Source organism: Nerophis lumbriciformis, linkage group LG05 (assembly GCF_033978685.3).
Source record: "Nerophis lumbriciformis linkage group LG05, RoL_Nlum_v2.1, whole genome shotgun sequence".
NCBI lineage: Eukaryota > Metazoa > Chordata > Actinopteri > Syngnathiformes > Syngnathidae > Nerophis > Nerophis lumbriciformis.
The window spans coordinates 43,176,601-43,248,689 of record NC_084552.2 but is presented as its reverse complement, the minus strand read 5'-3'; the positions used below and the strand labels follow the sequence as shown (position 1 = coordinate 43,248,689).

Genomic DNA, 72,089 nt, shown 5'->3' with positions numbered 1-72,089 from the left:
GCATATAAATGTGCATACAGTACACATACATACACATACACAACAAATACACACATACATGTGTAATATATATATATATATATATATATACACAGTATATACATATATACATACACAAACATATGTAGATATATACACATATAAATACATATATACATACACACACATATATGTATATATACACATATACTGTACATATATACATATACAAACATACATGTACAGTACATAAGCATATATACATACACATACATATATATATACCAGTGACGTGCGGTCACTAGAGGCAGGTGAGGCAAGGCCTCACCTGCCATCATGGAAAGAAAAAAAATGTAAAAAGAAAAAAAAAAAATTAAATTGTTATATGTATCCAGTGATTATACTATAAAGTTATTTTCCATTTAACTTCACCAGTTTTAGATTATTTTTATTCAAAATCGCTGAATTTTCACATTTGCCGTTCAAATACTGAGAAGAGACGGTGCAGTGATCAGCAGCCAGTTGAGGCACGTCACTCAATTGTGCCTCACCATGGATTGCGGACTTGGCTAACTGCTGGCCTGATGTGCAGTGAGACCGTATTGCTATATGAATTATATTATACATTTCCATAGTTTAGTTAGCTGAGGTATATAATGTACAGTGTATTTTGTCAACAACTGTATGTGTGTAACGTATTTCTTGTGCTGAGCAATCATAAAACTGCTGCGAAGACGCACTGTGTGAGGCTCGCGTAACCCCGCCTCCTGGTGCCGGTTAATGCACCCCCCGCCGCAGACTGCACCCCCCGACGGGAACGCCACACCAACCAAAGCCCACACCCAAACCCTCCACGTGCAAGACTGAATCCACACAAAAAAAGTCACTTAAGAAGAAGCCAAAAAGTGCAAAAACAACATTGCTCGCGCCGGAGGAGCCGTGAACGACTGCAGGGACACAACATTAGGTACACCTGCAGACTGCAGCACGGATTTCATATTTCATTCATTCACAACTCCTCCAACACGAACACCACTGTTCCCGCACTTATAAGTAAAGGTAAGACCATAATAACGTTTTTTTTTATTAAATGTGCTTTTTTGTGTGCTACAGTTTGTATGTGTAAAGTTAAAGTTAAGTTAAAGTACCAATGATTGTCACACACACACTAGGTGTGGTGAAATTTGTCCTCTGCATTTGACCCATCCTCTTGCTTACCCCCTGGGAAGTGAGGGGAGCAGTGGGCAGCAGCGGTGCCGCGCCCGGGAATCATTGTTGGTGATTTAACCCCCAATTCCAACCCTTGATGCTGAGTGCCAAGCAGGGAAGAATGCTGGTATGAGCTTTTAAACATAACCCGTTAACTGCTGCCAATCAAATGGTGAATAAGATACTCTTTAGGGTTCATATGTTTGTAAATCTGACTGTGATGAAGTCAGTGCCTCACCAGTCATGAACCTCACCGCACGTCACTGATATATACATACATATATAAATATATACATATGTGTATATATACATATGTGTATATATACACACATGTATATACACACGTGTGTGTGTGTGTGTGTGTATATATACAGGTAAAAGCCAGTAAATTAGAATATTTTGAAAAACTTGATTTATTTCAGTAATTGCATTCAAAAGGTGTAACTTGTACATTATATTTATTCATTGCACACAGACTGATGCATTCAAATGTTTATTTCATTTAATTTTGATGATTTGAAGTGGCAACAAATGAAAATCCAAAATTCTGTGTGTCACAAAATTAGAATATTACTTAAGGCTAATACAAAAAAGGGATTTTTAGAAATGTTGGCCAACTGAAAAGTATGAAAATGAAAAATATGAGCATGTACAATACTCAATACTTGGTTGGAGCTCCTTTTGCCTCAATTACTGCGTTAATGCGGCGTGGCATGGAGTCGATGAGTTTCTGGCACTGCTCAGGTGTTATGAGAGCCCAGGTTGCTCTGATAGTGGCCTTCAACTCTTCTGCGTTTTTGGGTCTGGCATTCTGCATCTTCCTTTTCACAATACCCCACAGATTTTCTATGGGGCTAAGGTCAGGGGAGTTGGCGGGCCAATTTAGAACAGAAATACCATGGTCCGTAAAACAGGCACGGGTAGATTTTGCGCTGTGTGCAGGCGCCAAGTCCTGTTGGAACTTGAAATCTCCATCTCCATAGAGCAGGTCAGCAGCAGGAAGCATGAAGTGCTCTAAAACTTGCTGGTAGACGGCTGCGTTGACCCTGGATCTCAGGAAACAGAGTGGACCGACACCAGCAGATGACATGGCACCCCAAACCATCACTGATGGTGGAAACTTTACACTAGACTTCAGGCAACGTGGATCCTGTGCCTCTCCTGTCTTCCTCCAGACTCTGGGACCTCGATTTCCAAAGGAAATGCAAAATTTGCATGGTTGGGTGATAGTTTGGGGTGCCATGTCATCTGCTGGTGTCGGTCCACTCTGTTTCCTGAGATCCAGGGTCAACGCAGCCGTCTACCAGCAAGTTTTAGAGCACTTCATGCTTCCTGCTGCTGACCTGCTCTATGGAGATGGAGATTTCAAGTTCCAACAGGACTTGGCGCCTGCACACAGCGCAAAATCTACCCGTGCCTGGTTTACGGACCATGGTATTTCTGTTCTAAATTGGCCCGCCAACTCCCCTGACCTTAGCCCCATAGAAAATCTGTGGGGTATTGTGAAAAGGAAGATGCAGAATGCCAGACCCAAAAACGCAGAAGAGTTGAAGGCCACTATCAGAGCAACCTGGGCTCTCATAACACCTGAGCAGTGCCAGAAACTCATCGACTCCATGCCACGCCGCATTAACGCAGTAATTGAGGCAAAAGGAGCTCCAACCAAGTATTGAGTATTGTACATGCTCATATTTTTCATTTTCATACTTTTCAGTTGGCCAACATTTCTAAAAATCCCTTTTTTGTATTAGCCTTAAGTAATATTCTAATTTTGTGACACACGGAATTTTGGATTTTCATTTGTTGCCACTTCAAATCATCAAAATTAAATGAAATAAACATTTGAATGCATCAGTCTGTGTGCAATGAATAAATATAATGTACAAGTTACACCTTTTGAATGCAATTACTGAAATAAATCAAGTTTTTCAAAATATTCTAATTTACTGGCTTTTACCTGTATATATATATATATATATATATATATATACATATACACACATACACATATGAGTGCAAATATATATACACATGTGTGTATATACATACACTTGTGTGTATAAATACATACATGTATATATACACACTGTACATACATACTATATATATGCAACGTATATATAATGTCTGAATGTGGAGTGAATGAATAATGGGTTCTCACTTCTCTGTGAGCACTTTGAGTGTATAGTCGATAGAAAAGCGCAATACAGTATAAATCTAATCCATTATTATTACTATTATTATTATTAATAATAATAAATACCCCCGAGGCCCCGAGAGGGACAAACGGTAGAAAATGGGTATATATTATTTTTATTTTATTTAAAAAAAGATATATATATATATATATATATATATATATATATATATATATATATATATATATATATATATATATATATATATATATATACACAAAATATGTTTGTTACTGGATACTTTTTATCTAACATGCAACTATAATTATTTAATCCTTGTTTTGTATTGACGAATGTGCTGTTTTCGACTGCAATATTGTTCGATGAAGGGCATTTCATATGTCTAGCTTGTGTGCTAAGCTGTTGTGTATTGGCTATCCCCAGTAGCCTATAGCCTACCATGTTTACGTTTTGTAAATTATTTCACTAAAATACAAGAAAACACCAACCTTGTGCTTATTGGAGGACATTTTGATGTTAATTGGCTGTCCAGCTTTACACAAGTAAACATGCACAGCTTGTAGTAAAACAAATATTGGAAAGTTTAGATGCAAGCCGATATAATCTGATTGACCGTTATGTGTTATCAATATCGGATCAGGGGAACCACTAGTGAGCTTAAAAGGTCAGTATGAACATGTATTACCGGAACATTTGGGAAGTCACTCTTTGGCGGGCCAAATCAAACCGCTTGATGGGCAAAATTTTGGGCACTCCTACTTTAGGTAATTTTTTTTTTTAAATATTGAAATATGTTAATATTTAAAAACAAATATTATACTTATTTGAAACTAAAAATTATTTCCTCTTCAGTAATCATCATTATTAGTGTCACTACTAATGTTATTATCATTATCATTGGTTACAGATCTTTTTGACATGAGGCACAAGGATGCCAGTGAATGGCCATGAAAAATCCAAACCTTTATAAATAAATGATAAATGGGTTGTACTTGTATAGCGCTTTTCTACCTTCAAGGTACTCAAAGCACTTTGACACTACTTCCACATTTACCCATTCACACACACATTCACACACTGATGGAGGGAGCTGCCATGCAAGGCACTAACCAGCACCCATCAGGAGCAAGGGTGAAGTGTCTTGCTCAGGACGAGGTTGGTACTAGGTGGGGATTGAACCAGGGACCCTCGGGTCGCACACGGCCATTCTTCCACTGCGCCACGCCGTCCCTTCATCCATCCATTTTCTACCGCTTATTCCCTTCGGGGTCGCGGGGGGCGCTGGAGCCTATCTCAGCTACAATCGAATAATCCCAATTTAAAACATATAAATACATATATGTACATGTAATTATTAAAGTATATGTTATATTAATTTCTGTAAATGTATTGATCATAGAAAAATCGTTAGTTACCTTGACCTGGATGGATGGATGGATTCTGAATTATCATTATAATTTCTCAGGAGATACAATCAATGGTTAGAGACTTTTTCAACACGAAATTCCGTCATTTAAATAAACATTCATATTTTATTTTTTAAAATGAGAGGCTTTTTAACCATTGTCTCTTTAAATTTGATAATTATTATTATTTATTGACAAATTGCTGGTTGATTCAAGTTTACTGCATCCCGTTAAAGCCTACATAATTAAATCACGTATCTATTTCAGCAATTGAATACATATAGCCATTATATTTCTACTTGAATGTCGGGATTTAAGCAGCACCTCTATGATGGTTCATTATACATCACTGTAAAACACAGTAATAATCATTTTAAATGAATAGCTACAGTATATTGTAAGACAGCAAATAAACAAAACGGTTGCAGTAAATAAAGTAAGCTTAAATTTAAAAATAGAATAAAGAGGTTTTGCTAACTCACGTATAGCTGCAGTAGACGGCTACATTCGTAGTGCAGTAGGCGGGCCAGGGACACTGCTCTCCCCGCCGGAGAGTCATCATTCACCGGTGTGTCCGGAGAGACCATCCGCTGCTCCTCTAGCTCGGTCATTACGACGTACGATGTGTCGACAGTGTCCCTTTAGTTGGAAAAATAATGTTAATCTTAATGATGAAGGGATTTTAATCTAGTTTTTCAAGAAGCGTGCGCATGATGGACGCAGGAACAAGAAGGGGGCATGCTAATTAGTTCCGCAGGGGCATTTTTAGGGAGGTGCACACATAAATACCAACAGGGGAGCGATTCTTGTGTGACAACCCACCCACCCAGATTATTGATCGACACGCCTTGTGTTGGTTTTTACTATCTTGAAGGATACATATGGAAAGATAAAAGCCTTGTACTTAATTTATTGCGCTTCTATGAAGTCAGTGCCCCAGGGCACTGCACCACACCCCACATCACATTATTTAGCATTTTTTTATTTTCCCTTTTTAATGTATTTAGAAAATATATATCTACAGTATTTGTACTTATGTACGTAAATGTTTTACTTTAAGGGACAAGCGGTACAAAATGGATGGATGGATTTATATTTTGTATTAATTGTGGTCAACAATATCTTTTTAGTACTAAAGTTAAAGTACCAATGATTGTCACTCACACACTAGGTGTGGTGAAATTTGTCCGCTGCATTTGACCCATCCCCTTGTTCACCCCCTGGGAGGTGAGGGGAGCAGTGGGCAGCAGCGGTGCCACGCCCGGGAATCATTTTGGTGATTTAACCCCCAATTCCAACTGTTGATGCTGAGTGCCAAGCAGGGAGGTAATGGGTCCCATTTTTATAGTCTTTGGTATGACTTGGCCGGGGTTTGAACTCACAACCTACCGATCTCAGGGCGGACAGGGCGTATTTGTATTTTAACAAGTGGTTAAAATACAAATACGAAAAACTTAACATTTAAGTAATTGTAAGTTAAAAAAAAAATTATATGAAATATATTTTTAAAATTATATTTTAAAAAGAACTGCAAAGTGACATGCACCCCGAATATCAAAGACCCCCGGCATCTGATATCATTTATGGGACAAATGTAACCATTGACATGGCAGGCTGCGCATTCTTTGAACGTCATGAAGAAAGTTTGACACTTGCAGGGAGTGACTGGCGGCAAAATGGAGGATGAGTGTTGTGTCCTGTGCAGAAGCTCAGATAATGACCCCCACCTTGTTTGGGGACAAAATCAGTGTACAGGAGCACAACATGTCTGTGCACTACTTCTGTCTGCTGACGTCCAGCGGCGTTTACCAACGAGGCGAGGAGGACGAGGGTGTGTTCGGCTTTCTGGTGGACGACATCAAGCGAGACGGTCGGCGCTCGGCCCGGCTGATGTACAGAATGGCGGACCTCCCATTGGCTCTGCTGTAAGCTGAATTTGATTTACAAGTTAGAATGCATTAAAAAATATATAAGTTGTCATGTCTTTCATAATGATTGTGAACAATAGGCAAAATTCCAACAAAGTGCAGTTCCCCTTTAATGTCTTTTTGTGAGACAAATGTTTGCTCCTTTGGCCAGGTTGTCATTGTGCCACTGTGGTTTCTGTTAAAACAGTAATTTATCCTGTGCTGAAAAGTCCCCATATAATGGTGTTTATTTATCATTATTAGGGGCCTGCTGCAATGCAAGCACCTATTCACATGCTGCTAAGCAGCAGTGAATGGGTAGCTCAATCGTCAACACTGTGGGCTCCCAATACAGGGGTACCTGCTTCAATTCCCTGTTGGTTTTATATGTTACTTAAGTTCAAAATTCTGTTTCACCTCAATTGTAGTTTACTACAACAGGTGTCACGATTACATTAGTGAATGAGCCAGACTCCCCTTACAACAAGACCAAGGATAGCTTAATGGTTAAAACTACTGCCCCTCAATCAGTACTACTGGGTTCAAATCTATTACTTGGAAGAACTAGTTTTTTGTTTCACCTCTATCATAGTTTACTGATTGCGTTTGTATATTATGAAAAATATGGTCTCTACAAGACCTAGGATATCTCAATGGTTAAGGCTACTGCTGCTTAGTCAGTACTACTGGGTTCAAATCCATAACTTGGAAGAGGTAGTTTTTTGTTTCACCTCTATCATAGTTTGCTGACTGCATTTGTATATTATGAAAAATCCTGCCTCAACAAGACCCAGCATAGCACAATGGTTAAGACTGCTGCAACTCACTCAGTAGTACGGGGTTAAAATATTTAACTCGAACCATGTAGTTTTAGATATGTTCTTGGCATTGGGTTCAAATCCCAGTCAGGTTCAGTGGTAACTAGGAAAGCTACAGCCGGAGGAGTTAATGCTTTATATCATGATTTACTGAGACAGGTTCTCAATTAAATATGTCATTTGGGCCTGGAATCTTGACTCAAGAAGACCAAGAATAGCTGAGTGCTTAAAGCAGCTATCTCCCAATCAAAGGGGATTGGGATCAAATCCCAGTCATGTTGAGTGATAACTAGGACGCTCCAGCTGGCGAGGTTAATGTTTTATATCATAGTTTACTGAAACAGGTTCTCAATTAAATATGTCATTGGGGCCCAAAATCTTGTCTCAAGAAGACCAAGGATAGCTGAATGGTAAAACAGCTAACTCCCAATCAAAGAGCACTGGGTTCAATCCAAGTCAGGTCGATTGGCTTGCCAAGCCAAAGTATGCAGGAGTGGGGAAGCTGGACAATGTGGGGGTGTTTCATCTGGTTAATTAACTTATAGTTAAAAAGGTAAGTATGGGTAATAATAACATATAGACCATAATCCAAAAGTCAAGGGTAACCTCGGGGGTTAGCTCCTCCTGTGTGCCGAGGCTAAAGTTGTTAAGAGTACCATCGTAATTCCTAGGTTGGGATCAGTTGAAATAGGAACATGAATAATTAATCATTGAAAACAAGATGTTAATAACTACCAATTTTTAAACCAATATCCAGAAGTAACCAATTATTCCAATTTGTTTAAAGTAACCAATTCCAATTTGTTTTATTAGTATTTTTTTTATTAACCAATTACTGAATTGTCCATCAGACCAGTAGAGCTGATTGGTCAATGCCAGAGGTGGGACCAAGTCATTGTTTTGCAAGTCACAAGTAAGTCTCAAGTCTTTGCACTCAAGTCCGAGTCAAGTCCCGAGTCAAGACAGGCAAGCCCCGAGTCAAGTCCAAAGTCAAGACTGGAAAGTCTCAAGTCAAGTCCTAAGTCCTGCATTTTGAGTTTCGAGTCCTTTCAAGTCCTTTTAACCACAGACTAATATATTAACACAGATTGTGTATGCTTTTCAAACGCTGTATTTATTTATTAAAACAAGGCATTTTAAATTGCAGGAAAGAAAATTGTGCTGACATTGCACTTTATAATAGCACTATTAACCAGTCATTTTAAACATTAACTCATTCCTTTACAGAACAAACACATTGAAAAATAAAGTGCAAATGTACTTATTTGTACAAAAGTGTTAACATTGAAAAAACATGACATATACGTGAACATAACAAAAAAGTTGTACTTTTTATATGTCAGGGCCCTATGCTGCATTGCATTTGCAAAAGACCAAATTAGCCAAGAGTCTGTCAGTCATTTGTGCACGATGGGGGCGTAGTATGATGCCACCATGGCTGAAAACTCGCTCCACTGGAGCACTGGAGGCAGGCACTGCCAAGACTCTCATGGCCACTCGGAACAGTGAAGGAAGAGTCTTCATGTTCAATGCCCAGAACAAAAGGGGGGAGAGAGTTGTTTTGGGTTGGTGCACTACTTGTAAGTGTATCTTGTGTTTTTTATGTTGATTTAATTAAAAAAAGAAAAGAAAAAAAAATTATTTCTTGTGCGGCCCGATACCAATCGATCCACGGACCAGTACCGGGCCGCGGCCCGGTGGTTGGGGACCACTGAGGTAAACAACCAACAGTATGTCAGAAAGCTAGCTAAAACGGTACACATATTCATAATATAGTATACATTTTAACTGACCTTTATTTTACTATTTTTGTCTTTTTTTAGGTGGCTAAAATACGCGGTGCTGCTGACCGCCGTCTAACGTTACGTGTGATATATTGACTAACGTAACCCTGCTTAAAAAAAATCACTGAACAAAAAGTATGAATAGGTAGTGAACTGCAACAGATTCCCGTGTTTGCAATAACGTTATAACGTTAGCAGTGAGTTTACAGCCTCACTGATTTAACTACACAGCAAATAAAAGTCACGTTACTTAGCCAATAAACGTTATCTTACATTCAAAACTTACCGTTCTTTGTGCAACTTCAAATACCGGACGAAGTTGGAAGTTGTTGCCTCTCCATCAGTAATTTTCGAACCGCATGTGTTGCATACTGCAAACCGTTTTGTGTTGACCACCTCGTAATTTTTATACCCAAACAAAATTATTTTAGGTATCATTTTTTGTTCACTGGCGTGTGGTTTGGACATGTCTTCTTCGTTGGTTGTCCTGCAATTTGATTGGATGAATGCTGTGTGATGAAAACAAAGTAGATCTAATTTGATTGGCTGTTGTACTGAGACCACACCAGCTGACACACGCAACGCTGATAGACAAGTACACAATGAAAAATACGCAGCGCTCCCGAATAACTTTTTCATCTTTGGGTTTTGGGGAAAGTAGCAAGTCATGTCAAGTCATGTCAATTCAAAAGGCTCAAGTCCAAGTGAAGTCACAAGTCATTGATGTTAAAGTCTAAGTCGAGTTGCAAGTCTTTTTACATTTTGTCAAGTCGAGTCTAAAGTCATCAAATTCATGACTCGAGTCTGACTCGAGTCCAAGTCATGTGACTCGAGTCCACACCTCTGGTCAATGCCCACAATGATTAATTATTCATGTTCCTATTCCCACCCATCCCAGCCTAGGAATTACGATGGTACACTTACCAACTTTAGCCTCGGCACACAGGAGGAGCTAACCCCCGAGGTTACCCTTGACTATAGACTATTTGTTGTTATTACCCATGCTTACCTTTTTAACTATAAGTTAATTAACCAGCTACCACTTAGCTTTACCCTGTGTGGGGGAGGTGAAACACCCCCACATTGTCCAGCGTCCCCACTCCTGCATACTTTGGCTTGGCAAGTCGATCGACCTGCCTTGGATTGAACCCAGAACCCTTTCATTGGGAGCTAGCTGTTTAACCATTCAGCTATCCTTGGTCTTCTTAAGGTAAGATTTCGAGCCCCAATGACATATTTAATTGAGAACCTGTCTCAGTAAACTATGATATAAAACATGAACTCCTCCCACTGGAGCTTTACTAGTTACCGATCGACCTGACTGGGATTTGAACTCAGTCCCCTTTGATTGGGAGCTAGCTGCTTTAACCACCCAGCTATGCTTTGTCTTCTTAAAGGGAGATTTCTGGCCCCAAAGACAAATGTAATCAAGGACACCTTGCTGAGTAAAGTATGATGGAGGTGGAACAAAATACTGTCCACCAGAGTGGGGTTCAAAGCCAGTACCTTTCATTTCAAGTCAAAAATCTTAACCACTGGGCTATCCTGGGTCTTTTGAAGAGAACATTTTGTTCCAAACACAATTGTAATGGAGCACTCCTGACTCCGTAAAGTATGATAGAGGTGGAACAAATTACTCTCAACCAGAGTGGGATTCAAACCCAGCACCCTACTTTCCTAGTCAACAGTCTTAACGACTGAGCTATCCTGGGTTTTGGCAAGAGAGTATGTTGTTCCATGCAGAAATGTATTAGAGGATTCCTGGCTCGGTAAAGTATGATGGAGTTGGAACAAAAACACCAACGACAATGGGATTCGAACCCTGCACCCTTCAATCTGAGTCAACAGTTAAGCGGAGGTGGCCTGGCTGGGGGTTGCGGCTTGGCATGCCGAAGGACTGGTGGTGGTGGCCGGGCCGGAGGTTGCTGCCTGGCTGGGCGCAGCTGTGCCAACCCACTAGCGCAGCTCCCCCCCCCCCCTCAAGAAGCGGATACCAGACGCGCTCCTTGCGGTCTGGAACAGTCTTTAGGGGTGGGTGGAGGGAGGTCAGGAGGGGAGTATACTCCTCCCCTTTAAATTGTCCAAAATGTCTATTCAAACCCCCCACATGAGACTGGGTGAGAGCACAGGGGAAAAATGCATGTGCAGTGGGCGGAGCAATAGTCACTGGAGGCGGAGCCAAAGTCACTGGAGGTGGAGCTTGAGTCCTGGAGGACAAGGACAAACCTGGTGAGCGGGTCTGTAAAAAAATGTCTTGGCAATGTTTTATTTTGGAATTAAGGTCCTTAGAAGACGGCTGACAAAAAGAAGCAGAAGATAGAAAAAAAAATCTTGGTCTCTGACGTCATCAGAAGTGGGCGGAGTGACGTCATCAGGGGGCGCTAATGGAATGACGTCATTGTTGCCGCTGTCCAGGTGCCCAGTCGGAGAAATGTTTGGCGAAGTGGTCGATTGGGTTACCAAACATCTGAGGAGGGGAAGCCTGGGCTGCTTGTAGCTTGCTGTGTTCCGGAGGGAAAAATTGCGGGATTGGCGCGTCTCTGTCGCGAGCCGAAGCCTTCTTGTGTGACTTCCGTCTTCGCTGACGCGTCTGATGTGGCTGTGAGCGGACGTCCCCAGGCCAGTCGATCGGGACTAAAACACCTCCAGGTCCCCACATCATATTGTCCTCTGGAGAACAGCGGAGCGTCTCTGCTTCCATAGCTCGGAGCACCATCCACGCACTTTCATCCACTTCCTCCACTCCCGCTGCGAGAGAACTTCTTGTTGCTGGCTTCCTATTGTGACGACCGGGTCGCATGGTGATGCGTGGTTCGTTCTCCCAGGATGCAAACGGACTTCGGACACAACGTGCAGGTAGGAAATGATTTATTTTAGCAATAAATCAGACGGGAACAAAGAAAAACGTGCTCATAGCACAGAAGGCAAAAACCAAAGGGGCTAGCGTGGGAGCTAGCAAGCAAAAGAGTCTAACATGGAAGCTAGCAGGAATCAAAATTGTCGTCGACTGTTGCATAAAGCAAATTAGGGTGCCAGACCGAGTGAGGCCAGGGCATAGACTAAATAGCTCTCTGATTAGTGCCCGGGCAACAGGTGCGCGTCCCGAACACTAACCAGAGGCAGGTGAATGTAATCTGCCGTCATGGCAACTGAGACACACAAACTCAAAAGGTGCTGAGAACACAAATGACTCGAAAACGTAAACAGACTATGATCCAGGCAGCGGATCTTAACACCATTTAGGTAAAGAATGCTTCATAATCCTTATGAAGAAACGGAGCGGGGCTCATTCTCGCCAGTTCCAGATCCTAAATGGCAGTCAAAGTGTCCCAACTTTTCAGATTATATTCTCAGCCATCTACTTTTCAGGTGATATGCATGACTAATGATCTACAACAAACTTGCAGGGAGCAGGGAAGCAGCAGACCACTCGATGATGTAAACATAGGGACACACTGAAGTGATCACAGTCGCCGCTATAAATAGTTTGTCTGCGTTAGTGCTTATGATAACAATATCACTAATACTTGGTTAATATTCAAGTCACAAAATATAAATTTAGTATTTTTGGCACTTTTTGAATGGTTATTCATTGAATTATACGGGCAAAATATTGGAGCTCCTTTTGGCTCCGCTGTAAGCAGACTTTTATTTACATTTATTTAATATTTAGAATACATAAAAAAACAAATGCATTCGTCATTATGACTTTCATAATGGGTGCGAAATTCCAAAAATGTGCAGTTCCCCTTTAAGCAAGGTGGGTGTGTCTGCAGGCTGCATGGGAGAATAATACAAATAAGAGAAATAATCGCAAATTCAATCATGTAAAAAAAACCTTAAGCGCAAATTCCAAGCATAAAATTCATGTAATTTAATAAATAAGTCACTTCCTTAACATTGGTATTAAAGAAGTTACAGTAACTTTTTTTATGCTGTTGCTCCCCTTTGTTTTACAATTGACTTCAGGCCATTGGCATGTCTTCTGGCTGGCAAAGACTGTAAATAACCAAGGTAAAGTGCAGAAAAAAGTAGTAGATAAATAAACGGCGGTCCATCGGTTCATTATATAGATCGGTCCACTGGGAAAATTCCCGGTCCACCCAAAGGCCAGTCCGCCTCTGCAATGTCCATGCATCGAAGATTCTCTGCAATCCTATTTACCGATGCGGAATCTAAATACACTCTATAACTAACATTTACAAGGTTATGTGCTGTTTAGAGGCTAACTATTAGAACTTAAAATTGAAGTGTTTAAAATAGGTTGTGCAGTTTGAACTACACAATTTTGTTTGCGCTACTTTAGAGATGTAGTATTGAGTCAGTCAAAAGCATGCACTTGGAACTTCAGTCATGCAAATAAATATTATACCTATAACGCAATAAAACCATCGTTAATAATAGCGAGAAAAGTAATCTCTTAAATTGGGAATCTGAATTACCGTCATGCAACTTAAGGCTGGTACACATGAAGATGTTTTATACCCTAAGAGATGTATTTTCTGCTGCAGACACAAACTAGAACATGAACGAAGGACCGCTCTGTCCCGGTGGCAATGGACTACATCATGAAGTGGCCTGAAGCCTACGCCCTCCTTGACCGTAGTGCCACCACCACCGCTGAACACGTGATCAACGAGATGTTCTTCAGGTTTGGTGCACCAGAAGAGTTCCACAGCGACCAGGGCCGGAACTTTGATGCGCAAGTCTTTGCTGAGGTCTGCCAGCGCCTGGGGTTTAAAGGGGAACATTATCACAGAAGGGTTAAAACCATTAAAAATCAGTTCCCAGTGGCTTATTTTATTTTTCGAAGTTTTTTTCAAAATTTTACCCATCACGCAATATCCCAAAAAAAGCTTCAAAGTGCCTGATTTTAACCATCGTTATATACACCCGTCCATTTTCCTGTGACGTCACATAGTGATGCCAACACAAACAAACATGGCGCATAGAACAGCAAGCTATAGCGACATTAGCTCGGATTCAGACTCGGATTTCAGCGGCTTAAGCGATTCAACAGATTACGCATGTATTGAAACGGATGGTTGTAGTGTGGAGGCAGGTAGCGAAAACAAAATTGAAGAAGAAACTGAAGCTATTGAGCCATATCGGTTTGAACCGTATGCAAGCGAAACCGACGAAAACGACACGACAGCCAGCGACACGGGAGAAAGCGAGGACGAATTCGGCGATCGCCTTCTAACCAACGATTGGTATGTGTTTGTTTGGCATTAAAAGAAACTAACAACTATGAACTAAGTTTATAGCATATGAAATACATTTGGCAACAACATGCACTTTGAGAGTGCAGACAGCCCAATTTTCATCAATTAATATATTCTGTAGACATACCCTCATGTCAGCAGGCCAGAGAAGCTAGGGTCGATATTTTTCTCTTGATCATCTTCGGTGGCATAAGGGACGGTGTGAGCCAAGACATCCAGAGGGTTTAGCTCGCTCGTCTGCGGGAACAAACTGCCGCCATTGCTTGCCGTGCTAGCGAGGTCCTTTGTCCCTGAATTGCTCACACACTCCGGCAGATTCAATGGGGGGCTGGCGGCAGATTTCTTTGACTTTATCGTTGGAAATGCATCTGCTTTGAGTGTCGCAGGATATCCACACATTCTTGCCATCTCTGTCGTAGCATAGCTTTCGTCGGTAAAGTGTGCGGAACAAACGTCCAATTTCTTGCCACTTTCGCATCTTTGGGCCACTGGTGCAACTTGAATCCGTCCCTGTTCGTGTTGTTACACCCTCCGACAACACACCGACGAGGCAGGATGTCTCCAAGGTACGGAAAACAGTCGAAAAAACGGAAAATAACAGAGCTGATTTGACTCGGTGTTTGAGAAAATGGCGGATTGCTTCCCGATGCATCGCTCCGAGAGCGAATAATAGAAAAGGCGTTTAATTCGCCAAAATTCACCCATTTAGAGTTCGGAAATCGGTTAAAAAAATATGGTCTTTTTTCTGCAACATCAAGGTATATATTGACGCTTACGTAGGTCTGGTGATAATGTTCCCCTTTAAGGAGACCCGCACGACGCCGCTGCATCCGTAAAGCAACGGTCTGGTTGAACGCATCAGCCGCACCCTGGCCACTAGAGGTGGGAATCTTTGGGCACCTCATGATACGATTACGTTTCAGAAGCAACGATTCGATTATAAATCGATTATTGATGCATCTTTAATTTATGTATAATGATGCAGTTTTACATTCCTTTTCGTTTCACTAAATAGGCGTTTATCATTTGCAACTTTTAAAAACAGTGCATTTGTAAAAAGAAACAGTTAAATTAATTCCCATCACATATTAAATATGTGCAAAATTGAAACATAGGTGCCCTAAATAAAGGAGCTGGTCGGATCTCTTGGTGAGGCGGCTCGCTGCAGTCAACCACATTTTTCAACTGTCTGCATTACTTTATTTACAATAAACAAATTGATTATTGAGGTTTACTAATCGATTTTGTAATCGTCCATGTCTGAATTGCAATTAATCTAAACATCGATTACACTTCTTGCCATCCTCACCAGTCGCCAGCTCCTTCCACTGTTCCTGTCGGCACACCAAATGGCGATCCAAGAGTCGATGAATTAGTGAACCCTGGCAGTCCTCATGTTCGGATGAGAGTTGTGGACCCCTAGTGATATGATGTTTGGGCCTCCGCCTGAATCAAAGGTGGATGGCGAACCCAGTCTGAACTACTAAGGCAAACTACAAGACCGACCGTGGGGGATGCACCTTGTGGCCCGACAGACTCTGGATGAGAACGGCGGCCGCCAGAAGAGGGCTTACGACATCTGCTGAAAAGATGAGGACTTTGCCAGCAGCGTGCAGGTGTGGGTCTACTGCCCGGAGAGAAGAGAAGGCTGTCACCCAAGCTGATGAGCCACTAGATGGGGCCGTGCACAGTCCTTAAAAAACTCTCCGACGTGGCTTAGCGTTTGCAGCGGTGTAATCGTGACTGGCTGGCCCCATACCAGCTTCTGAAGGTGAATGTCATGAGTGTTTAAGGAGTTTAACATGTTATTCAACTTAAAGCGACTGCTACATTCCATTAAATTAAATGTTAAGTTGTTATTAGATTTGAAAAACTACATCATTTATTCATCTTTTTTTTTTTTTTTTTTTAAATCACCATTTTTTTTTCAATGTTTTAACAATTTAAATATATTTTGGGGGCTTTGTACATGCAACAGTAGCAAAAGCTAAAAATTATTCATAGCTTCCTTACAAGAGAGTGTGAAGTGTTCTGTGCTATCAGAGACAAAAATCAGAGGCGAGGTTGAAATTGAATGTGTGTTTTGTGATGTTTGTCTCATAAAAAGTGTTGGTGTCTTCCTTAACAAGCTGCACTGTGCTGCCCTTTTTTTTTTTTTTACATATTTTTTTGCACAAAGTTAACCACACAAAGCAACACTTCTATTTTAGTGATAAAAATGTTCATAATTGATTAGTATTAGTTGACTAAAAAAAAAAAAAAGATTAATGATGATATCCTATGATAGACAAATATTTATTGATGTATTTGACTTTTTTAATTTAGTAATTATGTGTTTTTTTTTTTGCAGAAATATTAAAAATGAGCCGTGTGGCTGTGCAAAAAACATAAGATATTTATTTTCTGGGTTTGAGATGTGTGATCAGTGGTCAGGATGCCATTCTGCAGTACATAAAAAAGAAGGCATGGGTAAGAACAAGTACACTAAGAACAATGACAAACATGTAGAAAATGTGGTTGTGAGTGTCATGAAGAGGGCGAGTCTAAATAAGATGCAAACGCTCGGAATGCTTTGTCCTTTTTCTTTCAGAGTCAGATCTGATCAAGGTTGGCCCTGTTTTGTACGTTTCACATTTTACATTAGTATAGCTTAAGTATGTTTTGTTTTGGTAAAAAAAAGTTGACCACTCTAAGCTATGGAAATAGAAATAGCCTGTTTTAGGGTTAAACTGTTGAGATCAAGAAAACCCTTTATGAACTTGATATGGTTACGTTTTTTTTTTTTAAGTTGCAATTTCAACAACTGTACATGTGTAAAAATATGTTCATGTCCCAATAGTAATATCAAAATAAATAGTTATTTTTAGGGTCAAAGTGATGCTATTTAATAATTTTTAGATTTCTTTAAGGACTTTTTTTTTAACAGCATCTAGTGTTAAACAATTAAACCATCGGCATGCGAAAGGTATTTTCATTATTTAAGTAACATTCCTAATTGCAAGAGAAGAAGAAAAATTAAGTGCATTTTTCTCATTAGTAATGGAAATAGAACAAGTCTGGGGCAGGGTCAAACTAATGATCTTTATAAATAAATAGGTAACATTTTATTTGTATATATTTTTTAAGAAAGTAACTTTATCTGCTTCTAGTGTTAAAAGGAAACAGACCTTTTTGGGATGTTTTCCTATTATTCACAATCTTTATGTGAGACAAGCACACATGTTTTTCTGTGTTTTGTTTATGCACTTTAACTCGTGAATAAACGTTAGCAATAGTCAGCTAACACTGGAGCCAATGGGAGTCGTTCTATTCCGCCTATAAGGCACTCCAACACCAAACGCGTTACTGTAACACGTTACTGTAACGCCGTTATTTTCGGTGGTAACTAGTAATCTAACGCGTTTTTTTTTATATTCAGTAACTCAGTTACCGTTACTACATGATGCGTTACTGCGTTATTTTACGTTATTTTTTATGTAGTAGCGGATAGAAACAGAAGATCTGAGTGTGTTTTATTGGAGCGCTGCGGTGTCGTCCTTCTGTGTCACAAGGAAACGAAAAGGCGTGCTTTGTGAGGGTGGGGGCCTGGTGGGGGCTCCCAGACCGTAGTTGAGGGGCGCAGGGGAGACATTCCTCCAGGGCCTATGTACTTCGGGGCTAACAACCTTCACTTTACCCGGAAGTGGGTCTTTACAGCTGAGGGTGAATGACGAGGCCGACGGTTTGTTGCAACTTTGTGACTTTATTGGACGCAGCCATCCACCAAGCTGGAGCACCTGTATGCACTCACTGTTGCCGCTCCCTCACCTCTCTCGCCCACTCACTCACTGACGTCACTCATCTCACATGCTGTCATATCTTAAATTGCCACACACACACACACACACACACACACACACACACACACACACACACACACACACACACACACACACACACACACACACACACACACACTACTCTCATAACAAGTAGCAAGACACCATGGCAAAGCCAGAAGTCTAGTTTATTAACATGGAGACATTCTCAATACTTTTCTTTTGTCGAGCACAAAGAAAAGAACATTTTAGTTAAATGTAAGTTGTGTCTTGGATCAGAGATCCCATCTACATAAAGTTAAAGTTAAAGTGCCAATATGTTGCAGCTATTTAAAATAGTTTTGTCAATTTGTTCTGGCCTGAAATAAATTGGCCCTTTGAAACATATCTTTGTCTTTGTGTGTTGTATGTAGACCACATTGCTTTCTGAGTTCAGTGATGCAAATGCATGTCAAGTTGATCAACAGATTGTATTATTCTCCACTGCAATAACAGTACTGAAATGAAGGCTAAAAGGGCATTAATGGCAGCCTTAAAAAAAAAAAAGAAGAAAAAAAGAAGTAACTAAATAGTTACTTTTCACAGTAACGCATTACTTTTTGGTGTAAGTAACTGAGTTCGTAACTGAGTTACTTTTGAAATAAAGTAACTAGTAACTGTAACTGGTTACTGGTTTTCCGTAACTAACCCAACACTGTCTATCACATCTAAACACCTCCATCAACATTTTATACACATGCTTACGTATATATGGGGCGGCGTAGCTCGGTTGGTAGAGTGGCTGTGCCAGCAACTTGAGGGTTGCAGGTTCGATTTCCGCTTCCGCCATCCTAGTCACTGCCGATGTGTCCTTGAGCAAGACACTTTACCCACTTGCTCCCAGTGCCACCCACACTGGTTTAAATGTAACTTATACTGTATATTGGGTTTAACTATGTACAAACCCCGTTTGCATGTGAGTTGGGAAATTGTGTTAGATGTAAATACAAACGGAATACAATGATTTGCAAATCATTTTCAACCCATATTCAGTTGAAGACAACATATTTGATGTTCAAACTGATAAAACTTTTTTTTTTTTGCAAATAATCATTAACTTTATAACATCTAACACAATTTCCCAACTCATATGGAAACGGGGTTTGTAAAAGCGCTTTGAGTCATTAGAGAAAAGCGCTATATAAATATAATTCACTTCACTTCACTTCACATATGTAATGTAGTCACAGGCACATTCAATTTCATAATAGCATGTAATATTTACATATTTTGGTCAGTTTAAGCACACGGCGGTTTATCGATTTCACAGACACATTACAATGTTCGCTTTTCCCTTCAACAACAACAACAACCAAACTATTAATCGTGACAGACTTAATTTGCGCCATCAAAGACTACTTTGGGGCAAAGTATATGATCCAGAACGTTATTTTTTTAGCCTGAATATACGGAGGATGTGCTACAAATTTTAGAAGCCGTGTGCTAAACAGATTAAGCTATCAGTATTGTTAAGTGCTATACAAGAAATACAAACTATGAACATAACAAAACCCTAATCAAATACTGTACAATGTCTGCTCTCACTGGGATGCCGACTGATGGAGTGTTCGAATCTTTCTGTTTACATTAATTATTAATCATAATCTACCCGGAGGTAAAAAAAAAAAAAACAATACAAAAAAACAAAGGTTTTTTTCGCGTCTTTCTCACCATCTCCAGGTTTAAGTTGAATGTCAAAATTGACCGACTTCTTGTTTTTTGGCTAAAACCTTCTACCATACAAAAGAGATGCATAATTCATAATCTAGAATTAACTTTTACCAATTTAGAGGCAATGCAGCAGCTCACCGGCTCAGTACATGAGCAAAGCAGCATAAGCTAATAATAATAATAATAAGCTCTGTGGTCACAGCGCCGCTAAAAATAGTTTGTCTGCGTCAAAATTTATAGTAACAATATTGCTATAAGTTGGTTAATAATCATGTCATGACATGTAAATAGAATATTGTTGGCGGTTTTTGGATGTTTTTTTTTAGAGGGCTTAATAGGCGCTAAATAGTACTCCCGTTAGCTGCATTGTTAGCCACCTCGTTTTACATAAGAATTCCAAAATAAAAGTGCAGTTCCTCTTTTGGTTTGTACTCAGGTTATAAAGAATAGAATAGTCTGTAATGTCATTGATCAGCATTGTGATCAACAAAATTATGATGGACTAATCTCTCCCGTGCATAAACAACAACAGCCCAATAATGCTGTAATAAAATATAAAATGCAAACATTTCCCTATCGTAAAAAAAATAAACCCTCGCCCCACTCCTCCCTGGATGACTTGAATGAATGGGATATCTGTGGAATTAAGTGACTTCTGTCTGGTGTTCAAGAGCTTGATAACCCATGGGTAAAACAATTTTTTGAGGCAATTTGTCCGTCTCAATGAGACCCTGTACCTCGAAGAGACTCCGGCCACAAGGTGAGGGGTCAGACAGGATCCTCCTGGCTCTGTTTTCCCAGCATGTTGTTGCAATGTGCTGACTTGATGACCCCCTGGAAGGCTTTCCTGTGCTTGGCTGTACAGGCAGCTTACCACACGATAATGCAGTAGGTCATGAGACTTCCCACCAGGCAGCGATAGAAAAACCCCAGAAGTGCTGTCTTGATGTTACTTTTTTTTTTAAGTCTCAAGAAATGCTGTCTCTGCTGGGCTTTCCTGACCACTGCTGCCATGTTTGGTTGAACATGTTAGGTCATTAGCCACATGAACCCAGGGAACTTAAAGGATGTTACTTGCTCTACGATGACACCGTTCATCTCTAGTGGAGTGAAGTCTCCGCTCTTCTTTCTCCGGTCCATCAGCATCTCCTTGTTATTCGCTGAGCACCACGCCTCGAGTGTCTGGGCCTCCTCCCTGTCTGCTGTCTTGTCGCCGTTGGAGATGAGGTCCACCACCGTGGTGTCGTCAGTGAATTTGATACTGATGTTAGATTGGCAGGAGGGAGGGGAGTCATGCATACTGATATACATATACAATGCGTACAGGAAAGGGCTCAGCATGCAACCCTGGGGGGTGCCTGTGCTGAGCGTCAGGGTGGATGACGTATGACCGAGCTCTCACAGTTTGTGGTCAGGCTGTAAGGAGGATATTTATCCACTTACAGATGAGTCGTAGGAAGTCCAGGTGAGTCATCTTCTTGACCAGGATGCTCGGCAGGAGGGTGGTAAAGGCCAAGCTGAAGTCCACGAAGAGCATGATGACATAGGTCCCCTGTGTCTCCAAGTGTGCAGCAGTGTGAAGGACAGTGGTGATGGCATAGACTGTTGACCGATTTGCATTGTAGGCAAATTGGTGCAGGTTGAAGTCGAGGTTTTGAAGGAGGCAGGACTTGAAATAGGGGAGGACAACCTTCTCAAAGCACTTCATGACCACAGAAGTTGATGCAACCGGTCTGTAATAATTGAGGCTGCTTATGGTGTTTTTTGGGGGGACGGGAACGATGGTGGCGACTTTAAGGCAGAATGGGACCATCGCTTGTTTCAGGGAGGTGGTAAAGATCCTCGTTAGGACACCTGACAGCTGGTCAACCTATAGGCCTCCATCTGTTACCACCACTTTGTGTGGGTTTACAGCCTTCAGCATACCAATACCAAATTTGCCTTCACGTACTTATATTCCATGCTACGCGGCTTGTTTGCTTATCTTGGTTTGCCTTCTTAGACTAGTTTTGGCCATTCCCGGTGCCATCCAGTTTAGTCTTGCATGAGTCCAGTTTGATATTTATTTGGTGCAAATGGTGCATTGTTCTTTTTTTACCTTTCACCTTAGTTTGCTCGTGTATTTCTGTGTACAGCTTTAATTGAAAGAACTTTCCGGTGTAGCAGAGCTTGGAACATTTCACAGTTGTGTTGGTCTTGATCACAGTATGGAGAGATGGAGGGCAAAGTGCAGGTAAAAGGTATTTAATAACAAAATATAGTGCAGCAGGAAATGCTATGCTGCATAGAGTGTATCTAGAAGACAGGGCTGGCATATAAAGCATCCGAATTGTCAACCAAGAACAGGTGTGTCCAACCAGGGAAGGGTGAGGGAGCCAAAAAGGAGTCAAACAGGACATAGAAACGAAAATAAGGGTTAAATTCAGTTCAGTTCACTTTCAGTTTATTTTTGAACATTCATACAATACAATGTAATGCATCACATATTTCCGGTTGTTTCATTACAGTAAGTAAGTAAGTAAGTAAATAAATATAATAAATACATAAATAATCTTTATTTAAAAAAAAAAAAAGGGTTCCAGATGTTCATCATAATTGTTCTTCTGTGTACTTTGTGAACACTTGTAGTTTGAACAGTCTTTTAAACTGAATTATATTGGTGCTTTGTTTGATTTCTTTGGTTAATCCATTCCATAATTTAATTCTACATAGTGATATGCTAAATGTTTTAAGTGTTGTACGTGCATACAAATGTTTTAAATTAGATTTTCCTGTAAGGTTATATTTCTCCTCTTTTGTTGAGAAGACTTGTTGTACATTCTTGGGTAGCAGGTTATAGTTTGTTTTATACATAATTTTAGCTGTTAGCAAATGCACCAAGTTGTTGAATTTCAATATTTGTGATTCAATAAATAAAGTGTTTGTATGTTCTCTATATCCAGCATTATGTATTATTCTAATTGATCTTTTTTGTAACACCGTTAGTGAATTAAGTGCACATTTGTAGTTATTTCCCCATATTTCTACACAATAACTGTATTATTTGCCAATAAAAGAATATGAAGTGATTTTTGGTCCAGAACATGTTTTGCTTTATTCATTATTGAAATATTTCTTGCTACTTTATGTTGTATATTTTTTATATGAGATTTTCAGTTCATTTTATCATCTATTATTACACACAAAAATGTGTTTTCTTTTACCCTTTCGATATCTACTCCGTCTATTCATATTTGTGCTTTACTTTCCCTTCTGGTGTTACCAAATAGCATTATTTTAAGTTTTACTGAGATTCAAAGATAGTCTGTTTTCGTCAAACCATCTTTTTAATTTGTTAATTTCTTCTGTTATTATTTGTAATAGCTTGTGTGTGTTCCCTCCTGAACAAAATGCAGTTTTATCATCTGCAAATAATACAAACGTTAAGTCCTTTGTAGCTTTAAAAATGTGGTTTATATAAAGATTGAAAAAATTTGGTCCAAGTATTGATCCCTGAGGTACGCCACAAAATATTTTCAGCTCTGTAAAAGTATTTTCTCTCCAGCCTAGAGCGCTGGAGAGAAAATATAACAAACTACCAGAAACACATGATTGTCATGAGAGATTATTACAGTTGAATTCACCTCTGACTGCATCTTGAGATCTAACTCAGCTGTGCTGCACAGCACATGGCATTTAGAAAAGTTTCAATAGTTTTTGAAACACAGGGGGAACAATGGTATAATAATACATTTAGTTTGACAAACAAAAATGCCATTGCAAAGTAATGCAATGACATTAAACATACTAGACATTTTTATTGCACTCAAACACTTTCAGAAAAGTATGAATAAACAAAATGAAATGGCATTCAAATAACTTCTCTTTTTCAAAGTAACAGTGCACGCCAAACACAAACCTATGAAATTCAGTCCACTATTATGATCTTTATTTGTTACATGGGGTAATGCACATTAATGAACATTATGTAAATGTGCTGGATTGGAGCCAAAGGCTAATTTCCATTTGTAGTCCCTGGCAGGTTAATGGTACATACAACAAAATCCATTAAAACACATGTAATGTACATAAAGATCTACTGTACATAAAAATCACAAATCAGTGTTTAACATCATAATCAGTACAATAAAATACACGGATTCAGATATAACAATAAAATAGAGACCCACATATAACAGAAGTTTGCTGCATGACATCAGCTCTAGACAGATCAGCAATAAAGTGACTGTTGTAGTTAAAGATGGAGAAGTACTTTGATTACGGTTATGGTATGTTTATTTGGAATATGCATCCAGTTAAAATATGGTACATCACATCGTGCATTTTCAGTTTTTCTAATTAAAACATGCCTGAAAAGGACATGTCGAATTCACACAGTTTTTAACTGCCAGTTGTAAGTTAAAGTGGAAAAACAACTTAACCTCCCAGCTCAAATTGCAATAACATCACTCCGGCCAGATATGATCATCACGTCTGAGGCTTCAGAACAATCTGATCATGGTGTAACTGATGGTGCCCCGGGAAGAATGCGTGGAGGAAGCAAATGAGAGGAAACACACCCAGTGCCATGAAGTGGTGGAGGAGGCTTGAGGCATGGGCAAAGGCTCTAAAACTTTTTCTATAAGCCTATAAAAGTCGGCTGTAGAGTCTTTGCAGGCTGGTCACTCCGCAGAAACTTCTTTCGGCTGGGCGTCACAGAAGCAGCCAAGGAGAAGGCAATACAATCTGCAAGTGAAGCCACAGAAAAAGGCTTTGGATAATAAAGGCTTATCCGTGCTGGAAGGCAGGTCAGAGCTTGATCAACCCTGGCTCGGTCACATGCGCGAGGGTGTACGTTGTAGGACCTGAAACTATGGAAGTATTGGTAAAACACACGTACGCGGATCTGAATACACACACTCTGATTGATATACAGAAACACAAATTAGTACACACGCATGCAAACTGGATTATTCACGGACAGATTGAGATACACGTTTGCAAATCATTTTGCTATAATAATACGTCCGTATGAATCACCCTGTGTAAAGATGTGACGCAGATGTGTAAATAAACACTATCAACAGATAGTGTTTACAGGTAACAATACAGGTAATGGAGATTTGATCTATTTTGACTACAGGGCACTCTGAAAAACATCCTTGAACATATTGTCTACATGCTGTAATTATATTTGTAAGCTAGTAGGCAAGACAAGTTTATTTAGTGAGCCTAATTCGTACACAAGGCAGTTCAAAGTGATTTAGAGAAAATTACGAAGGCTAAAATAACATTTAAATAATCATAAAAGTAATCATAATTATAGTTAAAATCATAAAAATGAAATCATGATAAAAACAATCATATTTATAATTAAAATCAAAGTGTGTAGATAAAATAATTTCAGTTACAGTAAATGCACAATTTAAAAAAGTATTTTCAGCCAGGATTTGCACATTGCCAATGTTGAGGATTGTCTCACATCTTCAGGAGGACTATTCCAGATTTCAGGAGCACAAAACCGAAACTTAGTTTCACCAGGCTTCTTGTTGACTCTGGGCACCGGCAGGAGACCACTCCCTGAGGTTTTCAGAGCCCGAGAGGGTTCATATGGCTCTAACATGTCAGAGATGTACTTTGGCACAAAACCATGAAACAACTTCTACACAAGTGGAGCTTTTTTAATGTCTATTCTCTGAGCAACAGGAAGCCAGTGCAGTGGCCTAAGCGTTGGACTAATATGGTCATATTTCCTGGTTCTACGCAGGACTCGAGCTGCAGCTCATTTACAGATCCCAGTGAGAAGGCCATTATAGCAGTCTATCCTGCTGGAGACAAAGGCATGAATTAGTCTATCTAAATCTATTTTTGAAACTATTCCTTGGATTTTTTTTTGGTGGTAAAATGCTGATGATAATGTTGACTTAATGTGACTATTGAAGTTCAAGTCTTAGTCTATTATTACCCAGAGATTTCTAACCTGATTATTAGGTTTCAGGTAGGGGGTTTCGAGGTGACTAACAATTGTTTCTCTTTGCTTCTGTGGGCCACAGACAATTATTTCAGTTAGGTCTGAATTTAGCTAAAGAAAATGTTTTTGCATTCACACACTGATCTGTCCAATGCAGCGACAAAGTGAATCAACAGGCCGACGTTCACCTGAAATCAGTGACAGGTATATCTGAGTGTCATCTGCATAGTTGTGGTAGGACCAATTGAAGTTGCGTATTAGCTGGCCTAGTGGCAGCATGTACAAGTGGAACAATAGGAGTCCCAGAATCGAGCATTGAGGAACACCACAGATCATAGATGTTTGGTCAGAGACACAGTTACCAATTCCGACAAAGTATGTCCTGTGATCGAGATAGGACTTGAACCATAATAATTCAAAACTATCTAAATAATGAATTATGACACAATCACAGGTGTATACATCTTTCTAAATAATATACGATTGAGGTCAATTTGGATGGATGGATGTTCAAGATACTTTGTGATGTTATCTTCTAATGTTTAACATCTGGTTGAACACTTTTAACTTTTGTCTGTAAATCTCATAATGAACTTGGAGCTTTGACATGCACCATTTTTGTTCGGCTCTGCGGCACTGCGAAGAAGACCACATTTCCCATGATGACTAACGCATATAGCGTCATACTTGCATGATGCCCGCTGTAATATTGGCACGAATATTACGTCTTTAATGGCTACACTGATGTTAAACAGCAGACACTATCAAGAAATGATCTTGGATTCCACTACATTGTGCTACTACCAAGAATGTATCAGGGTGGGTGCAGGTCTGAAGGAAGTAGTAGTGAAACTATCACACTGGCGGCTATTTATTGCTGCCACACAAATTTCTGATTGCTAACATTGGCTTCATCATTTTGATTTGAGTATCGAAAGTCACTTACTAATCCAGCAGGAACACAGCCAAGGCATCATCGGTCTGAAATCCCTCGTCTTTGAGCTCACGTCAGAGAGGGACTGTCTTTTTATCCGGGTAAGCTCAGTTATTTTTTTTTGTCTCCTCAGACAAAACTTTTCGTTTCTTTGGCTGTTTTAGAGCTTCGGCCATAATAGCGTTAATTGCACGTAGGCGTTCTTCTTCTTCTTGTTTTCTGGCAACACGTAGGCGGTCGCATTGACTTCCGTCTTTTTAACGGATGGGGAAAGGGAGAGTAACGTATGTTGTAAAGCAAGTTAGCACATTTGTAGTTTTTTGTGTGGCCACCCTCCTCAATGTCAGTAAGTGCTAGCAAAAGCGATTCAGACCCCCTCAGGCCATGAAAGAGGTGCCATTCAACTAGTTGTAAGTCGATGTATTATCCCAAAAGTTTTATGAAGGTTGAAAAATTACTTTGTGCCGCTTTAAAAATTTACATGGTCCCCTGTACTCATCTCCTCAATGTTAAACTCCTGAGCTTGGTAACTATTTTGCCAACCCCTCGGTTGATCAGTCTGCTGCGGTAGAATAATAGAGACCAGTTACTGTTGGGGAATTGAATGTTCCAGCATCATCATTACAAAATGGTGAATCCCCGGGACCATATGAATATCCTCCCGAATTTTTCAAAACAGGGTGACTTAGTAGTGACCCTTTCTTAGAAGAGCTGGTCAGAGATTTTAAGTTGAGTTCATAAGTCTTCTATTTGGCCCGACACAGCCTTATTGATGATGACATTGATGACCCAGGACTGCTGCGCCAGGTCTACTACTAATCACATTGTGAAGTATGCGGACAACACAACAGTAGTGGGCCTCATCCATGACAACAACGACATGGACTACAGGGAGGAGGTGAAACATCTGGTTGACTGGTGCAGAACCAACAACCTGGTCCTGAACGTTGACAAGACCAAGGAAATCATCGCCGACTTCAGGAGGCACCAGTCCAGCCATGCTCCACTCTTCATCAACAGCACAGCAGTGGAGATCGTAAGCAGTACCAAGTTCCTGGGTGTGCAGATAACTGACAATATGACCTGGTCCCTACACACCGGAGCTCCTGTGAAAAGAGCTCAACAGCGCATGCATTTTTTGCGTCGGATGAAAAGAGCACAGATCCCTCCCCCCATTCCACAGAGGCACTATAGAGAGCCTACTGACCAACTGCATCTCTGTCTGGACTGGAACCTGCAGTGCCTCAGACTGGAAGTCTCTGCAGAGAGTGGCGAGGACAGCGGAAAAGATCATCAGGACTCCTCATCCTCCTATCCAGGAGATCGCAAAAAGTTGCTGCCTGACCAGGGCTCAGAAAATCTGCATAGACTCCTCCCACCTCCACCAAGGATTGTTTTCACTGCTGGACTCAAGAAAGAGGTTCCGCAACCTCCGTAGAAGAACAGCTTCTTCCCTCAGGCCATAAGACTCTTCAACGCATCATAATAATCCCTTCAATTCCCCCCCAAAATGGATTAACTTGCTGGAATATAAAGACAACATACAAACCCCGTTTCCATATGAGTTGGGAAATTGTGTTAGATGTAAATATAAACAGAATACAATGATTTGCAAATCATTTTCAACCCACATTCAGTTGAATATGCTACAAAGACAACATATTTGATGTTCAAACTGATAAACTTTTTTTTTTTTGCAAATAATCATTAACTTTAGAATTTGATGCCAGCAACACGTGACAAAGAAGTTGGGAAAGGTGGCAATAAATACTGATAAAGTTAAGGAATGCTCATCAAACACTTATTTGGAACATCCCACAGGTGAACAGGCAAATTGGGAACAGGTGGGTGCCATGATTGGCTATAAAAGTAGATTCCATGAAATGGATGGGGCGAGGGTCACCACTTTGTCAACAAATGCGTGAGCAAATTGTTGAACAGTTTAAGAAAACCCTTTCTCAACCAGCTATTGCAAGGAATTTAGTTATTTCACCATCTACGGTACGTAATATCATCAAAAGATTCAGAGAATCTGGAGAAATCACTGCACGTAAGCAGCTAAGCCCGTGACCTTCGATCCCTCAGGCTGTACTGCATCAACAAGCGACATAAGTGTGTAAAGGATATCACCACATGGGCTCAGGAACACTTCAGAAACCCACTGTCAGTAACTACAGTTGGTCGCTACATCTGTAAGTTCAAGTTAAAACTCTCCTATGAAAGGCGAAAACCGTTTATCAACAACACCCAGAAACGTCGTCGGCTTCACTGGGCCTGAGCTCATCTAAGGTGGACTGATACAAAGTGGAAAAGTGTTCTGTGGTCTGACGAGTCCACATTTCAAATTGTTTCTGGAAACTGTGGACGTCGTGTCCTCCGGACCAAAGAGGAAAAGAACCATCCGGATTGTTATAAGCGCAAAGTTGAAAAGCCAGCATCTGTGATGGTATGGGGGTGTATTAGTGGCCAAGACATGGGTAACTTACACATCTGTGAAGGCGCCATTAATGCTGAAAGGTACATACAGGTTTTGGAGCAACATATGTTGCCATCAAAGCAACGTTACCATGGACGCCCCTGCTTATTTCAGCAAGACAATGCCAAGCCACGTGTTACATCAACATGGCTTCATAGTAAAAGAGTGCAGGTACTAGACTGGCCTGCCTGTAGTCCAGACCTGTCTCCCATTGAAAATGTGTGGCGCATTATGAAGCCTAAAATACCACAACGGAGACCCCCGGACTGTTGAACAACTTAAGCTGTACATCAAGCAAGAATGGAAAAGAATTCCACCTGAGAAGCTTAAAAAATGTGTCTCCTCAGTTCCCAAACGTTTACTGAGTGTTGTTAAAAGGAAAGGCCATGTAACACAGTGGTGAACATGCCATTTCCCAACTACTTTGGCACATGTTGCAGCCATGAAATTCTAAGTTAATTATTATTTGCAAAAAAAAATAAAGTTTATGAGTTTGAACATCAAATATCTTGTCTTTGTAGTGCATTCAATTGAATATGGGTTGAAAAGGATTTGCAAATCATTGTATTCCGTTTATATTTACATTTAACACAATTTCCCAACTCATATGGAAACGGGGTTTGTAACATACATCCATAAACGTGGATGCATATGAAAAAGTGCAATATATTTATCTGTACAGTAATCTATTTATTTATATCTGCACCTCATTGCTCTTTTATGCTGCACTACCATGAGCTAATGCAACATAATGTTGTTGTTATCTGTACTGTAAAGTTCAAATTTGAATTACAATAAAAAGGAAGTCTAAGTCTAAGTCTAGCCTTATTCAATGCAAGCTAATATAAACGTTTGTACATCGTACTCATTATACCAAGGTCCGGCCGGCTACGATGAATGACGGAATATCCGTATTATGGGGTCGGTGTCAACAGTCTCCAGCTAATTTAATAGCTATGAGGGACAAGTGGTAGAAAACGGATGAACAGATGGTTTTGACTCTGCCCATCCCTGTACAGGTATTGGATTAAAATGTTTAATTATTTCCTAATTGCCGAAAAGATTGAACCGAATCCTCTAAGCGGACTACTTGGGGTAGCCCCTCTGTTATCTTCTCACAGCAAATCCAAAAATAATTAGGTAGAATTCACTACTTTGTTAGCGAGAAGACTCATTGTGCTCATTTGGAAGGCTGCAGCACCTCCATGCAACACAAGATGGATTAGAGATATTCTTTATTTCCTTGAATTGAAGAAAATTGGTTGAGAGCCCATGGTTGGCTCGTTGCTACGAAAAAGCTAAGTACTATCTTTCTATTTGTGTGCTTCTAATCGTTTTACAGCTTTCTTTATTCCTTCTCAGACATATTTAGTAGTCTTATCAAACTTACAAAGCACCTACTCTCTGTCTCACTGCCTCTCTCTCAGCTAGCTAGCTGCTAAGCTAACAAAGCTAAGCTAATCACGGTTCAAAGTAACTACGCGACGGAGGCGTCTGTTCCCTCATTCTGCTGCTACTGCTCCTAAGACAGCAAGAACTCGACTCGGTGAAAGAAACGACGTGAGTCTGGCTCCCTGCTCTTCGTGCACCGTTCTCATGGATAGGTTGGCCCTACTCGAAGACCCTGTCCGCCAGTTAGAGCAGAGTAATTTCGAAACTTTAGACGTCGCGGACACGTTTGCTAGCCTTAGCAGCCTAAAGCGGCCTACAAGCCACGGTGAAGCGGTTGAGACGCATAATAGATCTAGCCCTTTAGCTAGTCCTCCACCCCACCACACCTTAGTCATAGGGACCCGGAACATACAGCTTAGAAAACCAGCCATTATTAAGTGTATTCCCGGGGCCAGAGCACATGACATTGAAGCTATACTTAGGGAGATGACTCGCAACAGGCCTAGTAAACAGGCTACTCGCACCACTAGCATGCACCACTAGCAGAAAGAGTGCTAGTAGAGCCCTGCTTTTATGAGCCCCAGTTGCTCCAATTGCAATGGCCGAAGTCCCTGCCTGCAGGAGCAACTGTTCTACATGTCAGAGGGCTGTGACATAATTGATCTTCATAAATTCTGTAGATTGTGTGTAAATTGTCCGATTAGTTACATCAAATTAGCAGAAATGTCATAATACATTTTAAAAAACTGGTTAAAATTTAAAATAAAGTTGATAATAAGGGGAAGGCGTGGCGCGGTTGGGAGAGTGGCCGTGCCAGCAACCTGAGGGTTCCCAGTTCGATCCCCAGCTTCTACCAACCTAGTCACGTCCGTTGTGTCCTTGAGCAAGACACTTCACCCTTGCTCCTGATGGGTCGTGGTTAGGGCATTGCATGGCAGCTCCCAAAATCAGTAAGTGAATGTATGTGTGAATGGGTGAATGTGGAAATAGTGTCGAAGCGCTTTGTGTACCTTCAAGGTAGAAAAGCGCTATACAAGTATAACCCATTTACCATTTACCATAATCGATCTTGAATTTTGTAAAATGGCCATCCCTGGTAGACAATGCAAAATTAGTCTCTAATGTCCTAAAATCAACCTATGACCTATCTGTGTTAAAATGCTACTTGGCTAGCAAAGCAGAGGTATTTAATTAACATCATTTTGGCCTCAAGACTAAACATTAAAACTACAATTAATTGTGTTTTAAAGCATTTGATGGAAAACAGCATAGCCTAATAGCATTGCAAAATGTACACACAATGTTTCATCAATTTAGTTTTTCTTAGGGTCGTTTTTGTCTAACCTGCGACACCGAAAAAACCTGCAGACATCAGATTCCATGTTGAATTTATGTTGTACGATAACAGTAATAAAATATTTTGCCATTTTTTTTGTTGACTCCTAAGATAAGCGATCGTGGTTCCACAGTGATAAAAACACACAAGACAGTTACATTGTTTAAAAAAAACAAAAAAAAACAAGCACAGAATTCCTCCAGTGGGACACACCTACATTTGAAAAGATTACCACACATTTCCATAAAAAAAACAATTCCCTTGTTTTTGTTTGTTATGTTGGGTGTTGTTTTTGTACTAATTCACCTTAAAAAGGGAGAACAAAACATTTTTAGTAACTATTGAACTAGCTTTTAATGAAAGTAACATAAGCAGAATATTGGCAAGAAAAAAGAACAAAGAACACACGTTGCCTGGGTGGAATGTGTCACATCAACACGGTTGGCCAAATACTTTTTTTAGACAGTGGTTCAGTCAGTTTTTTATCTCTTTTTTACTGATGTCATGGAACAAAAGTTTTGTTGTACTTGTGCAATGACTACTGTTACGTTGTTCGCTGTATAAATGCATATGTTGGTAGCCCTGAGAAGCGTTTTGAGACGCAAGGGGTGTTTGAATTCCAAAGGGGAGATTGATTCGCCAGAACCAAGTGTTAAGATACTCTCAATGGAGCAAACAGACAAGCGGATTTCTGAGAATCCTCCTAAAATTCAGTCTCTGCTTAGGTGGTTGTCCTTGCACCACACTGTAAGCCGCTCCAAGACCAAGCCCGGTATTCACTCACCCTCTTAGGCCCCGTTTACACTAAGCCGGATAAGGTTATCCAGGGTAAATCCCACCTAAACTTATCCATGTCCACACACAACAATGCCACCATTTAAGACCCCCGCCCCCTCCGTTCGCCGGCGCAACGCGACGTAATACGCATACGCGGAAAATGCACGTCATAGTCACATCCAATGTTGCTTTGTGTGCAAGTTCTTAAATTTAACTTATCTGAACAATATCCAGTGTTGTGGTATTTCAATTAACTGGAATCCAGTGTGCTGTGGGACCCTATTGTAGTGAATCACACCTGAGCCATCATAAATTAAACAAATCTTTATTAGACATGTAAACAATGTGATAAAGAACATTTTACATCAACCAAACTAGGAATCTAGATATCTGGTCAGGACATTCCTCATTCGTTTGCCTTCACCTTCATTTTCCATTCGTTTGTGGTGACTTTATATACTCTGGACCTAGACGTTGAGTCCGCGACATACATGGCGGACAATAAGTGATACAGCCTGCTTTGCCAGTGCAAAAGCCTTCGCTGTTTTCCTCGACGGCCAGGTAATACAAAGCACACGCTACCTTTTTTATCACATCCACGGGAGCTTGCATTCTCGTTGACTCTCCTTCGACAATTGGACAAAGTTTTTCGCTAAGTAGACTCACAGCTGACCTCGACATTCGAAAGTTCTCTTGCCGTCTGAGAAGTGTTGTATCCAAAATAGCTGCAATCGCTTTCTCTTAAAGTAGCGTCCACAAGCGTCTGTACATGTAGAAGTAGAAACACGGGCATGTCTGGATGACTCGCCTTCATATTTCCAGTGGTTAGCTCCGAGTTACCAAACTGCTTTATTATGAAACTGGCTGTGGCGTGTTCTTTATGACGCCACTTCCTGTGTGGGGCGCGGTCTTTCTGGCGTCCCAACTCAGTTTGTAAACGATCAATGAGTCTATACAAAGCTAAGTGCCGGAAATTCAAGAAATACACAGCGCACTTAGCTGTGTAAAAATTTGTCCGAGGAGGGGGACCTTAAACGCTGGTTAAGTGTGGCTGAAACGGGTCTTAGGCTAAATAATTATTCGTTTTAAGGGGTTAAACCAGGTGTCACCAACGCGGTGCCCGCGGGCACCAGGTAGCCCGTAAGGACCAGATGAGTAGCCCGCTGGCCTGTTCTAAAAATAGCTCAAATAGCAGCACTTACCAGTGAGCTGCCTCTATTTTTTAAATTTTATTTATTTACTAGCAAGCTGGTCTCGCTTTGCCTGACATGTTTAATTCTAAGAGAGACAAAACTCAAATAGAATTTGAAAATCCAAGAAAATATTTTAAAGACTTGGTCTTCACTAACTGACAAAGAAACAGATAACAGATTTGGTGTCCAGTTCAAAGTGTGACATGATTAATTTAAAAATTTGAGAGTTGACTTTTGTATTTTACATGAGTTATTATTTGTACAAACATGGTGCAAAGTAATTCATGATTTGTTAAAAATTTTTAGTAGCTAGCTAGTTAAAATGGGATATTGTGATTTCACAAGACTGTCTTAGAAGTGATCATTTGAAAATGTTCAATTTGAAAAATGTGCACTTAGAGAAAATATTAAAATAAAGTGTTGCATATTGATATTTATCTGTTTCTATATATATGTATTGTGAGAAATCATTAAGATGATCAGTGTTTCCACAAAGATAAATATAATTAATTATTAATAATAACATAGAGTTAAAGGTAAATTGAGCAAATTGGCTATTTCTGGCAATTTATTTAAGTGTGTATAAAACTGGTAGCCCCTGCGATGAGGTGGCGACTTGTCCAGGGTGTACCCCGCCTTCCGCCCGATTGTAGCTGAGATAGGCTCCAGCGCCCCCCGTGACTCCAATGGGAATAAGCGGTAGAAAATGGATGGATGGAAACTGGTAGCCCTTTGCATTAATCAGTACCCAAGAAGTAGCTCTTGCTTTCAAAAAGGTTGGTGACCCCTGGGTTAAACGATTTAGTGTAGACATGGCCTCAGGTGATAAGCTCCAGCGAACTTGATGATGCTGTTGCTGCACTAATTGGATGGTGCAGGGAAGGGACATTGTTAGTCCGTCTGTTAGTTACTAAACTAAGTAAATCAAAAACTTATCAAACTTTAACGAAATGTTCAAAGTGGGAAAAGGAACAATGTTGATGATGTTGGGCCTGATCTGGGTCATTTCTATTACGTTACCTTACCTTTACACTTCTGTAGGGTGACCAGGTGTCCGGATTTAGGCCGGACAGTTCGGATTTTTAATGCCCTGTCCGGCTTGAAGAGCGGAGTTTTTTCATCTTTGCTGGGCTGCAGCGCAATAGCCAATCATAGACCGTAAAAAAATGCCCCCCACGCAGTAACATATCAAATGATTGGCTAAGAGCGGTGTCGGATACAAATCTGCTTATCATTGGTTAAAAAAGTAAACAAGGGTCCATGTGCTGCTGCGGCATGACATTGACAGAAAGTTAGCATCATGCCAAAACGCAAGACCTCGTTTAATTCTGAATGGATAAAAGAGCACGAATTTATAAGCAGTCGAGACTCATTCCATGGCTTCTGCACACTTTGTCGATGTGATGTCGACATAAGTAGTCAGGGGAAAGCTGCAATTGAACGGCATGCGGGTACGGATAAACATAAAAGTAATAAACGTGCGGCAGGTACCTCTTCAATGAGGACATTTTTTCGTGAAGTTTGGTCGCCCCTGGATGACAAGATAACCGCTGCAGAGCTGTGCAAGGTGTACCATGCTGTAAAGCATCACCAGTCCTACAGAAGTTTACACTGCGGCATGAAAGTGGACCGGGAGATTTTAAGTGGCTTGCCCACAGCTAAAGGGATGGCCTGTGGCCGAACAAAAGCCAAGGCATTGTGCGAGAACGTCATCGCTCACCATTCGGTACAGGAACATACCGACGACATAAAAGAAAACAACCTACCCTTTTCCGTGGCAACCGACGCCTCAAATAAGTGTTTTCCCATTGTGGTAAGGTATTTTCACTTTGATGAAGGCATCCAACATGTCCTGTTGGATTTTTATAGTGACAGCAACGAAACGTCAGAAGCCATAACAAACCAGCTGCTGGCAAAACTTGAGATGTCTGGCTTAGAGGTGAAAAACATGTCTGCATATGTAGCAGACAATGCCAGTGTCAATTATGGCAAACATAACAGTGTGTATCAGAAGCTGAAACTGAGCCAAAAATATGTGCTCCCTGCAAACTGTTTGGCCCATATTCTGCATAACGCAACCAGATATGCAGCAAGCAGCCTTGATGTTGATGTGGAAAATGCTGTGCTGAAGATTTACAGCCATTTCAGCATATCAGCAAGCAGAACAGCATGATTGAAGGAAGTCTGTGAGTTTGTGGAGGTGGAGGAATGCAACCTGCTGCGGCATGTTGTCACCAGGTGGTTGTCCCTGCTGCCATCCATTGACAGAATCCTGAAATATTGGAAGGCCCTGACCAGCTACTTCCAGAGTGAGGCTGAGGGGGACTGTGCCAGAATTGTGTGGAGATGTTTTGGAGAGGAAAGAAATGAGATGTCAGAGACATATTTTCTGTTTCTCAGCCATGTTCTAAAGGTGTTCTCCGACACGATCAAAGCACTTGAGGCAAAATCCTTCAGCATTACATCGGTGTTTAAGGTAATGACTGAACTAAAACAAAAGCTGGAAAGAAGGATGAAGGACAGGTTCTTTGGGTTTGCTGTCAACACCAAACTGAAGCAGCTGCCCCCTTACCAGTCAAAAAAATGTGAGGCTGATTTTCTGCTTTTTTATGAAAGAGCAAAGAAATACATAAGTGAAAGATATGACTTCTCTGACACAAGCTTTCATAGCAAAGTAGCCAAGCTTGGCCTCACAACTGCTGTGCCATTTGAAGACTACAGTGCTGCTGTCCAGGCCTGCAATCTGGACATTGATATGGATGGACTGTATGAGGAATATGCCATGGTGGAAGGTTCCTTCAGTTCACCAGAAATGGAAGGTTGCCACAGTGAGGAACGATATTTGAAACTGTTTTCCAAAGCAGATGTACCATTTGTGAATCTCAGGAAGGTCAGCGCCTACATTTTCTCCATCCCATGCAGCAATACACACACAGAACGTGTCTTTTCAATGATGACCACTGCATGGAGAAACGAGAGGAATCGTCTGGATGTGGACAGTGTCAAGGCTGAGCTGCAAGTGTGTGTCAATTTCACCCAACCCTGCACAGAGATGTACAAGAAGTTCACCCTAAACAAAAAACTCTTGGATGCAGCCAGGAAAGAACAGAAATATTTCAGATAGACAATCAACTATTTTGGTGAGTACACTAATCTTATGATTTCACTGATGGGCTACATGAAATGTTTATATTTATTGGGTTGAAAACGATACAGATTTTGGAAGATTGATAACTATGTTGTTGCTATGTTGTTATTTGTACCAGTCTCTGCAGGATATAAAAGGCCCAGGCGCAGTGGGGGCTTGGAAGCCATGATGACAGAGGGGCTGTTGATCCTGAGCTGCTACAGAGGGTGAATGTGGAGTTTGCTTAAAGACAGGTCTGCTGCGCACACACACAGACACTGAAGACAAGTCCCCAAAAGACTGAAGCACTTTAGAAATGCTATGCTTTTTGAGCAGTTGCATGTTTTCTTGTTTGTTTGTTTGTTACAATCTCCTTTGTTGTTTATATAAAATGTTATTCAGGCTTTTTTAAAAAGCTTTATTTTTTAATTATATATGTTACCTGTTAATTGTTGTTTACATTTAAGTCCACACATGTTATGATTTGTGGCACTCTGCACTTGAAAAGATTAATCTCAGTGGTCACTTTTTGAACACTACAATGTATTGAATAAATACAAATACTGTTAACAAACACTTGACTTTAATATTTTTTCCTATTCAGCCACACAAACATCATCTTTAAACCACTCAAAATTGTACTATAAATAAGAGTATACCAGAGTCCTATGTACACCATAGTAATTTATTGATATGCCGCATACTGTCCTCCTTTTTGGTGTCATGGAAATGGTCACCCTACACTTCTGTGCGTATGTGTGTCAGCTAGCTTCCTGCAAAGCCAAGAGAGTCGAAACACACTTTTTTATTGAAATCAAAGAACATATTTACCATAAAACATAACTTCCTGTTTAGCTCACACACAGAATGAACATGGGAAGAATATTGGCAACAAAGAACAAAGAACACACGTTGCCTGGGTGGAATGTGTCACAATCAACACAATTGGCCGAAGACTATTTTTTTAGACAGTGGTTCAGTCAGTTTATTATCTCTTTTTTACTGATGTCATGGAACAAAAGGCCACGTCACCTACGTCACTACAACCTGTTACATTGTTCGCTGTATAAATGCATATGTTGGTAGCCCTGAGAAGCATTTTGAGACACACACAGACAACACATAACTTTAAAAATATATGAATTTGCAAGAAAAAATTGTACCAAGGTAAAGGTAAGTGTATTATTATTATTATTATTATTATTATTATTATTATTATTATTATTATTATTATTATTATCATTATTATTATTATTATTATTATTATTATTATTATTACCATTATTATTAGTGGTGCAAAAACCCTATTGTATCTTCAATGTTATTGTTACCGTGAAAGTCACCTAACTTGACAACTGTAATTTATATAATGTATATTTTCTCCATTGTGCATTCTTTCGGAAATGTATTGAAATACATCTTTAATATAATACAAATTCTTAGTAGTATTACTTATACTACTACATATTTTATAGTGCCATATTCCTGAGCATAGACAGCTAATTAAAAATATATTGTATATTATTATTCTGCAAAAAATAAAACAATGTTTCAAAAAAACTTTTTAAATACCTTGTTTTTGGCTCAAAAAAGACTTAACCATCAGTGTAATAAATAAACAGACAACAACAAAAAGGCAATTGTTGAACATTTTTTAAAAGCCAATCTAAAAAAAAAAGACTGTCCGTGTTAAGGTAAGCACATGATAACAATGATAATAATAATAATGATTATATCAACATTGGTAATAATAATAAAATAATAGTTATTATTAATATTATTTTAATAAAATAAAAAAACACTAATGAATAATTATTGTGATTGTTATTTATATATGAATTCATTATTATTATTACTATTGTTGTTATGAATTTCAATCATTTGCAAATGGTATATTTTGCTAATTTTTATTATTGTACTTTTTTTAAACTAAATTAATGTACATTTTATGTAAACAAAAAAATTAAATAATCATTGTTGGAATTATTTTAAATGACATTATTTGATTTTTTCTTTCTTTCAATCTTTTAAACTACATGATTAATTAAATACCACATTTATTTTTGAACCAGTATACAACCATCACTGATATAATTAATTCCAATTTTATAGTTAATCACCGTAATTATCATTGTTAATATTGTTGTAAATGTCACATAATTACTTTTTTGTTTCACATTTTAGCTCCGGGCTACAGCTGGGCAATTGCAAAAAAAAAAAAAAGATGTTCCTTCTTGACACACTAAAACACATTGAAATTTGTAAAAAATTTATAAAATACAAATGAAATAAGAAAAAAAAGAGTAAAACAACATCCAAATCGGCCTGGGTACGAGGGCCCTGATTATGGTTATGGTTGCCAAAGCTGGGTATCATCTACCCTGCTGAAATGGGCTTTCAGGGAGTGGCTCAGCAATGACTTCCGTGAGAAGCCCCCCAACCCTCTCCGTTCAGGAGATCTTAATCAGGACAAGTTGGACCTGATTTAGAAAGCTTACATGCAAAGTGTTGCCCATGTCTGCTTTATAGAATAGCATAGAAAAGAATGTCTTGGTTGTCATAGTAACAGGTACAGCGAAATTGAAAGTGCATTTTCCTAATGTTCCGAATAAAAGTATATCACATGATAATAATACAAACTCACACAGTATATACCAAAAGAGGATACCAGTTTTAATTAAAGTTCAGTATGAAAGATTAAAGAGGAATATGAAATTTCTTGTAAACGTGAAATATATTTTGGCAATGTTCAAAGCACTCACGGTTCTCACAAAAAAAATTGTTGTGTGTTAGTTCTGGCTTTTAATGTCTTAAAGCATCTGCCAGTAGGTAACAGCTGAAAGTGGGCCCAGGATGCCCCGGAGTTCTGGGTTCTGGCAAGAAATGTGCCCTCTTGGAATTCATGAACCCCAAGCATCTGTGCATGTGTATAAATCCAAGGAATACCTAAATTAAATTGCGCATTGAAGGACTCTTTAATATATGTTTCACACTACTTTAACAATCAAATGTGTGATTAAACGGTTATGGTTTTTTCGCCGGGAAACTGAAAGTGCTTCCACCACATGAAACCATAACCTTAATGAATTGTACATTACATTGTGTAACAGTTTGTAGACATGTGTATTAAATGACAAAATACAAAAATGTAGTATCACAATTGTACTCACATACAAGATTCCTTCAATGCACAATTTCGTTTCAGCATTCATTGAATTCAGACACATGCGCAGACGCAAGGGGTGCTTGAATTCCAAAGGGGAGCACGATTCGCCAGAACCAAGTGTTAAGATACTCTCAATGGAGCAAACGGACAAGCGGATTTCTGAGGCCCCGTTTACACTAAGCCGGATAATGTTATCCAGGGTAAATCCCACCTAACCTTATCCGTGTCCACACACAACAATGCCACCGTTTAAGACCCCTTCCCCCTCCATTCGCCGGCGCAACGCGACCTAATACGCATGCGCGGAAAATGTGCACATCAGCTTTGTGTGCAAGTTCTTAAATTTAACTTATCTGAACATTATCCAGTGTTGTGGTATTTCAATTAACTGGAATCCAGTGTGCTGTGGGGCCCTATTGTAGTGAATCACCCCTGAGACTTCATAAAAATAATCAGATATTTAATAAACATGTGAAAGTACACAATGTGACAAAGAACATTTTACAATAATCAATCTCGGGATCTAGATATCTGGTCAGGACACTCCGCACTCTTTTGCCTTCACCTTCATTGTCCATTCGTTTTTGGTGACTTTATATACTCTGGACCTAGACGTTGCGTCCGCGACATACATGGCGAACAATAACAGATACAGTCTGCTTTGCCAGTCCAAAAGCATTCGCCGTTTTCCGTAGGCTTCCCTCGACGGCCAGGTAATACAAAGCACACGCTACCTTTTTTATCACATCCACGGGAGCTCGCATTCTCGTTGTCTCTCCTTAGACAAATGGACAAAGTTTTTCGGTAAGTGGAATCACAGCTGACCAGAACATTTCAATGTTCTCTTGCCGTCTGAGAAGTGTTGTATCCGAAATAGCTGCAATCGCTTTCTCTTAAGGTATTCATGTGTGATTTCCACTAGCGTCTGTACATGTAGACGAAGGAGAAACACGGGCATGTCTGAATGACTCGCCTTCATATTTCCAGTGGTTAGCTCCGAGTTACGAAACCTCTTTATCATAAAGCTGGCTGTGGCGTGTTCTTTCTGATGTCACTTCCTGTGTGGGCGCGGCCTTTCTGGCATCACTTCCTCTCCGAACTCAGTTTGTAAACGATCAATGAGTCCATACAAAGCTAAGTGCCGGAGATTCAAGAAATACACGGCGCACTTACCCGTGTAAAGATTTGTCCGAGGAGGGGGACCTTAAACGCTGGTTTAGTGTGACTGAAACGGGGCTTAGGCTAAATAATTATTTGTTTAAGGTGTTAAACGACCTAGTGTAGATATGGCCTGAGAATCCTCCGAAAATTCAGTCTCTGCTTCGGTTGCTGTCCTTGCACCACACTGTAAGCTGCTCCAAAACCAAGCCCGGTATTCAGACTCACCCTCTCAGGTGATAAGCTCCAGCAAACTTGATGATGCTGTTGCTGCACTAATTGAATGGTGCAGAGAAGGGACATTGTTAGTCTGTCTGTTAGTTACTAAACTAAGGAAATCAAAAACGTATCAAACTTTCACGAAATGTTCAAAATGGGAAAAAGAACAATGTTGATGATTTTGGGCCTGATCTGCGTCATTTCTATTACGTTACCTTACCTTTACACTTCTGTGCGTATGTGTGTCAGCTAGCTTCCTGCAAAGCCAAAGAGTCGAAACAGACAAGAGTGTTCACTCTGTTTCTTTCGTGCCGCTATAGATAGCGCCAATATTTATGGGCAGATTTTAATCTCCATTCCAAGAAATGTCAGTATAGTGGCTATTTCGACTGGCTACCTCCTGTCCTCGAAGCATGGCTCCAGCACAACCACTTCAGAAGTGATGACACAGGATTTGGAGTTACTCATTGAGTCGGCTGGGTGTCAACTCACACGGTAGAACAATCGTGTGGCTCTCCCGTAGCCATCAACTTCTTTATTGAAATCAAAGAACACATTTACATAAAACATCACTTCCTGTTTAGCTCACATACAGGCGGAAGTCGCAAACCTTCAAATTAAGGTACCGTTACAATGGAGCAATATGAGTAATGCCTTTTGTAGCAAATGGCGCTTACGGTCAGTAAGCAGTCTTTACATTTTGGGCCTGATCCAAAACATTTTTACTACGTTAACTTGAGTTACGAGCGTCAACATATGTCATACTTGCCAACCCTCCCGGATTTTCCGGGAGACTCCCGGAATTCAGCGCCTCTCCCGAAAACCTCCCGGGACAAATTTTCTCCCAAAAATCTCCCGAAATTCAGGCGGACCTGAGTGACGTGTCGACAGCCTGTTGTCACGTCCGCTTTCCCACAATATAAACAGCGTGCCTGCCCAATCGCGTTATAACTGTAGAATGATCGAGGGCGAGTTCTTGGTTTCTTATGTGGGTTTATTGTTAGGCAGTTTCATTAACGTCCTCCCAGCGCGGCAACAACACACAACAACAGCAGTCACGTTTTCGTCTACCGTAAAGCAGTTCGTCTGCCGTAAACAGCAATGTTGTGACACTCTTAAACAGGACAATACTGCCATCTACTGTACATGCATATGTGACAATAACATCTAGGGCTTTTAGAGAGTGCATTGCACAACTGCGCACACAACAAGGAGACGAAGCAGAATGCATCATCAGAGAGGGTGTTCAGCATGGTTAGAAAAATAGTGACAGAGAATAGAACAAGGATGGACAATTCAACCCTTAACTCAACAATGAGTAGATGAGTGTTATGTGTGTGTATATGTGTAAATAAATGAACACTGAAATTCAAGTATTTCTCTTATTTATATATATATATTTTTATATATATATATATATATATATACATATATATATATATATATATATATATATATATATATATATATACATATATAAATATATATATATATATATACATATATAAATATATATATATATATATATATATTTATTTATATATATATATAATAAAATAAATAAATATATATATATATATATATATATATATATATATATATATATATATATATATATATATATATATATATAGCTAGAATTCACTGAAAGTCAAGTATTTCTTATGTATACAGTATATATATATATATATATATATATATATATATATATATATATGAAATACTTGACTCCTCCCCTCTTAACCACGCCCCCAACCACGCCCCAAGTATGACATGGGTGTGTGTGTGTGTGTATGCTGGCGTCATTGCTCCCCTCACAGAGACAACGAGAGTAGATGACTGACAAGAAGTTTCACTCTTTCTTTCATTTTACTATAGGTAGATCAAAAATATATAAGCAGATTGTCATCTACATTTCAGGAAATGTCAGAAATTTGAATGAGGAACAAGTCATTATGTCTTGAGGCGTTTCAGATCACTTGTCTGGATTCAGGACTTTTTGACTATTAAGAGATAGTGCTTGTCAGAGGTCTGCGCTCTCCAAGTGCTTTTCTCGTCTGCCATTAAATAGAGGCGTAATGTCTGATTGTACATTGTGTTAAATTCTGCCAATTTTTTTAAAGGGACAATGCCAAATGTTTGTTCTTGCATGTGAAATATTGAGTCTTGAAATAACAATCTAACGTGCAATATGTTTTAATGTGAGCAGGGGCGCCGCTAGGGATTTTGGGCCCCATGAAAAGAATCTTTACAGGGCCCCCAACACAGTGTCATTATTTTTTCTGTATTATAATTTCATCATCATTAGGGGCCTCTCTGTGCCCCCCTCCATCATGGGCCCCTAGAATCCGTCTCCTTTACCCCCCCTTTTCGGCGCCCCTGAATGTGAGGGAGTGTTTTTATAACTGTTACACATTTGAGGTATCTTTATTTGTGTTGCTATGATGAATGGCACTTAAAGGGCAACTGGAGTTTTTTTTAACGTTTGCTTATCAGTCACAATACCTATGTAAGACAAAAACATAAATTTATTTTTTTATGTATGAGGTGGCTAACATTGAAACAAATGGGATTCATATATTGCTCCATAAAGCCCTCTAAAAACATAAAAAAAAAAACACCAACAATACCCCATTGACATCTCGTGACCCGAATATTAACCAAGTATTAGCAATATTGTTGTTATAAGCGCTAACGTTGAAGTGCTACTTTCAACAGCGCCATGATGACAGGTAACTGGCGTATGCAACTATTAACATACTGAGCCAGTGAGCTGCTGCATCTCCTCGGAGTTGGTGAAAGTTACTTCTAGATTATAAATCATGCCTCTCACCTTGAAAGAAGGTTGTGGTTATAAACCGAGAAGTTAGTCAACTTTGACATTCAATTTAGAGCCAAAGATTGTAAGAAAGGCACAAAAAGACGCCTGTTTTTTTGTTTTTGTTTTACCTGCGTGAGTATTATGATTAATTCTTTATCTAAGTGGGAATGATGAGATGAACATCTCATCAGTTGGCATCCCAGTGAGATTAGACATTGTTGATTTTTTATTATGTTCTAAATTTGCATTTCTTGTTTAGCACTTAGCAATAGTGCAACTTGCTGTAGGCTATCTGCTTGTCACTCAGCTTCTAAAACTTGTAGCTCATCCTCCGTATATTCAGTCTTAAAAATATAAAGTTATGGCTCTTCATTTGGCCCAAAGTAGTCTTTGTTGCCTTACATGAAGTTTAGCATGATTATTCAAAGTTGTTGTTGATAAAGAAATACATATATAAATATATCCTTGTAGGGATGAAATAGCCTCTGTGTTTTTTCCTGACCTAACGTATATTATATATATTATATTTACTTGATACGTCCTGCAGGCCGGAAAAGCCCTGCAGGTCGTAGTTTGGGGACCCCTGGCACAAAAGTGTAAACTTCTCTTTGTACATCTGTCCAAATAAAATACAACGGCTTGCTTTGTTATCAGCACAAATTAAGAATGCTGGCTCTTAAAGCGACAACAAACTGAAGGAGGCCAAAAAAATCTGCCCGATGTGTTTGTTTCCAGCATCCACCTAAGTGACAACAGCTTAAAGGAGTTCACTTTTGATGCTGTCAGTACTGGTTTCTCTTCGGCGAGCAGGCGTCGGAGAAGAGGTCGTTAAATAAATGTGTTGTATTGCAGGTCACCACAAAGCTTCCACCTTTCGGTACAATAGTTTTGCAAACATGTATTGCACGTTCCTTTCTGGCTTTGTGATATTTCTAGAGTAAACTATTTCCACACAGCGGCCATGTTGTAATAAAACGTTGGTTAGCTTCAATGATGTTCAATTTTGCTCCAATGAGCTGACTGAAAATAAAGGAATTGATCACTATGGCCCTAGTGTGTGAATGTGAGTGTGAATGTTGTCTGTCTATCTGTGTTGGCCCTGCGATGAGGTGGCGACTTGTCCAGGGTGTACCCCGTCTTCCACCCGAATGCAGCTGAAATAGGCTCCAGCACCCCCGAACGGAACAACAGGTAGATGGATGGATGGATGGATTCCTCAACAGAAATGAGTCTCATCACTCCACTTCTCATTGAGACACGCCTCTGTTCCAAAGATCCACTCCACAGTTTGCAGCGAGCTTTGCGTAACAGCCGGCTGGAAATCCATGCACTTGTAAAGTCACTTAAGCAGACGTGACTCATGTATCGGAAATTGGGCGGGGCTTCGTCTTCCTCTTCTTCGTGCTTAGCATTGCTATGACAAAAAACTACACCACCAACTCAGTAGGTGTCTTTGGCTATTAAGACGGGATATTTTAAGGCAGTATTTTGAGACACTCGTTACTAGCAATAACTACTTAGTACCATCTCCTTCTTCTTCATGTCGAGGGCACGCAACATACTCGTTATTGAAATTGATGCTCGCAACTTAAACCACAACAAAAAACCGACACACAGCTCGTATATCAAAATACAAGTCATGTTAGGTACCACTGAGTGTCTTTGCTGCTTGAATCCATCCTTGCATCCATCTTCTATACTGCTTATCCTAATTTGGGTCAAGGGTATATTGGAGCTGATCCCAGCTGACTTTAGGCAAGAGGCGGACGACACAACGGACTGACCGCATTCATGGAACATTTCAAGTATCCATTTAAACTAATAGGTTAGTTTAGAGTTAGATAGCTTGCGTCCTTAAATTATTTGTAATCTGACTGAAAGTTTCTAAATTAGATTTAATTTGGTTTGATATTTTCTTTACTTTGTGATTATTGGTTTAAGTGCCATGGGGCCATAGTTATCTAAACTGTTGATGGGGTTCTGCTTGGGAAGTGAGGCGACAATGGAGAATTTCAGGCAGAAAGGAATAATAGTCTGACTCAGAAATCGATATTTTGCATTTTATGAGCAATGCTTTAGTTAATGTTGTTACATTTTGCAGGTTTAAGGATAGCAACAATGGATATTGGACCGATTTCAAAAATGTGGCTGGTGCTTTTGGGTAAATATGTAATTTCTGTAAAAGATTTGGGTATAATTTTGGTGAGTTACTCATGCAACTAATCTGTCTAATCTTTGCAGTGTTAAATTGCAATGCAATTGTAACTAAGTCTGAAGGGACTGGAGGAACAACTGTGACTGGAGGCACAATGACTGGTGCCTCAACGACTGGAGCCACAACGACTGGAGGCACAACGACTGGTCCCACAACGACTGGAGCCACAACGACTGGAGCCACAACGACTGGAGGCACAACGACCGGAGGCACAACGACTGGTGCTACAACAACTGGAGCGACAACGACTGGAGCCACAACGACTGGAGCCACGACGACTCGAGCCACAACTGTGACTAGGGCCACAACGACTGGAGGCACAACGACTGGTGCCTCAACGACTGGAGCCTCAACGACTGGAGCCACAACGACTGGAGCCACAACAACTGGAGCCACAACGACTGGAGCCTCAACGACAGGAGCCACAACGACTGGAGCCACAACGACTGGAGGCACAACTGTGACTAGAGCCACAACGACTGGAGGCACAACGACTGGTGCCTCAACGACTGGAGCCACAACGACTGGAGGCACAACGACTGGTGCCACAACGACTGGAGCCACAACGACTGGAGCCACAACGACTGGAGGCACAACGACCGGAGGCACAACGACTGATGCTACAACAACTGGAGCGACAACGACTGGAGCCACAACGACTGGAGCCACGACGACTGGAGCCACAACTGTGACTAGGGCCACAACGACTGGAGGCACAACGACTGGTGCCTCAACGACTGGAGCCACAACGACTGGAGCCACAACAACTGGAGCCACAACGACTGGAGCCTCAACAACAGGAGCCACAACGACTGGAGCCACAACGACTGGAGGCACAACTGTGACTAGAGCCACAACGACTGGAGGCACAACGACTGGTGCCTCAACGACTGGAGCCACAACAACTGGAGCCACAACGACTGGAGGCACAACGACTGGTGCCACAACGACTGGAGCTACAACGACTGGAGCCACAACGACTGGAGCCACAACGACTGGAGTCACAACGACTGGAGCCACAACGACTGGAGCCACAACTGTGACTAGGGCCACAACGACTGGAGGCACAACGACTGGTGCCACAACGACTGGAGCCACAACGACTGGAGCCACAACGACTGGAGCCTCAACGACAGGAGCCTCAACGACAGGAGCCACAACGACTGGAGCCACAACGACTGGAGGCACAACTGTGACTAGAGCCACAACGACTGGAGGCACAACGACTGGTGCCTCAACGACTGGTGCCTCAACGACTGGAGCCACAACGACTGGAGGCACAACGACTGGTGCCACAACGACTGGAGCCACAACGACTGGAGCCACAACGACTGGAGCCACGACGACTGGAGCCACAACTGTGACTAGGGCCACAACGACTGGAGGCACAACGACTGGAGCCTCAACGACAGGAGCCACAACGACTGGAGCCACAACGACTGGAGGCACAACTGTGACTAGAGCCACAACGACTGGAGGCACAACGACTGGTGCCTCAACGACTGGAGCCACAACGACTGGAGCCACAACGACTGGAGGCACAACGACTGGTGCCACAACGACTGGAGCCACAACGACTGGAGCCACAACGACTGGAGGCACAACGACTGGTGCCACAACGACTGGAGCCACAACGACTGGAGCCACAACGACCGGAGGCACAACGATTGGTGCTACAACGACTGGAGCCACAACGACTGGAGCCACAACGACTGGAGCCACAACGACTGGAGCCACAACGACTGGAGCCACGACGACTGGAGCCACAACTGTGACTAGGGCCACAACGACTGGAGGCACAACGACTGGTGCCTCAACGACTGGAGCCACAACGACTGGAGCCACAACGACTGGAGCCACAACGACTGGAGCCTCAACGACTGGAGCCTCAACGACAGGAGCCACAACGACTGGAGCCACAACGACTGGAGACACAACTGTGACTAGAGCCACAACGACTGGAGGCACAACGACTGGTGCCTCAACGACTGGTGCCTCAACGACTGGAGCCACAACGACTGGAGGCACAACGACTGGTGCCACAACGACTGGAGCCACAACGACTGGAGCCACAACGACTGGAGGCACAACGACTGGTGCCACAACGACTGGAGCCACAACGACTGGAGCCACAACGACTGGAGCCACAACGACTGGTGCCACAACGACTGGAGGCACAACGACTGGAGCCACAACGACCGGAGGCACAACGACTGGTGCTACAACGACTGGAGCCACAACGACTGGAGCCACAACGACTGGAGCCACGACGACTGGAGCCACAACTGTGACTAGGGCCACAACGACTGGAGGCACAACGACTGGAGGCACAACGACTGGTGCCTCAACGACTGGAGCCACAACGACTGGAGCCACAACGACTGGAGCCTCAACGACAGGAGCCACAACGACTGGAGCCACAACGACTGGAGGCACAACTGGGACTAGAGCCACAACGACTGGAGGCACAACGACTGGTGCCTCAACGACTGGAGCCACAACGACTGGAGCCACAACGACTGGAGACACAACGACTGGTGCCACAACGACTGGAGCCACAACGACTGGAACCACAACGACTGGAGGCACAACGACTGGTGCCACAACGACTGGAGCCACAACGACTGGAGCCACAACGACTGGAGCCACAACGACTGGAGCCACAACGACTGGAGCCACAACGACTGGAGCCACAACGACTGGAGGCACAACGACTGGTGCCACAACGACTGGAGCCACAACGACTGGAGCCACAACGACTGGAGCCACAACGACTGGAGCCACAACGACTGGAGCCACAACGACTGGAGCCACAACGACTGGAGGCACAACTGGCATGACCACCAGTCTCTCTCCAACTACAACTGGAGGACCTACAACAGCGCTAACGACGACCACAACTGCTGTTGCACCCCGTCCATCTGTAGTAGTTGTTCTTGTAGCAATAGTGTTGGTGCCGTTCGAACCAGAGCTCACTGACCCAAATAGTGAACAATTTTCTGAGCTTGCTCAATTGATTTTAATCGTGGTGAGTATACTGTCACTGACAGCAATTTTATTTGCATTTTAACAATATCTTTGTAATGTTCCTAATTATTCTGTATTGTTCCTAATTATTCTGGTGATTTATTCTGATAAAATAACTTTTTTTTTCATAATATTACAACCTTGTTCTGTTAATATAACAACTTTTTTTCCGTAATATTCTGAATACATTTTTGTAAAATTATGACTTTTTTCCTCGTAATTACAACTTCTGATAAACTATAACATTCTACTCATATTATTCTAACTTTATTCTGGTTAAAGGTTTTCTTTGGAAAATTACGACTATTTTGGTTAAAAAAAAAAAAGTATCTCCGCTGTCAAAAATGAAAACACTGTATAGTATTGGCGCTTTGTTTGCATTTTAATGTTGTCTTCCTTGCCACAGTACGATACGACCTTCAGAGCGAGATACAACACATACAGTCGCTGTGTCGTCAGACGCTTCAGGTAACACCCCATCAATGACATTTAAAAGAATAAATATGATACTGATAGCATTTTCCATTAATGCAGACTAAGTACACGAGTAACGCGAAATGATGAGGTGGAGTCGGATGTGGACATTGAGTTTGTCAACACAGAGACGTCGGAGGAAATTCCGAGTTCGGACGAAATAGTGACAAATTTAAGGACGGATTTGGAGAATCCAGACAACAACTTCACTTTATCGTTTGATACTAACTCTCTCGTCATCACTGGTTTGTAACAATAACAACCATATTTGATCAAATATGCAGTAACTGCTGTTATTTCATATAATTTTACATATTAAATGTTTTAACTGGTTCTTTTCAGAGAGAAATGTAACAACGACAACTGCTGCACCAGCAACTGCACCCATCGAGGCACTCACATTACAACGCTTGACATTCCGATCCGCCGGCGAGGAGTTCACGACAGACTTGCTAGATTCGTCTTCCCCTGCGTTCCAAAGTCGCGCCACCCTCATTGGGACGACAGTAAGTTACAACAAGATATTACAACAATAAATGCAACTAACAAGATTTTTTCACTATTTAAAATTTTGAAACAGTTTTTGGTTGCAACACAATATCTAATAATGGTATATTTTCTTTTGTAAAATGACATTTTCCTCTAACATTAAAATGCCTCATCATAAAATCATAACTTTAATTTTGTGAATATTTTATCCTATACATCTACAAACGTTATTTTTTTATAATTTTGAACTTTTGGTGGAATTGCTACTATTTTGTCATAATATTGCAATTTTATTCCTATAATGCTGTTACTGAACCTATTACCATACTAAAAAAAATGTTCTGTAAATTTACGACCCTTGGCCGTGTAATATCACAATTGTATTGCATTAAAGGTTTGTTCTTGTAAAGTTGTGACATCATCACAATAGTTATAATTTTATTTTTAAAATACTTCTTTCTTGTATTATTACAACTTTCTTGTGGGGCTATGACTTTTTTTAAATATCTTTATTATTATTAAAATAAATATCAGAAACGTATGTATTCTTGTAAAACACTTTTTTTTCGGGTAGTATTTACAATCTATTTGTATACAGTCCCTCATTTATCACTGCTAATTAGGTGCCGAGATGACCATAAAAAAAAAATTACTGCAAAGTAGAAATAATTAATTATTAATGAAATATTTTTCATAGCTACAACCTGTTTACAACCTTATAAATGTTTTTTTTCCCATTGTGACAACCCTCGAGACATGAAAATACACCATTTAGTGACTTTTTAATCCAATAAAATAATCCTGTCTGAGGCTGATCCAATCAGATACTAAATAGCCAGCTTTGATGGGTTTAATCTCTTCTCCTGGCCAATTCTACTGTAGTCTTGATATATATTTTTACATTTTATTTCGTAATTTTTATGCTTGAAAACACTTACTTTAGGACTAAAATATTGTAAAATATGCTTTAAGAAAATAAATACATATGTTTCATTGCATTATCTTTTGTCATAATATTGTTCCTTCACTCTGAAAAAAGTTCAAATTCAATTAAATTATTTAAATTTAAAACAGCAAATATTTTTTTAATAATATTATGACATTATTTTAATGCAATTTACAACATTTTATTTACATGTTTTGCTTGTGCTTCCACAGTTTCAGCCTATCTACCAAGGATTATTTTCTTCATTCCGATCTGTGACCGTGGTTTCATTCAGGTGGCATTAATTCATTAGTAGCTATAATAAGTAGAAACATAACAACTGCGTCTATTTGTTTTTTGCAGTAATGGCTCCATCATCAACAACTTAGACTTGAGTTTTGCATCTGCGTCGGTGCCAAGCAGCACCGCAATTGCCAATGTTTTGATCAACGCTGCCCCGGACATCAATGCCTTCAACGTGGACACCTCGTTCATTTTTGTGAATGGCGCTCGTAAGCCAAGACACGCTCATTTCTTGAAACAGTTGTCTCATGACTGACATTTCTTTTCTCTGATGTTTGTAGAAGTTTCCAGCGGAGCGAGCCACAAGACAAGCATCATCACTGCATCCTGTCTCGCGCTGTTGCCATGGATACTATCTAACCAATAATAGTAGCATTGTTGCGTTCCTGTCAAATAAGTTTAACGATACACACTTCATTATAGATCAATAAAACTCTTTATTGTCATAACATCCTGACTTTGATATAACTTTATTTCCTGTTATCAACTCTAATTATGGCTTTTACTGCCATCAAATGTAGATGTTATCATTACTGTTACAATTGTATTTCTAAATCTGATTCCGATATTTAGATTTTATCATCACAAATGATTTTTCTTGATAAATTACTTTTTTTAAATTATTTAAATATTGTTTTGCCATGACGTGTGCATTGACAGCTCAAGCATGTTATATGGACCATAGCATTGTATTGTATTTTATTTAAGTGCACTTAAATTATTATGAATATATAATAGAATAAAATATTTGAAAAATTGTCTTCTGTGATCCTTGAACATTCCTGACACATAGCACATGGCAGTTCGATGAAGTCTATTTACTCAGTTGCTATAAACGTAAAATATTGTTATTTTAAACAAGACGCTGGGTCAACTGGTTGAACTTGTTCATAACTAAATAATAACGCACTAAGAAATTCCCAACGCGAGGACAGAAATGTCATCCTTGCCTTTTTGTACAGCTATATTGTTTTTTATCATTCTGTTACTTATTTTACGCTAAACAACATTTTGACTTTTTCATCACACAAATATAAGTTGATCAAATGAAATTATGACTATTGTAAAAAAATATTACGGCATTAATATTCAAATACAATGTATCCAGAAAGTATTGGAAGGTACTCAAAGCGCTTCACTTTTTTCACATTTTTCTCTTTGGAGAGAGGAGAACCTTCCAGAAGGTCAACCATCTCTGCAGAAATCCACCAATCATGCCTGTATGGTATAGTGGGCAGACGAAAGCCATTTCTTAGTGAAAAGTTTGCCAAAATGCACCTAAAAGACTCTCAGACAGAAACAAAATTCTCTGGTCTGATGAGACAAAGATTTAAGTTTTTGGCGTGAACGCCAGGCGTCATAGTTGGAGGAAACCAGTCACCGCTCATCACCAGGCCAATACCATCCCTACAGTGAAGCATGGTGGTTTGCAGCATTATGCTGCGGGGATGGTTTCTACCAACAGGAACTTGGAGACTAGTCAGGATAGAGGGAAAGATGAATGCAGCAATGTACAAAGACATCCTGTATGAAAACTAAGGCTTCCCCTCCAAACTGATGCAGCTTGAGAGGTGCTGCAAAGAGTAATGGGAGAAACTGCCCAAAGATAGGTGTGCCAAGCTTGTGGCATTGTGTTCAAAAAGACTTGAGGCTGTAATTGCTGCCAAAGGTCCATCAACAAAGTATTGAGCAAAGGCTGTGAATACTTGTGTACATATGTTTTTAAAGTTTTAATACATTTGTAAAGTTTTAATGATAAAAAAAAAAAAAAAAGATCTTCACATTTTCATTATGGGGTATTGTCTGTAGAGTTTTGAGGACAAACGAACAAATTCCATTTTGGAATAAGGCTGTAACACAACAAAATGTGGAAAAAGTGAAGTGCTGTGACTGACTACTTTCCGGATGCCCTGTACATACGTAAAAGTGTAATGTTTGTATGTATATATGTATATATATATATATATATATATATATATATATATATATATATATATATATATATATATATACAAACCCCGTTTCCCTATGAGTTGGGAAATTGTGTTAGATGTAAATATAAATGAAATACAATGATTTGCAAATCCTTTTCAACCCATATTCAATTGAATGCACTACAAAGACAAGATATTTGATGTTCAAACTCATAAACTTTATTTTTTTTTTGCAAATAATAATTAACTTAGAATTTCATGGCTGCAACACGTGCCAAAGTAGTTGGGAAAGGGCATGTTCACCACTGTGTTACATGACCTTTCCTTTTAACAACACTCAGTAAACGTTTGGGAACTAAGGAGACACATTTTTTAAGCTTCTCAGGTGGAATTCTTTCCCATTCTTGCTTGATGTACAGCTTAAGTTGTTCAACAGTCCGGGGGTCTCCGTTGTGGTATTTTAGGCTTCATAATGCGCCACACAATATATATATACATACACGTACATATATATATATATATATATATATATATATATATATATATATATATATATATATATATATATATATATATATATATATCAGTGACATGCAGTCACCTGCCATCATGGAAAGAAAAAAAATGTCAAAAAGAAAACATTTTTATTAAATTGTTATATGTATCCAGTGATTATACTATGACAATATTTTCCATTTAACTTCACCAGTTTTAGATTATTTTTATTTAAAATCGCTGAATTTTCACATTTGCCGTTCAAATACTGAGAAGAGACGGTACGGTGAACAGCAGCCAGTTGAGGCACGTCACTGCGTTGTGCCTCAACATGGATTGCGGACTCGGCTAACTGCTGGCCTGCTGTGCAGTGAGACCGTATTGCTACATGAACTATATTATACATTTCCATAGTTTAGTTAGCTGAGGTATATAATGTACAGTGTATTTTGTCAACAACTGTATGTGTGTAACGTATTTCTTGTGCTGAGTGATCATAAAACGGCTGCAAAAGACGCACTGGCTGAGGCTCGCAGTAATCCCGCCTCCTGCACCCCCGCCGTAGAATGCACCCCCTGGCGGGAGTGTTATATCAACTAAAGCCCACACTTAAACGTTCCACGTGCAAGATTGAATCTATTTAAAAAAGTTATTTCATAAGAAGCCAAAAAGTGCAAAAACAATAATGTTTGTGTTGGAGGAGTTGTGAATGACTGCAGGGCCACAACATTAGGTAAACCTGCAGACTGCAGGTGTACCTAATTCACAACTCCTCCAACACGAACAGTATTGTTTTTCCACTTTTTGGCTTCTTATTAAATAACTTATGTAACCTATTTTTATGGGCTTTCCTCTCTGTGATGTTAAGTTCCTGTTATGCGCTGTTATACAGTATATGCCTTCAGCTCTTATTTTGAAGGCGCTAAGAGCGGAAGTGATGACACTTTGGAGTGGAGCGGAGGTTTTTGAAAGAAGGTAAATAAAGTGGTCCTCGTGTAAACTGGAGCCTCCGTGTTTGTTATTTTGTAGTTTCATACAGTATAGGCGACATTTATAAACCCTCGGTTACACTTTTTTAAATAGATTCAATCTTGCACGTGGAAAGTTTAAGTGAGGGCTTTAGTTGATATAACACTCCCGTCAGGGGGTGCATTAATCCAGCACAACAGCGGCGCATGGACTTCATTTATAAGTAAAGGTAAGACCATAATAACGTTTTTTTTAATTAAATGTGCTTTTTTGTGTGCTACAGTTTGTATGTGTAAAGTTAAAGTTAAGTTAAAGTACCAATGATTGTCACACACACACTAGATGTAATGACATTTGTCATCTGCATTTGACCCATCCCCTTGATCACCCCTGGGAGGTGAGGGGAGCAGTGGGCAGCAGCGGCGCCGCGCCCGGGAATAATTTTGGGTGATTTAACCCCCAATTCCAACCCTTGATGCTGAGTGCCAAGCAGGGAAGAATGCTGGTATGAGCTTTTAAACATAACCCGTTAACTAAATGCTGCCAATCAAATGGTGAATAAGATACTCTTTAGGGTTCATATGTTTGTAAATCTGACTGTGATGAAGTCAGTGCCTCACCAGCCATGAACCTCACCGCACGTCACTGATATATATATATATATATATATATATATATATATATATATATATATATATATATATATATATATATATATATATATATATATACATATACATATATATATATGTACATATATATATATATATATATATATATATATATATATATATATATATATATATATATATATATATATATATATATATATATATAGGGCAGCACGGTGGAAGAGGGGTTAGTGCGTCTGCCTCACAATACGAAGGTCCTGAGTAGTCGTGAGTTCAATCCCGGCCTCGGGATCTTTCTGTGTGGAGTTTGCATGTTCTCCCCGTGACTGTGTGGGTTCCCTCCGGGTACTCCGGCTTCCTCCCACCTCCAAAGACATGCACCTGGGGATAGGTTGATTGGCAACACTAAATTGGCCCTAGTGTGTGAATGTGAGTGTGGATGTTGTCTGTCTATCTGTGTTGGCCCTGTGATGAGGTGGCGACTTGTCCAGGGTGTACACTGCCTTCCGCCCGATTGTAGCTGAGATGGGCTCCAGCGCCCCCCGCAACCCCAAAGGGAATAAGCGGTAGAAAATGGATGGATGGATGGATATATATATATATATATATATATATATATATATATATATATATATATATATATATATATATATATATATATATATATATATACACAAACCCCGTTTCCATATGAGTTGGGAAATTGTGTTAGATGTAAATATAAACGGAATACAATGATTTGCAAATCGTTTTCAACCCATATTCAGTTGAATATGCTACAAAGTCAACATATTTGATGTTCAAACTGATAAACCTTTTTTTTTTTGCAAATAATCATTAACTTTAGAATTTGATGCCAGCAACACGTGACAAAGAAGTTGGGAAAGGTGGCAATAAATACTGATAAAGTTGAGGAATGCTCATCAAACACTTATTTGGAACATCCCATAGGTGAACAGGCAAATTGGGAACAGGTGGGTGCCATGATTGGGTATAAAAGTAGATTCCATGAAACGCTCAGTCATTCACAAACAAAGGTGGGGCGAGGGTCACCACTTTGTCAACAAATGCGTGAGCAAATTGTTGAACAGTATAAGAAAAACTTTTCTCAACCAGCTATTGCAAGGAATTTACGGATTCCACCATCTACGGTCCGTAATATCATCAAAGGGTTCAGAGAATCTGGAGAAATCACTGCACGTAAGCAGCTAAACCCGTGACCTTCTATCCCTCAGGCTGTACTGCATCAACAAGTGACATCAGTGTGTAAAGGATATCACCACATGGGCTCAAGAACACTTCAGAAACCCACTGTCAGTAACTACAGTTGGTCGCTACATCTGTAAGTGCAAGTTAAAACTCTCCTATGCAAGGCGAAAACCGTTTATCAACAACACCCAGAAACGCCGTCGGCTTCGCTGGGCCTGAGCTCATCTAAGATGGACTGATACAAAGTGGAAAAGTGTTCTGTGATCTGACGAGTCCACATTTCAAATTGTTTTTGGAAACTGTGGACGTCGTGTCCTCCGGACCAAAGAGGAAAAGAACCATCCGGATTGTTATAGGCGCAAAGTTGAAAAGCCAGCATGTGTGATGGTATGGGGGTGTATTAGTGCCCAAGACATGGGTAACTTACACATCTGTGAAGGCGCCATTAATGCTGAAAGGTACATACAGGTTTTGGAGTAACATATGTTGCCATCCAAGCAACGTTACCATGAACGCCCCTGCTTATTTCAGCAAGACGATGCCAAGCCACGTGTTACATCAACATGGCTTCATAGTAAAAGAGTGCGGGTACGAGACTGGCCTGCCTGTAGTCCAGACCTGTCTCCAATTGAAAATGTGTGGCGAATTATGACGCCTTAAATACCACAATGGAGACCCCCGGACTGTTGAACAACTTAAGCTGTACATCAAGCAAGAATGGGAAATAATTCCACCTGAGAAGCTTAAAAAATGTGTCTCCTCAGTTCCCAAACGTTTATTGAGTGTTGTTAAAAGGAAAGTAACACAGTGGTGAACATGCCCTTTCCCAACTACTTTGGCATGTGTTGCAGCCATGAAATTCTAAGTTAATTATTATTTGCAAAAAAAAAAAAAAAAAAAGTTTATGAGTTTGAACATCAAATATCTTGTCTTTGTAGTGCATTCAATTGAATATGGGTTGAAAAGGATTTGCAAACCATTGTATTCCGTTTATATTTACATTTAACACAATTTCTCAACTCATATGGGAACGGGGTTTGTATATACACACACACATATATATATATATATACACACACATATATATATATATATATACACACACATATATATATACATACACACACATATATATATATATATATATATATATATATATATATATATATATATACACACATATATATATATACACATATATATATTTGTGTATATACATACACACATATATATATACGTATATATACACACACATATATTTGTGTATATACATACACACATATATATATATACGTATATATACACACACATATATATATATATATATTTATATATACACATACATACACATACAGTATATATATACATACATACATACACATATGTATGTGTATATATATACATATGTATGTATATATATATATATATATATATATATATATATATATATATATATACGTATTTATATACACATACATATGTGTATGTATGTATGTATATATATACTGTATGTGTATGTATGTGTATATATATATATATATATATATATATATATATATATATATATATATATATATATATATATGTGTGTGTTTTTGTTTTTTCCTCTTAACGTAAGCATGTAGAAAGCTGGTGTTTGTTGCTTTTTGCGCTGGGTGGAAAAAACACACATTTTAATATTTATCAATACATTTATATTATTAATATTAATATTTTAAATGTTTTTTTATAATATTAAAATCATCACATTATGTGCTTTTTGTCAGTGTCAATCTTTTAGATTCTAAACCATCTGTCAAAGCCCTATTTTGATTGACAAGTGATCATAGGGAGTTGTTTGAAATTGTTATTGGTGAACAAAAGAAAGGAACATTTGTGACACGAGGCCAAGGCTCTGTCATCGTTGACGAGATTCATATTGTCAATGGATTATCATTCCAAATTTCTAAACGATGCCTCACACTACCAATAAATAGGCTTCGGTTGTTTTCAAAGTTTGCCACAAAAGGTTTGATCGTCGACGTGAAGAGGAATAAAGACTAAACACTTGTCTTTTCTTTTACTTTAGGTAAGTGTATCATTTCATTGTTATACTATTTGGTTATTCTATCCATGTGCTGCCATGTAAAATATATGATTATTTGAAGAAAAGTCACACATTAAGCTTCTAATTTCAAGCATACTACACAATTCTGCAGAAACGTATGCAAGAGAATTACAAAAACACAGTTTGAATTTGAAAACAAAAGCAAAAAGAAAACATCACTTAGGAACACATAACTAGATTTTTTTACCAGGAAAACTGTGAAGCAAAAATCCTTCGTAATATATAATAAAATATCATGCAATTGAAAATTTAAGACAAACTTTAATATAAAAAAAACATATAATACATGATGTAATACGTAAATACATTTATCTTTGTTGTATTTTATTGGCCATCTTCGATTGTTGCCAGAAAGAGTTCAGAGGGCCCTTTTTTGACAGAAAAAAACCCCATAGCAATTCACAATTGAAATAAAATCAAAATTTAACGTGAGAAAAAAGTTTCAATTTTACAAGACAAGAAAATAAATAATATAAATCACAATTAACCCCCCCCCGCCAATTTTAGAGAATAAATTTAAGATTTAGGGAACTTCTACAAGAGTAACAGTTTTCCAAGAAATTTTTTTAATTGTTTACGTGACTATAGTTGGAATGTTTCGAAACAAAGGTCGTAGATTTTTGAAAAAGATTGTAATTTTACAAGCGCCAAGTCGTAATACTGTAATCAGCTGCAGATTTGGGAAAAACAAAGCTGTAAATTAGTAAGAGTAAAGTTGTATTTTTTCAAAAACAAATTGTAATATTGCAATGAAATAGGTTGTAATTTTATGACTGAAATACAGCCCAGAATGACTCAAAATCCCTGAAATGTTTCTTGGCACACATTTGTTCAACACATTCTTTCCAAGTAGTGTTATCATTGTGAACACGTAAACTGGGACTTGATCCAGTAGTGACAGGCTACAGAACCAAACAAGTCAATATGGAAGAAAGTTGCTGGGAAAACTGGGTACAAAAAAACCCATGATGCAACAAAATAAGTAAGATGCACTCAACAGTGAGTTTCCTTTTCACCGAAGCACTTCCATCTGAAAATAGCACATTAACAACACAAAACGAGCGACACATTAATGTGAACTAATGTTTGTTTAATAAAAAACAGACTAAACAAAAAAAAAGTTTTTTTTGTGAACATGACGACGATATAAATGGTGTTTAATAAACATGCTAAGTGTTCCCTTCTTTTTTAAAGGGGGCATATTATGTTTTTTCCCCCCCTACATTTAAATCACTTCCTCGTGGTCTACATCAGTGTTTTCCAACCTTTTTTGAGCCAAGGCACATTTTTTTCATTGAAAAAATCCGGAGGCACACCACCAGCAGAAATCATTAAGAAATGAAACTCAGTAGACAATAACAAGTCGTCGTCGCAATTGTTGGATATGAATTCAAACCATAACCAAGCATGCATCACTATAGCTCTTGTCTCAAAGTAGGTGTACTGTCACGATCAGTCACATCACGCCGTGACTTATTTCAAGTTTTTGGGTTTTTTTATTGTGTGAAGCATTAGATACCTTTTTACCTGCACGCTGCCTCCCACTGTCGTCTGCATATTATGATCACGACAAACCATCGTCGTCTCACATGACGTGTTCCCGACATCGACAAAGCAATTAGCTACCTGCTGTCACCTACTGATATAGTACGGTATAACATGGTTACTCTGCCGAGCTCGAGACAGCATCGACACTCAACAACGGCACATTATTTGCAGATTATAATTACTGGTTTGCAAAAAATACTTTTAACCCAAATAGGTGAAACTACATAATCTCCCACGGAACACCAGACTGCATCTCGGCACAGTGGTTGGAAAACACTGGTCTACATAACATTTGATGGTGGTTATTTTGTCACAACCTTGCTTTGGTTATGTTTAACAGACCATCTTCAAGTCCCTTTCTTGTCCGATACTTTTCTTTCTTTTTTTATAATTCCCTTTACTAAATTATTTTACAGGTGCAATAGGGGACATTATGGGCGTTGGCACTATTTTAGTGCTGCTAAGTGAGTACAAAACATAATCTTACTGTGAAAAATTAATTAATCCAAGTTTGCTGTATTCACTGTATTTTTTTCTACTACAGTAGCTGCGGCTATTTATACGCCTTCCAGAGCACAAATCTGTAGCATTGATGACGGGTTTACAGCGACATCGACTGTGATCGTGTCGCTTGTGGCAACTTTGGACGAAGCTTTTATAGCAGAGTTGTATAATCGCAGCAGCGACGAATACAAAAAGCTAGAAACGCAAGTATTAACGATGGTAAGTACACTTTATGCAAATTCATGGCAATTCCCTTACATTTCATTTAAAACCCTTTCATGTAATAAACTTTACAGTGTGACTTGATCTTCACCCAAGCATTTAGAGCTAATTTCATCAACACCACTATTGTTGGATTTAGGTAACTTTAATTTTATAGAAACAAGCACATTTTTTCAAAACAGTCGTAAAAAATAAAAAAATGTTTTTCCATTTAAGTCCACAAATGGGAAACACAACAGTAGAAGTGGCGCTGGAGTTCAGCAATACATCGTCCTACCCAGTCCCGGAAGACGACCTGCTGGTAGAAACGTTGGTACAGGTGGCGAATAACTCCTGCAACCCCTTCAAACTTGCTGTGGATCCAGAATCCATCGCAGTAATTCGTAAGTCAACTAAAATTCCTTCAAATCTGTAGATTTTAGCCCCCCAAAAAATCCAGATGTTTTCCCCAGGAAAACTAAATTTTCAATTATGATTAGGGGTAAACACTACGAAAGACAACAGAGAGGTGGGTGTTGCTGACATCTTGTTATCTCTAATGAAATAGGCTGACAAAAAGGCTAAAGAAACATTAGAAACATCTATTATAATAAACAATAGAAACATCATAGGTATTAGAAACATAATAGAAACATTATTAAAGTTAAAGTTAAAGTACCACTGATAGTCACACACACACTAGGTGTGGTGAAATTAACCTCTGCATTTGACCCATCCCCTTGTTCCACCCCCTGGGAGGTGAGGGGAGCAGTGAGCAGCAGCGGTGGCGACGCTCGGGAATCATTTTGGTGATTTAACCCACAATTCCAACCCTTGATGCTGACTGCCAAGCAGGGAGGTAATGGGTCCCATTTTTATAGTCTTTGGTATGACTCGGCCGGGTAACTCACGACCTACCGATCTCAGGGCAGACACTCTAACCACAAGGCCACTGAGCAGGTTAAGACAAATCTTTGTGTCTTTAATTATTATTAGTATCAGAATCTCATCTTATTCTCCCTACTTTATACATTTTTGTCATATTTTTCTATTTTGGATTGGTTTTTATTTCTACAATGTTCCTCGGGCCCAAAAAAAACCCTGCCACACTCCACAAATAGCACCTGGGCCACATTATGAACACAACTGGTTCAGCATTTCACCAAGAAGGCCGAGTGTCTTGAAGCCAGTGTATTGTCAGCGCATATGGAAGCAATAAATGTTGGGTTGCTTCTGGAAATTTCCGGCAGTCTCCGGACCTCTGCTCACGTGCCAAAAACTTTACCTTTCTCGACCCACTTGTGTTTGATTCCTGAATAAACGCACGACGCAAGATACACGCCTGCCTTTTCACTTATTGCATACTTCTACTAGCTAAATATAACGACAAAGTTGCAACATTGGCATAACAGAACCCTTCTGCTGCACCCAAATCTCTGGCAAAGTAAAGGCCACATTTGTGAGGGGGCCAATTTGATTTGATTTAATTATTTTCTGGTAACACTTTAGTATGGGGAACATATTCTAAGTAACAAAGACTTAATTAAGAGTTATTTGGACACTACGGGAACATATTGTAAGTGACAAATAATTTAGAGTTATTTGGTTAGGGTTAGGGTTGTTGTATAATAAGGCCATGCGGAATAAGGCATTAATAAGTACCTATCCATCCATCCATTTTCTACCGCTTATTCCCTTCGGGGTCACGGGGGGCGCTGGAGCCTATCTCAGCTACAATCGGGCGGAAGGCGGGGTACACCCTGGACAAGTCGCCACCTCATCGCAGGGACAACACAGATAAACAGACAACATTCCCACTTACATTCACACACTAGGGCCAATTTAGTGTTGCCAATCAACCTACCCCCTAATAAGTACCTAATAATGACTAATTAAGAGCCAATATATTACTAATTTGCATGTTAGTAAGCAACTAATTAATGGTGAATATGTTCCTCATACTAAAATGTTACCGATTTTTTTTTTTTTAACATTGTCGTAATTTTAGGTTATTATGATTATACAGAATATTAGAGTGGTACTGTATACAAATACTAATTACCGTATTTTTGGGAGTATAAGTCGCTCCGGGGTATAAGTCGCACCGGCCGAAAATAAGGAAAAAAACATATATAAGTCGCACTGGAGTATAAGTCGCATTTTTGGGGGAAATCTATTTGATAAAAGCCAACACCAAGAATAGACATTTGAAAGGCAATTTATAATAAACAAAGAATATGTTATATGATGCATAAATAACCAGCTGAGAACGTGCCTGGTATGTTAACGTAACATATTATGGCAAGAGTCATTCAAATAACTAGAACATGCTATACGTTTACCAAACAATCTGTCACTCCTAATTGCTAAATCCGATGAAATCTTTTACGTCTAGTCTCTTACGTGAATGAGCTAAATAATATTGTTTGATATTTTACGGTAATGTGTTAATAATTTCACACATAAGTCGCTCCCGAGTATAAGTCGCACCCCCGGCCAAACTATGAAAAAAACTGCGACTTATAGTCCGAAAAATACGGTAAGTACGAAAGTACGAATGAATTAATAACGATAGTACAAAGTTAAAGTACAACAGATAGTGACACACACACATTAAGTGTGGTGAAATTACCCTTTGCATTTGACCCATTCCCTTGTTCCACCCCCTGGGAATCATTTTGGTGATTTAAAGTTAAAGTTAAAGTTAAAGTACCAATGATTGTCACACACACACTAGGTGTGGCGAGATTATTCTCTGCATTTGACCCATCACCCTTGATCACCCCCTGGGAGGTGAGGGGAGCAGTGGGCAACCCCCAATTCCAACCCTTGATGCTGAGTGCCAAGCAGGGAGGTAATGGGTCCCATTTTTATAGTCTTTGGTATGACTCGGCCGGTGTTTGAACTCACGACCTACCGATCTCAGGGCGGACACTCTAACCACAAGGCCACTGAGCAGGTCAAAATACTTTTACAAATACAAAAATACCAGTACTATTTTTTTTAGGACATGAGTGGCACTTCGCCGTCACGTCATGACATTGCTGGTTTAACGAGCAGAAGCGCATGTTAGGCAACGCACAAGCACAGAGTACTTACACGCAGACAATGTGTGTAGACAGAAAAGGGAGGATAAACACATTTTGGTTTAAATACTAACAATAAAGGTGATGCTATAGCACTGAAACGCCAGCAAGCAAGCATTGCTTTAAAACATGACTATCAAGCTATCAGCTAATGTCCATCCGCAGTCAGCACTGTTTTAGCTACTTCTAAATCATTAATCATCGCCTCCATGGCGATAAATAAACAAATAATCCTAGGACTAGGAATAGCTAAACATGCTTTACTACACACCCTAACCGCGAACAGCAAGCTAGCGCTCTTGAATGTAAGCAAATGGGTGGATCTATACAGATCAGCTGTAACGATACCAAGTAAAAGAGCCGTATATAGCCAATACTACATTTATTACATCAATATTCTTTATTTTCACAAAATCTTTTGTCATTATTTATTGTTTATAAACTCAGGATATACGATATCTACTTGGTATTGGATTGATACCACAATTTGTAGTATCATCCATAACGTATGTAAAGAATCCAAACAACAGAAGCATAAGTGATTATTACATTTTAAAAGAAGTGTAGATAGAACACATTAAGACAGAAAGTAACTAGATATTAACAGTAAATAAACAAGTAGATAAATATTCCATGCATTTTCTACTGCTTGTCCCTCATAAATTGACAAAATAGTAGTAGACAAAATATGTTACTGCATATGTCAGCAGCCAAACTAGGAGCTTTTGTAACGCGTTTGCTTACTTACTACTAAAAGAGAAGATGTCTAGTGTGTTCAGTATGTTATTTAATGACAAAATGGTTCTCAAGTTGCAATAAGAAAAGTATGTTTAATGTATCATAAGATTTTCATCAGTACCGGTACCAAAATGTTGGTATGGTGACAACCCTATAGTATATTATATTTCATTATTTAAAAAGTATTAATCTGGCAGCCCTAATTTCTCCTTTAGCCATGTTTTCTAAAAATAAGACTCTGAATGCTGTTGTTTTAAAAAGGAACAACCACCACTACATTGGGACCATCAACAATTACTTTGGAGCCTACAACGATTCATATGACTTCAACCACAATGGTCAACACAACAACTGCAGTCACTTCAGTTCCATCACCAGTTGTGTCTATTGAAGCAACTGTTGAGGAACCTTTTGTTCCGGAATTTAATGATCCCAACAGTGAACAATACCAAACTCTTCAAACACAAGTGATATCAATGGTAAATAATCATTTACATTTAGAAGTATGCACTGTTTTAGCTAAAATTACTCAAAACTGTCCTTTTTTTTTTACAGTGTGACTTCATTTTCTTTGAAACGTTTGGAAGTTTTTTCATCGGAACCATTGTTATTGGATTCAGGTAATACAAGAAGTGCCTCAATTTACATTATTCTGAATTAAATTGGAATTAACTATGGACTTTAAACCATTAAGGCCACAAATGGGAAACACTCAAGTAGAGGTGGAGCTACAGTTCAACAATTCCGTATCGACTGACCAAATTCCAGAAGCTGATGTGGTGGTAGACACATTGGTACAGGCTGTAAATAGTCCCAACAACACTTTCAACCTCACTTTAGATTCAGACTCAATAGCAGTCATTCGTAAGTAAACATTGCATTGGTTTTATTGAGTTGGTGTCACTTTTTAAAGAGTGTAATTACTAAAATCTTGTTCTGTTGTCCATTGTCTCTATTACCTACCTAAAGAAACAGAAACAACTACCCGTGTATCCACAACTCAAGGGCCAACAACCATCCTGGTACCACCAACGAATGGACCAACTAACAGTACACCAACGACCACTCATGGACCAACAACTGCAGTCACTTCAGTTCCATCGCCAGCTGTGTCTATTGAAGCAACTATTGAGGAACCTTTTGTTCAAGAATTTAATGATCCCAACAGTGAACAATACCAAACTCTTCAAACACAAGTGATATCAATGGTAAATAATCATTTACATTTAGAAGTATGCACTGTTTTAGCTAAAATTACTCAAAACTGTACTTTTTTTTACAGTGTGACTTCATTTTCTTTGAAACGTTTGGAGGTATTTTCATCGGAACCATTGTTATTGGATTCAGGTAATACAAGAAGTGCCTCAATTTACATTATTCTGAATTAAATTGGAAGTAACTATGGACTTTTAACAATTAAGGCCACAAATGGGAAACACTCAAGTAGAGGTTGAGCTACAGTTCAACAATTCCGTATCGACTGATCAAATTCCAGAAGCTGATGTGGTGGTAGACACATTGGTACAGGCTGTAAATAGTCCCAACAACACTTTCAATCTTACTTTGGATTCAGACTCAATAGCAGTCATTCGTAAGTCAACATTGCATTGGTTTTATTGAGTTGGTGTCACCCTTTTAGTTAGTGTATTTACTAAAATGTTGTTCTGTTGTCCATTGTCTCTATTACCTACCTAAAGAACCAGAAACAACTACCGGTGTATCCACAACTCAAGGGCCAACAACCATCCTGGTACCATCAACGAATGGACTAACTAACAGTACACCAACGACCACTCATGGACCAACAACTGCAGTTACTTCAGTTCCATCGCCAGTTGTGTCTATTGAAGCAACTATTGAGGAACCTTTTGTTCAACAATTTAATGATCCCAACAGTGAACAATACCAAACTCTTCAAACACAAGTGATATCAATGGTAAATAATCATTTACATTTAGAAGTATGCACTGTTTTAGCTAAAATGACTCAAAACTGTACTTTTTTTTACAGTGTGACTTCATTTTCTTTGAAACGTTTGGAGGTATTTTCATCAGAACCATTGTTATTGGATTCAGGTAATACAAGAAGTGCCTCAATTTACATTATTCTGAATTAAATTGGAAGTAACTATGGACTTTTAACAATTAAGGCCACAAATGGGAAACACTCAAGTAGAGGTTGAGCTACAGTTCAACAATTCCGTATCGACTGATCAAATTCCAGAAGCTGATGTGGTGGTAGACACATTGGTACAGGCTGTAAATAGTCCCAACAACACTTTCAATCTTACTTTGGATTCAGACTCAATAGCAGTCATTCGTAAGTCAACATTGCATTGGTTTTATTGAGTTGGTGTCACCTTTTTAGTTAGTGTATTTACTAAAATGTTGTTCTGTTGTCCATTGTCTCTATTACCTATCTGAAGAACCAGAAACAACTACCCGTGTATTCACAACTCAAGGGCCAACAACCATCCTGGTACCACCAACGAATGGACCAACTAACAGTACACCAAGCACCACTCATGGACCAACAACTGCAGTCACTTCAGTTCCATCGCCAGTTGTGTCTATTGAAGCAACTATTGAGGAACCTTTTGTTCAAGAATTTAATGATCCCAACAGTGAACAATACCAAACTCTTCAAACACAAGTGATATCAATGGTAAATAATCATTTACATTTAGAAGTATGCACTGTTTTAGCTAAAATTACTCAAAACTGTACTTTTTTTTACAGTGTGACTTCATTTTCTTTGAAACGTTTGGAGGTATTTTCATCGGAACCATTGTTATTGGATTCAGGTAATACAAGAAGTGCCTCAATTTACATTATTCTGAATTAAATTGGAAGTAACTATGGACTTTTAACAATTAAGGCCACAAATGGGAAACACTCAAGTAGAGGTTGAGCTACAGTTCAACAATTCCGTATCGACTGATCAAATTCCAGAAGCTGATGTGGTGGTAGACACATTGGTACAGGCTGTAAATAGTCCCAACAACACTTTCAATCTTACTTTGGATTCAGACTCAATAGCAGTCATTCGTAAGTCAACATTGCATTGGTTTTATTGAGTTGGTGTCACCCTTTTAGTTAGTGTATTTACTAAAATGTTGTTCTGTTGTCCATTGTCTCTATTACCTACCTAAAGAACCAGAAACAACTACCGGTGTATCCACAACTCAAGGGCCAACAACCATCCTGGTACCATCAACGAATGGACTAACTAACAGTACACCAACGACCACTCATGGACCAACAACTGCAGTTACTTCAGTTCCATCGCCAGTTGTGTCTATTGAAGCAACTATTGAGGAACCTTTTGTTCAACAATTTAATGATCCCAACAGTGAACAATACCAAACTCTTCAAACACAAGTGATATCAATGGTAAATAATCATTTACATTTAGAAGTATGCACTGTTTTAGCTAAAATGACTCAAAACTGTACTTTTTTTTACAGTGTGACTTCATTTTCTTTGAAACGTTTGGAGGTATTTTCATCAGAACCATTGTTATTGGATTCAGGTAATACAAGAAGTGCCTCAATTTACATTATTCTGAATTAAATTGGAAGTAACTATGGACTTTTAACAATTAAGGCCACAAATGGGAAACACTCAAGTAGAGGTTGAGCTACAGTTCAACAATTCCGTATCGACTGATCAAATTCCAGAAGCTGATGTGGTGGTAGACACATTGGTACAGGCTGTAAATAGTCCCAACAACACTTTCAATCTTACTTTGGATTCAGACTCAATAGCAGTCATTCGTAAGTCAACATTGCATTGGTTTTATTGAGTTGGTGTCACCTTTTTAGTTAGTGTATTTACTAAAATGTTGTTCTGTTGTCCATTGTCTCTATTACCTATCTGAAGAACCAGAAACAACTACCCGTGTATTCACAACTCAAGGGCCAACAACCATCCTGGTACCACCAACGAATGGACCAACTAACAGTACACCAAGCACCACTCATGGACCAACAACTGCAGTCACTTCAGTTCCATCGCCAGTTGTGTCTATTGAAGCAACTATTGAGGAACCTTTTGTTCAAGAATTTAATGATCCCAACAGTGAACAATACCAAACTCTTCAAACACAAGTGATATCAATGGTAAATAATCATTTACATTTAGAAGTATGCACTGTTTTAGCTAAAATTACTCAAAACTGTACTTTTTTTTACAGTGTGACTTCATTTTCTTTGAAACGTTTGGAGGTATTTTCATCGGAACCATTGTTATTGGATTCAGGTAATACAAGAAGTGCCTCAATTTACATTATTCTGAATTAAATTGGAAGTAACTATGGACTTTTAACAATTAAGGCCACAAATGGGAAACACTCAAGTAGAGGTTGAGCTACAGTTCAACAATTCCGTATCGACTGATCAAATTCCAGAAGCTGATGTGGTGGTAGACACATTGGTACAGGCTGTAAATAGTCCCAACAACACTTTCAATCTTACTTTGGATTCAGACTCAATAGCAGTCATTCGTAAGTCAACATTGCATTAGTTTTATTGAGTTGGTGTCACCCTTTTAGTTAGTGTATTTACTAAAATGTTGTTCTGTTGTCCATTGTCTCTATTACCTACCTAAAGAACCAGAAACAACTACCGGTGTATCCACAACTCGAGGGCCAACAACCATCCTGGTACCACCAACGAATGGACTAACTAACAGTACACCAAGCACCACTCATGGACCAACAACTGCAGTCACTTCAGTTCCATCGCCAGTTGTGTCTATTGAAGCAACTATTGAGGAACCTTTTGTTCAAGAATTTAATGATCCCAACAGTGAACAATACCAAACTCTTCAAACACAAGTGATATCAATGGTAAATAATCATTTACATTTAGAAATATGCACTGTTTTAGCTAAAATGACTCACAACTGTACTTTTTTTTACAGTGCGACTTCATTTTCTTTGAAACGTTTGGAGGTATTTTCATCGGAACCATTGTTATTGGATTCAGGTAATACAAGAAGTGCCTCAATTTACATTATTCTGAAATAAATTGGAATTAACTATGGACTTTTAACAATTAAGGCCACAAATGGGAAACACTCAAGTAGAGGTGGAGCTACAGTTCAACAATTCCGTATCGACTGATCAAATTCCAGAAGCTGATGTGGTGGTAGACACATTGGTACAGGCTGTAAATAGTCCCAACAACACTTTCAACCTCACTTTGGATTCAGACTCAATAGCAGTCATTCGTAAGTCAACAATGCATTGGTTTTATTGAGTTGGTGTCACTTTTTAAAGAGTATAATTAATAAAATGTTGTTCTGTTTTCCATTGTCTCTATTACCTATCTGAAGAACCAGAAACAACTACCCGTGTATCCACAACTCAAGGGCCAACAACCATCCTGGTACCACCAACGAATGGACCAACTAACAGTACAATAAGCACCACTCATGGACCAACAACTGCAGTCACTTCAGTTCCATCGCCAGTTGTGTCTATTGAAGCAACTATTGAGGAACCTTTTGTTCAAGAATTTAATGATCCCAACAGTGAACAATACCAAACTCTTCAAACACAAGTGATATCAATGGTAAATAATCATTTACAATTAGAAGTATGCACTGTTTTAGCTAAAATGACTCAAAACTGTACTTTTTTTTACAGTGTGACTTCATTTTCTTTGAAACGTTTGGAGGTATTTTCATCGGAACCATTGTTATTGGATTCAGGTAGTACAAGAAGTGCCTCAATTTACATTATTATGAATTAAATTGGAAGTAACTATGGACTTTTAACAATTAAGGCCACAAATGGGAAACACTCAAGTAGAGGTGGAGCTACAGTTCAACAATTCCGTATCGACTGATCAAATTCCAGAAGCTGATGTGGTGGTAGACACATTGGTACAGGCTGTAAATAGTCCCAACAACACTTTCAATCTTACTTTGGATTCAGACTCAATAGCAGTCATTCGTAAGTCAACATTGCATTGGTTTTATTGAGTTGGTGTCACTTTTTAAAGAGTGTAATTACTAAAATGTTGTTCTGTTTTCCATTGTCTATATTACCTACCTGAAGAGCGAGAAACAACTACCCGTGTATCCACAACTCAAGGGCCAACAACCATCCTGGTACCACAAACGAATGGACCAACTAACAGTACACCAACGACCACTCATGGACCAACAACTGCAGTCACTTCAGTTCCATCGCCAGTTGTGTCTATTGAAGCAACTATTGAGGAACCTTTTGTTCAAGAATTTAATGATCCCAACAGTGAACAATACCAAACTCTTCAAACACGAGTGATATCAATGGTAAATAAACATTTACATTTAGAAGTATGCACTGTTTTAGCTAAAATGACTCAAAACTGTACTTTTTTTTACAGTGTGACTTCATTTTCTTTGAAACGTTTGGAGGTATTTTCATCGGAACCATTGTTATTGGATTCAGGTAATACAAGAAGTGCCTCAATTTACATTATCTGAATTAAATTGGAAGTAACTATGGACTTTTAACAATTAAGGCCACAAATGGGAAACACTCAAGTAGAGGTTGAGCTACAGTTCAACAATTCCGTATCGACTGATCAAATTCCAGAAGATGATGTGGTGGTAGACACATTGGTACAGGCTGTAAATAATCCCAACAACACTTTCAATCTTACTTTGGATTCAGACT

At 39.4% G+C, this 72,089-nt stretch overlaps 1 protein-coding gene across 1 annotated transcript; it reads left to right on the top strand.

Annotated features, from left to right (window-relative positions):
• Positions 1-38,227: 38,227 nt before the first annotated feature.
• LOC133605871 (uncharacterized) lies at positions 38,228-52,756 on the top strand. The gene is made up of 9 exons (XM_061959201.2): positions 38,228-38,373; positions 46,666-46,725; positions 46,806-49,807; positions 50,213-50,274; positions 50,341-50,525; positions 50,623-50,786; positions 51,928-51,989; positions 52,058-52,206; positions 52,279-52,756. The coding sequence occupies exons 2-9, from the start codon at positions 46,683-46,685 to the stop codon at positions 52,362-52,364; spliced, it is 3,753 nt and encodes a 1,250-aa protein (XP_061815185.2). The 5' UTR covers positions 38,228-38,373; positions 46,666-46,682; the 3' UTR covers positions 52,365-52,756.
• Positions 52,757-72,089: the final 19,333 nt, after the last annotated feature.

Bases quoted from the DNA above. Each gene is read 5' to 3' on its own strand.
- LOC133605871 (XM_061959201.2), top strand. From the start codon at position 46,683: ATGGATATTGGACCGATTTCAAAAATGTGGCTGGTGCTTTTGG. The intron at 49,808-50,212 runs GTGAGTATACTG...TCCTTGCCACAG, and splicing joins CTCAATTGATTTTAATCGTG to TACGATACGACCTTCAGAGC. The intron at 50,787-51,927 runs GTAAGTTACAAC...GTGCTTCCACAG, and splicing joins CCACCCTCATTGGGACGACA to TTTCAGCCTATCTACCAAGG.